The sequence below is a fragment of the Polistes fuscatus genome, unplaced genomic scaffold (genome assembly GCF_010416935.1).
Source record: "Polistes fuscatus isolate 324 unplaced genomic scaffold, CU_Pfus_HIC Scaffold9, whole genome shotgun sequence".
NCBI lineage: Eukaryota > Metazoa > Arthropoda > Insecta > Hymenoptera > Vespidae > Polistes > Polistes fuscatus.
In genome coordinates this window covers 8,506,676-8,578,764 of record NW_025113173.1, presented here as the reverse complement: position 1 = coordinate 8,578,764, position 72,089 = coordinate 8,506,676, and the positions used below count along the sequence as shown (strand labels likewise).

Sequence of the window (72,089 nt, the reverse complement as noted above, 5' to 3'; positions counted from 1 at the left end):
ACATTTCTTGATTTTAAACCATACATTTGGAATCAAACCTTACATTTTACTTTAAATCTTGCCTTATACTTTATAAATCTTGCTTTTTTTCTTAAAACCTTGCTTACTATCTGTTCATTTGTTGTTTATATATATAGATTATTCCCTCTATCAGCCTTTTGTTCTTTCCTCGGTTTCGGTTCCCTCCAATATTCGATGGGATTCGTTACGACCACAAATCAAGTGATAATTTTAATCGCCGCTATTTTACTACATAGCACACTCTTACCAAACAAAGGAGTTATATTTAGTTTCTACTTTCTCTTTTCTTGTACATATTACAGTAAATAAATTTAACAATCTCAACAGTTTTAGTAAATAAGTACTACAGATAAAATAGTATAAGTAGCGACGATATTTATCAGTTACTCGGTAGACTATTGGACAAGGATTGCTAACCTATAACTCGCACGTCTAACATTTATCCACAAAGATCTCTGAATTGAATTATGCAGTTATTTTTATATTCTTTAATTTTCAGAATAAAGAATAAGATTTTCTCCATAGCTCCTCACTTAGTTACTGACCCACGAATATAACGCTGCAAGCAATAATAAGCAAAATTTGACCCACGCATCCGAAAATGTTCGCCATCTTTGCTATAGGCATTTAAATTTCTATTACATTTTACTTGGTGAATTATATCTTTGAATGAATCTGTATAGTTATTCTATTTATTCCTTTTCTCTTTTTTGAAATTTTTAAGAAATGGTTTTTCTATTAAAATAATAATAATATAATTAAAAAAATCCTTATCCAATAATAAAAGCTAAAAATCTGTAATAATTTTTAGGGATAGCCACTATTATAAAGATAGAGCATACAATTTTTCTAATTTTTTTAAATATTTCTGGAATATCTCTCTTCTCTGTTTCTGCTAAGCAAATAGTTCCAGAAGTTATCATAATTTCATCTTTGGTTTTTACTTAAAATTTTCCTGAATCTGAAAATTTATATTATTTCAAATATTTTTCTAAAATATTATTTATAGTATTGCTATTTATACTTTTAAATATCATAATAATAAAATGAATTTTTTCGTTTCTAGGTACTTCTAGCAATTTATTGTGAATAATAATGTTCTCGAAAATAAAAAATTAACAGCCTTATTCAGTATAAAATTCGAGTAAGTATTTAGAACCAACTTTAAATAGACAGCTGAAGAAATTATAACATTGCCGTTATTTTAAAATTTCGTAAAAACTTGTATTTATTTAATTTCAAATCTACCAGTTCTTCAGTTTGTTGAGTTTCACGCGATTTACCACCTTCCACGTGCCTGTCAAAAAAACACAATAATAATTTATACCATCTATTTGAGAAAAGTCTATTTTGCACTTACCAATCAGAACTATGTTCCCATCAAACAAGAGGAGAAATAGATAGGGTTTCTCTAGAAACAGGATAAGGAACTCTCTGATAGAGATTTCCTTGCGTAATTGTATATCCAAGATTATAAAGCTTTCCTAATGTTGATAAAATAAGAGTTACATTGTCCTTATGACCTCGTTTTGTTAATGATAAATTAATGCAACTATTGTCCAACGATTTTCTAAGAATCGCCTAATAAATTAAAAGTATTAGGTTATTTAATTTACAAAAATTGTATTAAAATATATTTTTTAACAATTAAACCTGTAGAAGTCCATGGGGTGAAATTTTAATCGTTAAAGCATTTTTTGGTAACATTGTTAATATTTCTTCGAATATGACAAGAGAAAGGAGATAATTCGTATGATATTCCGGTAAAGATAAGTGAGCTTTCATTAAATGCCACTCATTTTTCCGAATAGACGTGCATATCCAACGTTTACTGCGATATTTTGTTAAGAAATGACTTTTTTTAAATATTCTAATTACTTTGGACCAGCTGGAGAAATGTACCGACTATAAAAAGCAATATTACTAGTCAGCACGGTTTCAGCAAATATTCCTTTACTCTAAAGAAAAAATAATTAGAGTATCAAAATTTTATTATTTTAAATGTCTATCAAGAAATCTTCTAAGCATTACTTGTAATTCTTTTTCAAAAGCTTTTATGGACTCAGTAGGTCCACTTATGGTAGCACTGTCGGGTCCCTTATGACAAGCAACATCAATGTCTTCAGGACAGAAATGTTGCAACAGTTTGTAACCTAGACCTACTGTGGCCATCGTTCCGTGTATCAAATCACTTTCTACTGAAGCGAAACCACGAGAAAGAGCGCTTAAAATCAATTCCTCAGCAGTTAAGTAACCATCTGCGAAAGAACAACCAAGCTCACAAACAGAATGTCCGATTAGGTAATTCGGTTTCACGTTAACAGCATATAGAGTATCCACCAGACCAATCTATGTAACAATTATTCGAAATTATTCATTCAAAAAAAAAATAAACACTGCCTAATAGAAAATATCAGATAGATTATTACTTTTATTGCTGCTTTTCCCAGAAAGCAGTTTTTAATATTATCGTATATGGTTAGATTTTTATCGCATATAATATGTACAATATCGAAACTTAGAAGTCTTAAAACTGTGACTTCCCCGCAGTTAAACGAGAAACTCCACACAAAAAAAACAAAATACGATCCTTATCCCGGTCAATTTCTTTTAAATTGAGAAAATATACACGGTTTAGAACTATGTTGCCCTATTTTTGGTCAGTCCGTTCAGCCGGTACTCTACCAGGGATCTGGGCTAGATGATCTTAGAAGAACCAACAAGAGCCAATAACTTATAAGGTTGAGATGGATGAGGGGTACTTACCCTTGAAATAGATGAATACGACCTCTAAAAAATATCGTTTGTGCTGAATGCCGATAATACACGGACCCAATTGCCTTTGAATCGATTGTGTCGATTGGATCTTTAGACTATCACTTATCAAAAGACCCGTTTACCGACTGAAGTTGTCGGTAAGGCAGGTTTCTCTATGAACGACAATTGACATATGTTTTTACTATTACCGTATGCTGTCAAAAATGACAATTATCGATTGTCGTTCATAAGAGTACTTAATACAAATAGAATTCACAGTGAATATAATTTCTTCTTCTTCTTCATTCTTTAGTTTAGGCAAATTGCCTGTTTCGTAACGACGTTTTTTTTCTGCCTATTGCACTGTTAAATTGTCGCACCATCGTTTTCGTTAGCGCCCCGTGCTTCTGCGGCCAACCGGTGACTTATCCCGTGCAATTCTGACAATTCTTCCGTTGTCCATTCTGTTGATATGTTCGTTCCATTCTCTTTCCTTTTTAGTATCCATTCGTTCATGTTTTCCACTTTGCATGTTCTTCTATATCTTCACTTCTCTCTCGATCCAGTAGTGTTTTTCCAGCTATTCTGCAAAGAACTCTCATTTCGGTTGTCTCTGGTAACTGTTTCGTTTTCGCCGTGTCTGGTCGAGTTTCTGCGGTATGTGACATAATAGGTCTTACCATTGCCTTGTAGATTCTTGCTTTGGTCTCTATGTCCATGTTTTTGTTTCGCCATATTGTGTCATTGAAACAGCCCGCTATTCTGAATGCCTTCATTGTCTGTTCTCTTACCTCTGCTTCAACATCACCATATCCTGAGATTTCTATTCCTAGGTACTTAAATCTCATTTCCTGCTGAATAACCTTCCCTTCAATTTCAAGTTTGCATCTTAACGGTGTCTTTGATTTTGTCATGCATTTAGTTTTCTGGGCCGATATTTTCATATTGAATAATTTGGCTATACAGTTAAATCGGTGTAGTAGACGTTGTAGATCATCCTCATTTTCGGCATTATTACAGCGTCATCAGCATAGCATAAGATAGTTATTTCTTCGTTGCATATTTTATATCCTTTTAGCAGTCTTACATTTCTTATTATTTCGTCCATAATGATGTTAAAAAGCAGGGGACTTACGGAATCCCCTTGACGGATACCACGACCTGCATCAATCGGTTCAGTCAAGGCACCATTTATCTTTGCTTGGATCTTATTGTTTCTATAGATGTCCTCTATTGTCTAAATAAGATTATTCGGAATTTGCCGGTTATAGAGGAGGTGTATAAAATCCTTTAACTGCACTCGGTCGAATGCCTTTTCCAGATCAATGAAACACATATATGCTAGTCTGTTGTATTCAATTGATTTTTCTGTTATCTGTCTTATGAAAACCGCGTCTGTGCACGATCTGCCTGATCTGAATCCCTGTTGATCGTCTTCTAGATTCGTTAAGCTGTTAATTTTTTTCGTTATAATCTTTGTTGTTAGTTTTAATGAAGTGTTTAAAAGATTTATTCCCCTGTAGTTTTTAGGCAGCTTTTGTCTCCTTTTTTAAACATAACTATAGTTGTACTAGTTCGCCATTCGTCAGGTATTCTGTGTTGGTAGTATTTTTTGTATTAGGAATGTTAACTGTTGTGTGAGACGTTGGCCACCATATTTTAATAACTCGTTTGGAATGCCATCTTGCCCTTGGCTTTTCCTATTCTTTAGTCTTCGAATAGCTGTTTCTACATCACTGGACTCAATTTGTATGTCGCTTTAGTTATTATTTCTGGCGTATTTAGTTCCGTTTGAGGTTCTTCTGATTTATAGAGCTTTGTTAGATAGTTAATCCAATTTTCTTTTGTGATCTGGTTTGTTTCGATCATTTCATTGACCTCCTTTCTTTGATTTCTAATAAATCGCCAGATTTGTTTTTGAAGTCCATAGAAGTCACTCTCCATTCTTTTCGAGAAAATCTCCTAATAATGTTGCTTTGTTTGCCTTACTAATGTCGCTGTTTGATTCCGGATTCGTCTATACGTTTCGTATGATTCAAGTGTTCTTAATGTCCTATAGTTAAGGTATGCTATTTTTTTTTTTGCATATTTCCCTAATCTCTGGGCGGAACCAAGGAGTTTTGATCATTCTAGCCCGGTTTTTTACAGTTCGTGTTTCCAGGGCTTCATATGCAGCTTCTAAAATGTTAGTTTTTAGTTTCTTCCAGGCCGTGTTTGTATTATCTTCTTCTTTATTGGGTTTATTTCGATTTTATCCTTTAACCTGTTCTCATATAGTTGTTTGGTTTTTAAGTTCCATAGTGACTCGATGTTTATTTTCGATTCTTGAGTTGCTCGGGCAAGATTTCTTTGGGGTTTAACTTCATTTTTATCTTTGCTAATAGCAGGCTATGATCGCTTCCTACATTCGCGGAATTTAACGTCCTGCTATCTAATATTTGGTTTGGTTTGACGTATCTGTTGGTAACAATATAATCAATTGTAGACCTAAAGCCTCTGGTGTTGCTGTGTGTAAATTTATAGTGTTCCTTATGATTGTAAAATGTATTATTAATCCTTAGCTCGTTAAATGTGCATAACTGTGTCATTAGTTCTCCATTGTCATTTAACACGTTTTCGTTGAACCTTTGTTTTATTCCAGGTATTATTCGTTTCCGATGCGGGCGTTAAAATCTCCAAGGATTATCATTTGTTGGTTACTTGGTAATGATCCGACTAAATTTTGTAGTTGGTCGTAGAAGGCTTCTCTTTCTTCTTTTGTTTTATTATCTTCGGGTGCATAAATTGACACTATATTTAATTTTTGATTTTCCGCTTCCATTTTTAAAACCAAGATTCGTAAAGATACGTAGTTACATTCTTGTATGTTATTTTGATACTTCTCAGACACTGCGATGGCTACCCCTTCCTTTGCCCTGATTTGTTTTTCGACTCCACTATAGATCACTAAGTAGTCGTCGTACTGTATTTGTCCTTCGCCTTTCTTTTTGGTTTCTTGTAAGGCGCATATATCGATGTTATTATCTTTCAGTTCTTTCAGGGTTCTTGATCTTTATTATTAAATGATTTGATGTTCCAGGTAGCCAGACGCATTGTGTGTTCTTTTTTCCAATTCGTTGTCCTTTTCGTCGTCCTTTTCCTTGCATGTGTCGTCATCTGTAGATCAGTCCTATTCCGATTCAGAGTGTCGGTTCTATGAGCACTAATCTTTTTTTACGTTGGGTAGGGAGCTAACCTGATCCAACAACCTTCCTCCTTTTCCCGGGCTTAGGACCGGCAACATGATCGCTGATTTGCGATCATGCAGGCGGAGTTGAATATAATTTAAAGTGAATTATTATACGATTATTTGTTATACAAAGGTAAATTATTTTAGTAATCGCATCGTAACTATGCGCATATGCAAATAAAAGTATGTAAGTGACAAAATTATAAAAATTTTCGTATATATGACAGAAGGACAAATCACAATTATTGGATAGTACATTTTGGTATATCAAATCGTCACTAGGACGTGACACCTCCCCCCTTAAAGAAGAAGCAATCAAGAAAACTATTTTCTGGTGATTCGTAAAGAATCAAAATTACTCGGGAGATCGTCTTCCAAATTAAAACTTACATGCTTACCCGAATTTTGAGGTTGCGAATCGCTTTTGATTTGAACTTCTGGTTGTTCCGATACGATTTCCTTTAATTCTATTTCTTTTATATTTGTTGGTGTACCTTGACGCTCATTTCTGCTATTCAGATGCAATAATAGGTTAGTTAATGATCCTCAAATAGCGCCAAGAAAGTGCATGCTCCACCCATACACTCTATGCAAAGCATATCCACGCAGCACTGAGTCTATTACGAGTTTTATAAATTTGAAAATCACAATTATTCCTAAAATAGTTGCACTAACTGAACCGAACTTTAAGAGACCCGTCCACATACGTAAGGCGACGTTTTCCGTCAGTTTTTCCAGTTCACTTTCACTCACTAAATTGACAATGTCCAAACCGTTCCCTTGAATTTTGTGGCTAGCCGCTCCTCTAGCAAAGTTGTTTATTATTGAGGGCTGCTCGATAGGGAACATCAAATAGACACGCAAGTTATCAAAGTCCTTTTGCGAGTAGATCCCGCTCGTGGCGAGAGAACTTGCGTCGGTGTTCCTCCATTCCATTTTCATCTCCGGTGTTAATAAATGTGGTTCTCTGGTAAAAGTGGGTTTTGGCAAAAGTTGGTACCACGTTCCTTCTACAAAATACTCTTGAGGTAGAAGGGGATTTCAGGGCTCCTGCGTGCCTCCGCTTACTAGAATCCTAAACCTTGGTTTTAAAAACATGCTGGAATTTAGTTGCAGCACAGGTAACTCTCGGTAGCATCCTTCTGTGTGCCTAATTTTTACGGGTACTGGGGTACACTTGACGATATGGGCTACCTCAACTCCGACGACTGCCAAAAATCCGGGTTTCTTCATGATGGTGCTGGCAAAGACATCGGGAATAACGTATGCCAAGGCAAGTGCGTTTTCGATGACCTGTTTTTCCAAATTGCATCTCTGCTGGAGTACACTTGTGTAAAGTTTCTCTATTTGATTACGATAATGTTTTTCCACGTACACAAATTTAGAATTTAAATCGGCAAATATATCGATGTTATTGGGTGTTATTGTTGCCTTTGTCGTGAACGTTTTTCCCCTCGGGGTTTCCAAAATGAACATCTTAGGATGTTCAGTCGTAATTAATGTCTACCCACACAGATGATGGTCGTCTTTCCTAATTAACGCAAATACCGTTTCTCCCTCCGTAACGGTGTACATAGTAGCTAAGTGTTTATTTTCCGTTACTGATGTGATTTTTGTCGCCAGACCTTCGTACAATGCTGTATATTGGTCGAAATTGCACGATGAAGACGGAAAAACCATCCAAAAGGCGGACCCGTTTTCGTCGGTGAGGAAGGAACTTTCAGAAAAGGTGCAACTAAAGTGACCTTTTAGAGAAATCAGGTTTTCCCTTATTTTAATTGCTCCAGTGTAAGTTTTGAGGTTTGTACGCATAGTACCTTGTACAATAACACTATCCCAAGTACCATCGGCATCAGAATATTGGGTTCCGAGGCATCTGCCATCGGTTCCTATCGAACCAGCTAGAGTAATGCTATGGTAACCCGTGGCAATAATCCTAAGGCCACTAACTTGCGAGAAAGAGTTAAGAGCGAATTTTCCGGTATTTATTATTGATCTGCACACATCTAAAGACACGTCGAGTAGGTATATTCGACGCTTACTATGGACAGCTGAGATGTGTGAGCTCATACCGCAGTAATAGGTTGTTCGATCTATTTCGATTCGACACTGGAAAACTATTGTCTCTCTATAGTCTTTTAATTGTAACAGTTGGACGTATGTGGTTGTCTTGGTATCCAAGTAGTGCGGTTGTTGTGCAGATGAGTGCGGCCACGAAGATGGTGATTTTGGTGAACATTTTTCTTAATAAATCTTAATAAGTATTTTTTATTAATATTTGGAAAGAGAATACTTATTTCTTACAGATTTTAACTTTGTCTGTGTGGACTATTCTGCTTCCATTCTTACAACTAATTCTAATATTATTTTTCGGAAGCACTTCTAAAATTTGGTAGGGGCCAGAGTATTGATTACCAAGTTTGGTGGTTGGTTGTTTTAAAAGATAAATATTTTGACCAACTGTAAGATTCTGGCCTCGAGCATTTCGATCGTAATATGTTTTTGATTTTACTTTTGCTCCTACAAAATTTTGTCATGCAACAGTCTGAGATGCCCTTATTTTCCTTACAAAATCTAAATAATATTGTAGATATGTATTCTCTAACTTCTCGTTAATTAACTCGTTTTCGAAGGGAACGTTCGCTTGCTTGCCGAAAACTAGTTCATGAGGGGTGAATCTTGTTCCCTCATGAACGCTGGTATTATATGAAAACATAGCTTGCGTTAGCCATTTATCCCACTCGCGTTTTTTTTTAATAAAATGTTTCAAATATTCCGTCAGGACAATATGTGATCTCTCTAGAGATCCGTTTGATTGTGGTTGAAATGCGGTGGTCGTAATGTGTTTCCAATTGTACTGTTTTGCAATGGCTTTTAATAAAGAACTTGTGAAGTTCGTTCCCTGGTCGGTTAGGATACATTTTGGTGCACTGAATATGTTACATAGATAATTGACCATCCCTTCAGCGATATCTATAGATGTCGCTGATTTAAGTGGTATAGCAATGAGGTATTTAGTTAGTAAATCCTGGGTGGTTAGAACGTATTTATTACCTAATGTAGTTTCTGGAAATGGACCGACTATATCCATGGCTACTTTTTTGAACGCAGCCCCTAGCGTATCGGTGATAATCATTGGTTCTTTTGACTTTATTCTAGTTAGTTTTTTAATTTGACAATTTTCGCAATTTTTTACAAATTCCTGAACATCTTGTTTCATGTTTTTCAAAAATACTTTTCGCAAAGTCTGGCATAAATTTTGGTGACTCCTTTATGTCCACCGACAGGTGATGAGTTGCATTCGACAAGTATTCCTTCTCGCTTTTCTGGAGGAGGAATTGTTACCTATTCGGTACAAATTATAATTTTACAAGACTCGTTATCGAATGTATTACATAATTTTCGTTGAACTTGATGCCATGGTATGTTGTCAAAATATAAAGTTTTTGCTATGCTGACTGATGTGAGACCTAATTCGTGTGTGACGGAGAGTAGAGACCTTAATGCTTCTACTAAAATTTCGTATTTAACACTATTTGTACAATTTTCTTTTATCGGAATAGTGATTAAATAAAACTTGCTAATTTTAGTAACTTTAGCACGTGCTAAAGTTAGGTCTGCAAGCTTGGGTAGAAGATTCGATTCACTAAGAAGTTTTGCACCCGAGTCACACAGCGTGCCTTCCAGATCAGTGAAAATTACTAAATTGTCTCTTCGTAAGGTTAATGGGTCTCTAGTTATACTTACATTCGACGTAAGCATTCGCGTGTGAGTGTCAACGCGTGCTCGCTCTGGGGAATAAAGAATACTATAATCATCTGTAATCCCCGCGTCAGAACTTACGTCGTCTGTCTCCCTTGTATTTTTTAAAGTACACGGTGATTCAGTTAGGTCGTTTATCTCGTCAGGTGTTTCATTGAGGACGTCTGTATTGTCCATGACGATGTCAAAGTCACTGTTTTCGTCATTGGACGGATTGTCCTTGGTTTCAAATCGTATTTGGCGGTCGCTAGAATTATTCGCACCTACGGGTAGCACCTTGCAAACTTCCGAGGGATTTCTCGATAAAGCGTCCGCATTTGCATTAGAAGAACCAGGTCGATAAACAATTTTTTAATTATTATCTGCCAATTTGGTACTCCACTTTACGAGTCGTGAAGTGGGGTCTTTGACCGATTTAGGCCATACCAAGGGTCGATGGTCGGTTACCAATGTGAATTCTCTACCATACAAATAAGGGCGGAATAGTTTACTGCGTAAACAATGGCTAGCAATTCCCGCTCTATGGTAGAGTAATTAATTTCTGCTTTGTTTAATGTTCGAGAGCAGTACGAAATTGGTAAATCTATGACGATTAGACCCTGGCTTAACACGTTCACGCCGGGGCGAAAATCTGCGTTCCGCCGCCTGAGGCGGGAGCGTCTTACCGCGTTACGCTTCGTGGAGCGGGGCAGTATCGTTGCTAGTTTGAACACGCTTATTGCGAAATCATTACAGTTTGAGGCTTCTAATACGCTAAATGCGAAATTGGAACAATTCTGACATTGTGTAAATGTAAATGCATGGTATATCCACAAAAAATAGGGAACTAAAAAAATTCCAATTTTGAAATTTCGAGAACAAATTATCGATCATCTTTTGAACAAAGATCATCACAGAGAAATCGAAGAAGCTGAAATAGAAAAGAGAAATCCGTCAAGAAAACGTACACATTTTCTACAATCATACAAAGGGGCTGCCAGGAACACAAGTAAACGATGTAAAGAATGTTACAAACAATTATCAAAAAAACAAAATAGATTATATGCCGCGAAAAAAGTAAAAAAGTAACGACATATTGTACGCGTTTTAAGGGCCAGCTCACCTTATGCTTAGAATGTTTTAAAAAGTTGCATAAATATAAATAAATGTTATCAATTTAAAATATTAAATGGTAATGTTTATAATATTTAATTTTTATATGTAATGTTGAAAAAAAATAAAATCAACTTATTTTTTTAATGGCAAATTTTCTGAAAACAAGTGATCCACAAGTGGATCACGCCGCCCCACGGAATAGTTAAGTGCGACCCACACGTGGGTCACCGCGCCCCACAAAACAGACACGAGCGACCCACCGGTGGGTCACCCCGGCGTGAACGTGTTTAGACTGCACCGATTGCGTATCCGGAAGCATCGGTGGTAAAATTAAAAGGTAATTCGAAATTTGGAAAAGGCAAAATTGGTTCTTTGCAAAGGGTGTCGCGCAATAAAAAAAAACTATTTTCTTGAGTTCGTCCCCATTCAAATAGAACGTCCTTTTTTAATAAGTCCGAAAGTGGTTTTGATAATTTGGAAAAGGCTGGTATGAATCTCCTATAATAGCCAGCAGGACCCAAGAATTGTCTGATTGACTTAACGTTTCTTAGTAGAGGAAATTCTTTTACTGCCATCACTTTCTTTGGATCCAGCTTTACGCTGTCTCCACTTATTATATGACCTAGATAAGTTACTTTCCGTCTTAAAAATTCGCACTCATCAGGCTGTAGTTTTAAATTGGCTTTACGTAGCCTTTGCGATAGCTTACCGAATTTCACCTCGTGCTCAGAAAGCGATCTAGAATAAATGACCACGTCGTCTAAATAGAAAAACATTTCCTCACCCTGCACCCCCGTAAAGAAATGGTTCATTAACCTTTGAAAGGTTGCAGGTGCGTTTTTAAGGCCAAATGGCATCCTATTAAATTCAAAGTGACCGTGTGGTGTTGAAAAGGCTGTCTTATCGCGGTCATCTGGATGCATTTTAATTTGATGAAAACCCGATTTTAAATCAAAGATTGAAAAATATTTAGCTGCCCCGAGCTGATCTAGAATTTCGGTTATGTTTGGAATTGGGTAGGCGTCCCCAATGGTCTTCTCATTTAAATTACGATAATCTATTACCATTCGCTATTTGGCATTACCTTTTGAATCCGATTTTTTTTGTACGATCCATACTGGAGAGTTATATGGCGAAAGAGAAGGCCTAATTATACCGTCTTTAAGTAATTCCGAAGTTTGTCTTTTTACTTCTTCTTTGTGGACTGGAGGAAATCTGTACTGTTTGGTATGAACAGGAGCATTGTCGCTCGTAATGATTTTGTGCATCAATAGGTCAGTACATCCAAGTGGTTCGCCCGGTAAATAGAAAATGTCTGCATTCTCTTTTATTAATTTGCAAACAGACCGTGCCTCTTCTAAATTCAAGTGATCGAGGCGGAGAAGAGCCTTGACGGATTCGGCTCGAGAGGAGGTAAGGGAAGGTTTGGCCTCAAAAGTATTTAATTTGGGAATCTCTTCTCTATTCTTTTCGGTCAAAATTGTGTTGATAAAGGATAAGACTTCGGATGTATAAGGATCGTTAGTTTTATTACTAGTATTAGATCCTGAATTTAGAAGGGTATCTTCTTTAAAATCCGAAAGTTCCAAACGCAGGATTTAAAACCTATATGGTTCCGATGTAGTGTTTGAAATCTTGAAAAATCCTTTACCGTTATTATTTTTAATTAAGGCCTCGCCAGCATAAATACCAGCTAGAAGCTGTAAGCGGGGCATGTAACCTTCTGAAATTTTAGAATTTTTAACGTAGCAGTAGGAAATTTTTGACGAACGAGACGGAATGCAAACACTTTTGTTTTTCGAAAAGAGTACAGACATATTCTTAAAATTTAAGCATCTGAGGTTATTATCAATAAGAGCGAATCTGGATCCTAAAAAATCCATCCCTAAAATACCGTCGAAATGAATAGGGAAGTTCTCGTCGACTACGTAAAAAAAAACGTCTTCCTCGAATATGCGAATAACTGAAGTATCCAGTGTGCTCTGTTTCTCAAGAGTTATTCCCGTCAATTGTGATAAGTCCGTCTTGTCAATTTCTGTTAAAGGTTCAATACAATTTCTCTTAAGCAAATTTATTTCTGCGCCAGTGTCAATCATAAGTGTCACTTGTCCAGTCAGTCGAGGTGAGACCCCTGTGAAACAAGGAGACTCCCACCTTGGATTATATTTTACTTGCTTGATCGAGACGGTCCTGGTCTCTGTGCTGGACTCTTTGGACGCTCCTTGGGAGTGGGGGAGCGACGCGCGTCTTCCGCCGCGCCCCTTTTCAAGTTTCCCGAATTGAGATTCTCGATTTTATATTTAAGTTTTTTACACTCGAGAATTTGGTGTCCAAAATGTTTACAATACTGGCATTTCTTTAATAGAGTCTTTCTCTTGGAAGGAGGTCTAAATTTAGTAGGGGATCCAGGCTTTCTAGGAGATCTTTGCTCAGATTTGGAAGGGAAAGGGGAACGTTTCTTTTGCAAACAATTGCTTTCCAAATGCCCATCCCTTTTACAATAGTTACAGTTAATAGAATTGTAAATTGGTCTGACGTTCGTGACGACACTCTTAGTTATCGAAGTACCTAACTTACCATCTTCCTCCTTAATCTGTGTGTCTATTTTGAGGAGGCAGATTAAGACTTCGTTAAAGTTGTTTTATCTCTCAAATCTCAATGCTTTTTTATAGTCCCGAGGCAGACCCTTAATAAATGCGTCTAATCCTTCTCTTTCGATTTTTATTTCCATCCCGCGTTCCAAACGCCCCGACTCTTTCGCCGTTTCATCTAGAACTAACTGAGTGAGTTCCTTCACCCGAACAAAATAATCGAGCGCGCGTTCGCCCGGTCTCATATATTCCGTAAAGAGCTGTCCTCTAAAGTAATTTGGTCTGCGGGAAGGAAGAAATGCGTCCTTTAGTCTTTCTATAAGGTGTTCTACTCTATCGATTTTAAAGCTTTCTGTTACTAGATACGCATGATCACTAAGTTGTTAAAGAAGTAGTCTAGTGAAGGACTCTTCTACTTCGGGTGAGTAACCTGCTGGCAATGAATAAAGCGCGCTCCGACACGCCCTAGAAAACTGCGTTACGAGGATATTGTGTCCGTCGAACTTCGGGACATGTTCTATATATTCCCGTAATTTTAAAGAGGAATTTGACAAATAGGAAGGGGGAGCAAAAGGAGCTGTTCTTTTCATAGTTCTAATTTCACGCCTTAAATCCTCGAACTCTCTTCTCAATTCGCCTTCACTATCAAAATCAGTTGTTAGCGTTCTCTGTCTTGGAGCTGGCGCTGGAGAAATTGGTCATGGAGAAACTGGATGTGGAGAACCAGGGGTAAAGGGTAAAGGGACGAAGGAGTCCACCGGAGGATCGGAACGTTCGTAACCAGGAAAACCTGGCATATTATCGCCTAAGAATCTTCTGATCTCTTCCTCTTAAAATGCGAGTCTCCGTTCCCTAAGTTCTAGTTCTAGTTCCCTGTTGCTGAGTTCTTCCTGTTTTCTAAGTGTTTCTTCTTGTGTTTTACTGAGTAAATCTTGAATATTCATTATTTCTTCCATCTTTTTACGCATAGCGGAATCCATCTCGTCAAGAACAACTGGGGTATCCGGTCTACTTCTTCTTTGTTCTTGAGACATTTTGAATTTTGCAAATAAAAGTTACGGATTCTTAAAAATGCGAATAAACTGACAAGCTAAATCTTCTATTAGGCAATCAATTCTATTAGCGATCTCTCCTATCAGCGATCTATCTATTAGCGATCCCACCGCTGCCACCAGCTTTTAGCATGTGATGTCCCCGCAGTTAAACGAGAAACTCCACACAAAAAAAAACAAAGATACGTTCCTTATCCCGGTCAATTTCTTTTAAATTTAGAAAATCTACACGGTTTAGAACTATGTTTCCCTATTTTTGGTCAGTCCGTTCAGCCGGTATTCTACCAGGAATCTGGGCTAGATGATCTTAGAAGAACCAACAAGAGCCAATAACTTGTAAGGTTGAGATGGATGAGGGGTACTTACCCTTGAAATAGATGAATACGACCGCTGGAAAATATGATTTGTGCTGAATTCCGATAATTCACGGAACCAATTGCCTTTGAATCGATTGCGTCGATTGGATGGTCGCAAGATTTCGGTGTATTAAGGTTTTGTTATTAAATAAATATCACATGAGTAACAGGTAAAAACTAAAGTATATTCTTCAAAGATTAGAAATAAACAAGAGTTGCACAAGTTGTTACACAATTTCAATCACTCGTAGTAACTGTCACACAAAATATTACAAATGTAACACGAATTATAAACGTGGCGTGTTAAAGTGTATACTTACTGTAAGCAAATTGTAATAAACGGTTTTAAGTGCGCGACGTGTACGAACTCTTATAATAAAATTGGTATAATAAAGCGAAAATGTGAATTTGATAAATTATAAACTTGTCTTGTTAATAATTTATAATAATGAGAAAGTCTGTCTTCCAAGTTAATTAAATTGTAACGTATAAAGAAGAGTATCTTGAAAAAGACTGCTCTATTGTTAAGCTTTGTTAACGTATAAAGAAGACTATCTTGAAAAAGACTTGTCTTAAACAAGAAGTTGTTGTATTGGAAGAGAGGCTCTCAAGCACAAGTGTATAAGTATATAATATTTAAAAAGAGGTAATTAAGATTTATATATTAAGAGTTTTGAGGTTGCCGGTAGACTTTTATGTGTTACGAGTATAGAGGTTGCTGGTAGACTTTTATGTGTTACGAGTATAGAGGTGGCCGGTAGACTGCCTTAGAGGAGTCTCTAAGCTCCCCACGTCGAGTCCCGTACGGCCAAGTGGGAGGTACCCCCACTCGCGCTAGGTGCTTCCTCCACTACCGACTTTTACCATCCTGTGGGAAAGGAATGTGCTGATCTTTTAGTTTTGCACGTGCGAATAAATATTAGTTACCATCAAGCGCTAAACTGCTATCGTCAGCTGGGAATGGAATTTGCCTCGGAAAAATATCGGTTGCTATCAACCGCTAATTCCCCGTAGCGACTAAGGTATTAAGTTAATATCCGGCAGAAATTCCTGGAACTGCACGTGCGCCTTATACTTGAGCTAAGAGATTTCCTTTCATTGCACGAGTGCCTTTATTACGAGTGTGGGAATTTTATGTCCAAGTTAACATTATTATTTTATATAAATGTTATTAATTATTTGTTTTAATAATTATTAATAATTGTCAAAGTTTATTCTCAATAAAAGAAAAAATAAAATATAATAATAATGTTATTTACAACAATCATTCAATAAATGATAAATGCTAATAGCAATTGTTATATTAACAAAATGTTAAATAACAAGTGTCGATAATGTAGGAGCACAAAGTCGATATTACCGACTTTCACTTATCAAAAGACCCGTTTACTGACTGCAGTTGTCGGTAAGGCAGGTTTCTCCATGAACGACAATTGACATATGTTTTTACTATTACCGTATGCTGTCAAAAATGATAATTATCGATGGTCGTTCATAAGAGTACTTAATACAAATAGAATTCACAGTGAATATAATGTAAAGTGAATTATTATACGATTATTTGATATACAAAGGTAAATTATTTTAGTAATCGTATCGTAACTATGAGCATATGCAAATAAAAGTATGTAAGTGAAAAAATTTTAAAAATTTTCGTATATATGACAGAAGGACAAATCACAATTATTGGATAGTACATTTTGGTATATCAAATCGTCAAAAAGACGTGACAAAACTAAATCACATTTTTTTATTGCTTCGGCAAAGATTGGTATCTTCATTAGTGATTCACCTAAAAGAAAATTTTACATTTAATATATACGATATATAGGATTCGTGAAAAAATTGGGCCGTTGGACTGACTGGATCGGGACTCGAACCCGGATCTTCCGCTTTCCGGGCGACTGCTCTTTAACCAATTGAGCTATCCAGGGCCCACCGTCCAATCTCCTAACGAATGCCTATTTAAGTGTTTGGCTTGGAGGTGCTCGCATCCCACTCTCTACCCCCCTGCAACTTTACATTCGACCCTGAATGTTCGTCATTAGATCTTTTCGAACGAACCGACAAACCACTGTTTCCAACCTCGATCTTTAATACAGGCTTTAACAAATGCTGTATACCTTACACGAGGATGCTATTCCCAATACAACCCCGATCTTTAATACAGGCTTCAACTAATGCCTCTCTTTCATAGATGTTCAACTTTAATTATTTTTCCTTAATTATTGCACGGTCGTAGAAGTGTGACACAAAGCAAACCTCCATCCCGGACGAGCCCCCAATTTATAGGATGTTTAAATTATAAAAAATAGTGAGGAGTGCGATCAGAAGTAACAATTTATTAATATAACACTAACACTTGATTATACCGTAGCTGGACTTACACTGAACTCGGTCCGAAACGAAACTCTTCTCTTTTATACTCTCTTATCGCCCTAGAAACCCCCCGTCCCTCTCGAATATTCATCTATTTATCTACGAGAAACATCGAGACGTTTCCATGCGACGAAACATGAAACGCATTTCTCACGTGGTATCGCCTAAACAAACGAATGCCGGATAATCTCGAAGAAAAAGTTTCTTTTCTTTATTTCCTATCCTTCAGATATAACATTTTTTAATTATTTAAATACAAAATTTGTAGTACCTATTCCAGTCCATTGTGATCTCATCCCCGAAAAAACGAGCCAAATCTCCCGAGATTGAGCTGACAAATTAGTTTGAACAATCTCTATCGATTTCTCTGAATCAGCTGTTTCAAAATCTGGAATTACTGTATACCCAGAATACAGAAAATTAGGAAATGGTTTCTCAGTAATATCAGTGATTAATTAAGCCAGTTTATCATCTCCTCCGCTCGAATTTAACTAAACACAAATATAATATAATTAACGATCATTTTGCCTAATCAGTTCGGTCGTAATATAAATATCTTACAATATTAAAGATCGACGATATCATTTCTTTTGTTCAACAAGAAACTACAAAAAGTCGTGGCATATTATATGGTGGAAGTTTTGTCCTTTGTTTCTCTTTTGAATGACGTTTTAGAATAATGTGAGAGAAGGAACCGTTTAAAACGACTGTGTTAACAGCAGCGTAACAATCCGTCAAAGGTGTTGGTGCTGTAATGACTTTTACGCGTCCATCCTGAAGACATTAGGCCTCTTCTGGAGGCTTAGAATAATGGAAATTCGGAGGTATAATTCCGGACTCCATAGCAATAAGTAAGTAGAAATAAAAAATAAACAAATGTATTGAATGTAGAATATTAGACTCAAGCAATTTGAAGTTAATGTCGTTAGTTTGGGTAATTCAACGTACAAATGAGTGAGATAGAAAAGGAAAGATATATCAATTATCACAATTTTACGCGGTATAGAACACTTGTCTCGGCATAAAAACTATCACGAAGTTGAGAGAAGAGCCGGGGCAAGAAGTGACCTTATTTAAACAAATTATACAGTAAGTAGTATCCTGCGGACAAGTTAAAGAAAGAACGTAAGCACTAATTTCGTCGCGAAGGGACTTTATTCTTCCTTACGCTAGGGATCTCTCTTACCTTTGTTTCCGCTGCAACTATTCAAGATACCGCAGTCTACCTGAACACGTTATAAGTCCTACAAATGCGCGTTATACTCGTCGCCAACAACCTCAACGTGGGTGTAGCCTGAGACGCTGCAATTCTATCCTACGTTGGTAGACCGGCGAGCACTGCAAAGAATCACCACTATTCTAGAAAAATGCACGGTTGTAGCTTTGCAGCTACAATCCTTAAACGGTTGTAAAATACACAGTTGTAGCTTTGCCACTACAACCCCTAAACGGTTGTAAAATGCACAGTTGTAGTTTTTCAGCTACAACCCCTGAATCTTACCCGTTTGTAGCTCGAACACGCACTACTCGGACAACTGCAACTCTCACTTGCATAATGCTAATATTACGTTCCTTTCCTCTTCCAGAATTGTACACTTCCTCCTCGCTATCCAGATCTGGACTACCGCGTGCGCCCTCGAGGCCAAGGCCCCACGCACGCATAACCCCTCCCACATAACTCATGACTTTTACGCGTCCATCCTGAAGACATTAGGCCTCTTCTAGAGCCTCAAAATAATGGAGATTCAGAGGTATAATTCTCGACTCCATAGCAATAAGTACCTAGAAATAAAAAATACATAAAAATCTGGTGCGTGTACTTATGTACTCACGTAAGAAATTATACTTCTCTAGCATACCAAAATGAATATAGCATCAACAACCTCGAAAATAACTTAAAAAAAAATAAGTTTAATCTTATTTATTTATACATGCAGAAGAAGAAGGGTTTATTTAAATAAGAAATAAAATAAGAAATAAGAAATAAAAAAATTCATCAAATAATAAAATTTGAGGTAAATTTTCTTCGCCAGGTGCAATATGTAAATATTGTTCTTCATTCCACATTAATGTCTGTTGGTGTGCCGTAAGACTCGCTTCTAAAGGAATGTGTTCGTTAGCATCATTTTGTCTAACTTTTTCGTTAATTTGATTATCATTAAAATAAGAATCTTCAATTTTAATATCGTACATTCTATACAATAGACAAGGTATTAAAAATTGTATCCAAGCTTTAATTGTATGCTTGTTAACAATGACATGTAAGTAGCTAGATCGGTCAATTTTCTTACGTTTATTATGTACATTTATACAATAATCGTTATCGATATTTCTTTGCAGATATTTGACCGTTGTATTAACTGAAACAGGCACGGTAATTAATTGAACATAAATGGCTTATTAACCATTCACATGTCTCAGACGTCTGATCTGCATAAAAAGAAATACGAGGCGAAATTAATCTTTCAGAAACTAAATCTAAAGGTAGTAGATGCTAAGGTACATCTGGATATTTGAAGCTGTTATATTTTGATATTAAAGGAATATTCTTCTTATTTAAAGCTTGTATGCATGTATTACAAAGCTTAGTATTTTCCATAAGTACATAAGGTATAAATTGTATTAGAATATCCTTATGTTCATTAGATGGATCTTTTAAATACTTTTTAAACCACAATCTTTAACATACTGAACATGGATGCCAAAATAAATTGTCCAAGTATTTTATTTTAAATTCCTTTTGAGCTCGTTTAAATTTATGATAATTGCTATATGGTAAAGAAGGATCTAAATCCATATCAATTTGCTCGCCAGTTGAATGAATAATTACTAACTGGTCTGAAGAGTTAGAATAAATTTATTCGTCTGATTAAGGTAATTACTGATCCCTGATTGTGTCTTGGTTTAACGAATTGCGTTCTATATTCGTTTCAATGTCTTGATTAGAAAATAAATGTATAATCGAAGCATCTGCTAAATATTGATTATTTCGTGCTAGAGATCGTAAACTTTGCGCCATGTTTGGTAATGTAATGTTTTTAAATGTTATACAATGATAAAACAGCATAGAAGAATATTCTATATGCACATCAGCTTTCACAGTAATATTGTTGTGATAATCATATTTTGCTGTAGACAATTCATGAAGAAGTAAATGTAAAAAATAAAGACCAGATTCCCAAACGTACCAAGAGAAGTATAAGTTCAAAAATAATAATTAGCAGTACCATTAGTTATTGCTGGTAATTTTAAATTGTATAAATTTGTACCCGTAATCACAGGCTAAGCAGATGGTTCGCAAAGTAAATAAGAAGTTGACGGAGTACATACAATTTCGTTTGCAAGCAATTAATATCCTTTTTTAATCATTTTTCCTTTCAGCTAATGATCCCCACAACGTTTTGCATTAGCGTGCACTATGTTTTCCTTATTTTCCTCATTTTTTTCATTTTTTTTCTTATACCTTTTCCTACGAAGACGATAATCTTTACATTTCTCTTCATTAGCTTTAGGCATCTTGAAAATTTAAACAGAAATTTAAATGTATACTTATCCTTGTCAATTAGAAAGCTGCAAGAAATTATAGTTTAATAATAACTTAAAAATTAAAATAAATAAAATAATTAGAATAAATTTTCTACAGTAATTAATAACAAATAATTGAATTTAAACAATAGATAAATGTGAACGCACAATCTTAAATTTTGTATTGTTGCTAAGGAAAATAGTTGGAGATCTACGTTCGATCGGAACTATTGTTTTATTAATTTGAATCGCAACGTGTCTAGCAACTTTCTGTCCGATTTACTGGCTAATCTTAAGTGAATCTGAAAACTCAAGCAACACAACATTTAATTCTCCATCTTCATTGTATTCAATATGAAATAACTACAATTTTCCTGAATGCCAATATATACTCTATATTTGTAAATAAAATAAAATAAAACTTCAATAAAAACTTTAATAAAATAAAGATATTAAATACAATTTGAATAAAATACTATTATTAAAAAAATTAAAAAAATAAGACAACAAATAAGAAAAAAGAAAAACACTTGGTTAAATCAATACAAAGTATAATACTATATTGTCTCATCAGGCAAAAAGCCTTGTAGCATAAAAGCTCTAAGTGATAAATTAAAAATAATAATAAATTGCGGTTTTAACAAAAAATTAAACACGTATCTCACCTCTTGCTCGCTTCGCTTGTATACGGATTAAACAAAAAGGTTCACCTCGTTTATGGAAGTATAAGGAATATTTATACTTTTCTTATTTTGCTTCTAGCTTAAGGGGTTATACGCAGTTAGGATTTACAAAAATCGATTTTTTTTTTAGCATTTTCGGAATGTACATATATTTAGGTATATTCTCTGAAAATTTCAAATCGATCCGACAAATATTCTTCACTTCATGTAAGCTGCAAACAAAAATTTTTAACTATGTGTAAACGTCTCTTTGAAACTTTAAACGCGTTTTTCTCAAACGGTATTTTCAAAGTCGGTGATCTCGATTTTGCAAAACGGCCTAATCGATCGGTTTCAAATTTTTACACAATCTTCATAGATATATTCCTCAGGTATTAAGTATAAGGAATAATTTTAAAAAAAATTTATTACTATTTTTTGTAACAATTTAGAGCGAAAATTTTAGTCAAAAACTACAACTTTTTTTCAAATAGACGCCATTTTGTCAAAAATCAAATTTTTAAAATTCCTCTCGTTACTACCGGCATTAATCTATCCTTTAAAAGAATCTATTATATTTTTATTTTCGAATAATCCAAACCGCCAAATGGAGATCACCGCCAAACGTCTTTTTTTAGAGGACGTTCAGGACATCATCTACAGGAGCAGTGCAGATTAATATTTTTACAGAATCGACGCGCTATTGTATTCTCAAAAATTCACTCTATTTGAATTACCAACAATTTTTTTTGAGAAATAAAAACTGTTTCTAGAAAAAATTCATGAAAATACGTCTTTTTCGAGCCTCGCAACTGCGTATAACCCCTTAAATCGCTTTGTTTGTCGCTTTCTTTGTAAATTCTTTGCTACCTATCTCAGACGTGTCGTCTGTCCAGTGGAAGAATATGACGAGTGCTTTGTTTAATCGATAAGAAAATTTCGTTATTTTCAATATTTTCGAAATGATTGAACCGCGTATTTCGAATATACGGTAAGAATCTATAAACTTTATAAATGGTACATAAATCGTTATTACGTAGAGTGCCTCACGAATTGTGAAGGAAATCCTCGTCAAGTTACGCTTGTTATTTAGTATTGAAAAAGAAGTATAACTTCAAAACAATCACTATAAATTCATATAGCACAATACGTTTTCATTCTTTTATGCTACACTCTCCATATATTTATAATTAATTACCGATTACCTATCACAATGATAACATATTATTATTATTATTATTATCATTATTAATTTTCCTTGTTACTTTTTAATTTTCCTCTTTTTTTTATTATTATTTTGATTATTGTTATTATTATTACATTATTAGTATTATTAATATTAATTAAATTTTTACATAGAATATAAGTTGATAAAGAAACCTGTTGCTCTTCCCTGCTTGATGATCGATAATATTTTCTAATGTAAGAAGAATTTTTTTCTTTAATTATTATATTTTTATTCTTATTTATTTATTGAAGTTATTTAATTTTATATAAATATGTAAGCTTGGGGATAAATCAAAACTGTAAGGCGACTCGCTAGAGGGAGCTGCTTGACACTCAGACCAAGCTCAAGTCGCCTGGCCGTGGCACTTGAGAGTCGTAACTACGTGAGACGAGAAGTAAACTCGTAGATATATTTTTGTTATAATCGATGTGTATTGATTTAAGTTATATTCGTTTTAATCATAATAAAAGAAAGCTGTACATATTGTTGATTCAGTTTTAACTTAGCATAAACCGTTTTACTAATTATTCAACCGTAGTTACCATCATTACCAAGACAAAGAAATTGTCTTATGATTCAACAATACAAAAAATGGCTGTTGTTCGAGCAAGATTCTGCTTTGTCTCTGAGGCATTAGACATTAAGACCACTATTTTGAGAGTTCGTACGATTCAATTGGAAGGAGAGGACATTACCTATGAATTCCCGGAAAATTTTTCAACGAAAGAAAACATCGAGACCTTTTCGAAACCGGAATCGTGAAAAACATAGGCATGAGTTTAAAAACACGGGGAAAGTTCCAGAAGGTGTGGATTTCTCTTATAGATGATTTAAAAGTCGTTACTTGGATGAAAGGGTAACGAATGTTACGACGGTATTTATTTGGATGAGTGTCGGGCATATGTTGATCCTAGTTCCGTTTCTCCCCATAACCTTGAAACCTTCCTGTATGAAAATATCACGTCGCGAATAAAGAACATGGTTCTTGATAAATATTCTGGAAAAAATCAAAACGCGGATACATTTATAGATCTATTTGTGAGATAGTGCACTCGCATAAATTGTAGAGAAGAGAATTACGCTGAGACGTTGCGTTTTTTTTGGAGGGACCGGCCCTTGACTGGTTCCAAAGTTTCTGAAGACTAATAAGATTACACGACCATGGGAGCATTGGAAGAATTCCTTTCTAGATACTTTTGCCGTGATAGGGTGGCCAGAAATAAAGTATGCATACGATTTTCGATATTTAAACGGATCACTATTAGAATACGCGCTAAAAGAAAGAAACCTACTTTTAGGCACAGACCCGAAATATTAGAAAATACTCAAATAAACCTAATCGTTTTGGGCTTACCAGAAAAAATACTACGCACATATCCAGGAAGGAATTGAATACAATTGATAACCTTATGTCACGCATAAATCACTTAGAAGGTCTTATAGAGATAGAAAAAAAAGAAAAACAAAAATTCTAGAGGAAATTAAATCAGATAGGAAACCTTGCTCTTACTGCATAAAAAAGGTTTTCCAAACAATATCATCCAGAAGAGGTGTGTTGGCTAAAACGATAAGATAAAGAAAAAACGAGAAATGACGAAATAAAATAATAAATAACACTAGTATGGAAGAGAGCGTAGCGTTTTCGGACGAGTCAAAAAACGGAGTGCGATCCCACTTATTAGATTAAAAATATGCATCGAGAATAATCCAGTCACTGCGGTATATGACTTGGGAGCAAATGTATCAATTATAAATTACGATTCAGTTGTAAATTTAAAATTAGGCAAAAAAATAAGTGGGGTAAATAAACTTAACACATTCGCAGGCACTACGAATACGTTAGGCTCAATAAAGCTAGAAACTAAAGTCATGAGTATTTCTAAGACAACATGTTTTTATATTGTAAAAAGTGACTCTTTTTAGGATGACATTTTGCTAGGTCTAGATTCAATTAAAGATTTTAAACTTTGTCAGGACGAAAATTTGAAAATTTTTCAAAAAAATACAAAGAAAGATCGGTTAAATGGGAATATGAAAACAGAGTCAATATCAACAAACATAATTATAAGCAAGGAAAGCTCGTTGGAAGAGATAATAAATAAACACAAAGAGTTGTTCACGGAAGATAAGTTTGAAGTAGGAAAAATAAACGGTTATGAGGCATCACTAAATCTTTCAGTAAATAAATATATTGCGCGCACGCCGTACAAATGCTATAGCAGATAACGAAGAAATAAAATTACAAATAAAATCGTTATTGAGAGTAGGTTTAATTGAACGCTCTACTAGTCCTTTCGCAGCTCCGGTAACTCTTGTTTTAAAGAAGGAAGAAGGAAGAAAGTCACGATTGTGCGTAGAATATAGTGAATTAAATAAAATTATCATACCAGAATGCCATCCATTCCCAACGATTAATGATATGTTAATGCAACTACGAGACTGCAAATTGTTTTCAAAACTGGATATAAACTCGGCCTTCTGGTCAATCTCGATTAGGGAAAAAGATAGATATAAAACCGCGTTTATTACCCAAAACGGGCATTGGCAATGGAAATGCTTGCCTTTTGGCTTAAACTCGGCTTCAGCGATTTTTCAGAGAATTCTGAGCGACGTTTTAGCGAATAATAATTTTGAATCTTTCGCGATGAATTATATTGATGATATTCTGATTTTCTCAGAAAATTATTCAAATCATGTACGTCATATTAACGAAGTTCTTATTGCTATGGGAAAAGCGGGTTTAAAGTTAAACAAGAAAAAATGCGCTTTCGCAAAAAAATCAATTACCTATTTAGGACACGAAATCAAAGAAAATAAGATAAAACCCGAAAATGACAATTTAATAGCAATCAAAGACTTTCCTACACCGCGAAATCAGAAAAATGTTAGACAACTTTTGGGGAAGATAAATTTTTACTTAAAATATATACCACAAGCTCAATAGAGTTAGAACTACTGCATAAATTACTCAGAAAAAATGTAAAATTTGAATGGACACAAGAATGTGAAGACAGTCTCAGGAAGATAAAAAACTATCTCAGCTCGGAAACAATATTAAAAATTTTCGACCCGAAACTTCCTATTTACATTTTTACAGATGCATCTAAAAAAGGAGTAGCAGCAATTTTAAAACAACCTAAAAAAGACAACTCTATAAAACCAGTCTTCTACTTTTTAAAAAAATAAACAAAATCACAATATAAACGCGCTATTTTCTTGGAAATTCTGGCAATAAAAGAGTGTATCTTATATTGGCAATACATGCTTATAGGAAACAAATTCACGATTTTTACAGACCACAAACCATTGGAAAATTTTAATGTAAAAAAGAGTAAAGATCCTGAACTTTTAGAGTTATTACACTACATCTCAAATTTTGATTTCGAAATAAAGTACAACCCGGGAAAAAATAATGCAGAAGCAGATAGCTTTTCTAGAAACCCAGTGTTAGATGAAAGCATGAGCAGTGAAACAGCTATAGAAATAGCAAACTTCTTGTCAATGGAGGAATTGTTGAAAGATCAAAAACAATTAAATATAAAAAGAGGATAAATTAGTAAGAAAAAATAACATTTGTTATAAAATTACACAATAAAAGTCATATTGGGATCAAAAAGTTAAATCTGACATTAACTCAAAAATACTATTTTAAAAACATCCCTAAACATATAAAACTTATTTGTCGAACATGTGACACATGCATAAATAACAAATCGAGATTTAGTAATTTTACTCAACCCCTCTCACAATTGGGTCCAGCATCTGAACCTTATCAAATAATTTCCGTGGATACAATAGGAGGGTTCAGTGGAAACAGGTCACCAAAAAAAACTTACATTTAGTCGTAGACTATTTCACAAAGTACGCCTTTGTAGTGACCTCAAAAACGCAAACGGCAAAAGATTTTATTAACATGATAAAGAAAGTTCAGAAATAGGGGAAATAAAGTTACTCCTAACGGATCAGTACGCTTGAATAAATTCAAGAGAGTTTAGGAATTTTCTAAAAGCTGAAAACATAACTAACATTTTCACTGCGGTAGACTGCCTTTTCTCAAACGGGCAAAACGAACGGACAAATCAAACTTTGGTAAATTCAATAAGGTGTAAAATTTTTGAAATTAAAGACAGGCCGTAGTCAGTCATAGCGGAACAGTGTGTAGTAAACTACAACAATACAATACACACCACAACAAAGTTTACACCAAATTATTTAATAAACGGAATTGACAGATCTTTTTTTCCCTCAGAACTTAACGAAAATAATTTAGAAAATCTAGAAGAAAACAGAAAAATAGCATTTTTAAATACGGAGAAAATTCATAATCAAAATAAAGTTTATTAGGATAAAAATAAACGTGAGATTACATACAGAGTAGGGGTCCTAGTTTATATTCAGAACGAAAATCGCTTAAATCGGAAAAAACTGGATCCAGTTAGGGTAGGTCCTTTTAGAATAAAGAAGAAAATCTCCGATCTGATATATGTTGTCGACTCGGGATTTAAAACACCAAAGTCAAACATCTACCATGCGGGTAAGATGATTCCCTACTTCCAGTCTCCTGACATAGATCTGGGGAGGAGGGGGGATGTAAGTTTGGGGATAAATCCAAACTGTAAGGCGACTAGCTAGAGGGAGCTGCTTGACACTCAGACCAAGCTCAAGTCGACTGGCCGTGGAACTTGAGTGTCGTAACTACGTGAGACGAGAAGTAAACTCGTAGAGATATTTTTGTTATAATCGATGTGTATTGATTTAAGTTATATTCGTTTTAATCATAATAAAAGAAAGCTGTACATATTGTTGATTCAGTTTCAACTTAGCATCAACCGTTGTACTAATTATTCAACCGTAGTTACCATCATTACAAAGCCAATAAAATTGTCTTTTAAATATATATATATATATATCAGGTATATTCTATATAGTTCTTATAAGGATGATGTTTTGGAAATATAACTGCCTTTAGTTTCTGCAAATAAGAGATTCTCTCGATTATTTTATTAATATTATTCACACTAAACTACATTATCTGCATTGCGTTACATTGTAAGAATACAAATTAGACTTAAAACTACACTATGTACATTAGTTGCTTTACCTGCAAATAAGAGAAACAACACACACATTTACAGCTATTATTAACTCTTATTTTATTGTCTTATCACAAGCTTCGCAATTTGAATTCTAACCGTCCCTGCTTAGCAAACTACTAACTGTTTCTATATTTTCTGTCTCGTTATTAACGTTCCCGTATCTTTCTAAGCCTAATACGCCTTCGCGTCTTAACTGTATGACAGCAGCTGATTTAAATTATTAGTAAAGGTGACGAAATATTAATAGTAATATTTCGTTACATATAGATATAGCGTGACCAAGTAAAAAGGAAGAGGATTGAAAATATAGAAAGGTAAGCTACTAATTATTCTTTTCTATTAAGTTAACAAAATAACTTCAAAAAAGAAAGGAAAAATTTTTTCATTTCATCGATATATTATATATATAAGAAAGTATAAAAAGATAAATAACTTCAACAAGAATAAAAAAATATAAAAATATAGATATCAATCCACATTAAATGTAAGGAAGATATATCGAATTACTTTATGCGTCAAAGCCATGGCGCGATTACAGCATTAGTTCTCGCTCTATCATTTAAGTAAAGCAGCGCTGAGAACGATTAGTTTTTGGATGGGGATGACCTGCTTGAGAAAAAAAGGGGAAGAAGAATAGAAGACAACTTTATGCCGTAAGCTTGAAATTGCTTTGCTGCGCGTTGTAAATACCGACAAACTTAATGGTGTCGTTTTCCCAGACGCTCGGAACCAAATTACTCCCAATTACATTTTCCCCAACGCGCTAAAAGAAGTATAACTTCAATAAGAAACAAATGTAGAATAAGAAAACAAATTTTTTTTGTTTTATATTTAATTTCGTCTTTTCAGAAAATTTATCTTGATTATCGAATTTATTGCATTATTGTAATATGTGGTACAATTGTTCGACTTAACAAATCCTATTAAAAGAGGATTGGAAAGACTTTGATCTTGACCATAAACAAGATCTATTGCCTTTAATTCTTCGAGATCCATCGATTTGAATGCTGTACCATCAACCTCGATGTAATTTACGTCGCTTGGATTTAGACCACAGTGTTTTAATGTCTGTTTCATAATTTAAGCCTGAGATTCGGCTTTGGAAATAGACAAGTGTTTCTTGGAATTGTTTCAGTGTACATAACACAAAGATTAACGACCTCGGCATAAATTTGCTTTGCATTTTTTGCTCTTTGAAGGAAAATTGTTCCTATCAAGTCGCTTTTCGAGAATCTTGAAGTTTTCTTAGCAAAAGATTTATTTACCCTGTCTGCTGACAGCAAACTTAAATAATGGAATGCACAAAAAGAAAATTATTTATAAATTTTTTAAAAATTCGACTTGAGAGATGTTCTGAGATACTTACTTATTACAGAAATGAAATAATATTAGAAAAATTGCCTTTTTGTTTGTACATGCAAGAACAGGAATAAATTATACTGAGTTTTATCTTATTTTACCTAAATCATGAAGTTTGTCAGATACTTGGGGAAGTAAGCTTATTATACCACCACTAACGATCGCATAATAGCAATTTTTAGACTTTATAGTTTCGTACGATTTTTTAATGTCAAGTGAACCGAATGTGTTGGTTAAATCGATGGTGCAGCTTGAGCCAGTTGAACCCATACAATACAAGATCCGGTTTGATAGCAAATTATGCTTCTTCATAGCAATTATTGGTTTCCTCTTCTTCTCCTCCATGTGACTCTCATTCCTTCCATTCTTTTGTAATATGTATCTTAAATAAGTATCTTATTTCCTCCACTTTCTCTACTTTTTTGTCTCCTAACTTCCACATTCTATCTTTACTTTTCTTCTTTCAAATACCAGAATTTTTGTTTTCGCTTCACTCAATATTATCTTCTTACTTTCCAGGTACTTTCTAAACCTCCTTAGCATACCTTCCAGCTCCTTTTCTCTATCTGCTACCAAGACAATATCATCAGCATACGATACACTACACACCTTCTCGTTTTCAACTCTACATCCTCCTACTTGCCCTTTTCTCATCTCCTCCTCTAAGCCCGCTATATATATACTAAAATTAGTTAAGCTTAACGGACATCTCTGCCTTACTCTCTTTTCCGTCAAAAATTCCTCCGCTTCTTCCTCTCCTACTTTGATTACATTTATCGTTTCCCTATATATATCTATAATCTCCCTCCTTAAATTGACCCCCACCAAAATCCCCCTCAACCTCTCTATAAACACTTCTCTTTAAATTCTGTCAAATGCCAGATTTGTCTGTCACGAAACATACAAATACTTTTCCTTTCGGCCTACTTAGTTTTTCATCTACGATATGTTTAATTGTATAAATTGCTTTTATTACTCCCCTCTTCTCTCTAAATACAAACTGGCTCTCTGCTAATTTACCCTCTACTTTCTTCTTCAACATTTCATTTATCATACAAGCGTATATTTTATAAGCTGTGCACGTTAATGTGACTCTTCTATTATTTTTTATATTATCTTTATCCCCTTTTTTGTAATTCATGCACATTGTGTCTCTTCTCCATTGCTCAGGTATCTCCCCCTCTTTCCATATTTTCCTCAATAACTCCCACAGAACTGTCTCTACCTTTTTTGGCATATATATTCACACTTCATTCTCTAACTTATCCTCACCTGGTGCCTTTTATTACAATATTATTCATTTTCTTCTCTCTCTCACCTTTTTCCTTATCCCATTCCAGTCTGCATATTGTCTGCTCTAGTGTCTTCTACTCCTCCATTTATTGTTGCACTTTTTTATCCTCAATTTCCTCTCCTCTTTCTATTCCTGTTCCCTTTTTTTCTAATATGCTAATCAAACTTTCTAATTACCTTTCCATTCGACCTAACTTCTGATTCATCTCTCTAATATCCTGGTTCTACTTCCCAAAACATAACCTTGACTACTCAATCACTTTTGCGCCTGCATTGCTCCTTGTTTTCATATTTCCGCTCGCTTTACTGTTCATTTTATTATTTCTCAGTGACCAGTTAGAAATCTACCTTACCGATTTTTCCACTAACTCTTTATCCTTTATCCTAACCACTCTTTATAACGCTTCCTCTCACCTTTACACTATTACTACTGCTTTACACTCTCTTACTCTTTACAGACCCCTTAAACTTCTTACTTTACTTTACCCATCCTTATCTATTCCAGTTGCTATTCCTCTTTACCATTTTACTTTTCCACTAATCACTCTTTTTTTGGGGATTTTTCTTCTACGCGTCCTCTCTCTCTGTCGCGTATCGCGTATCGCGTAAAAAAAAAATTTAATCCCAAGAAAGATTTTTTTATTTAATATTTTAGTTTACATTATCTTTAGAGCATTATAAGGATCATAAATTTCAAGAAATAGAAATACTTGAGAAAATATTTCCTGTTTGGAGTATAGAAAGCATAAGAAACTCTAACGAAAATATAATTAGTTTTTTTAAGAAATCTAATTGATTGTTTTTTATAGAAGAAAAAACTATCCGTATGTCATCTACAATGTAAACGATTCGATATACCTAATACTTTTTAATTCAATAACATGTTTTACTTGATTGATTAAAAAATTTTTTCTAGACATTAAAAATCCGTTGAACAGACGTTTTTTTATTCTAACCCCATACATGTTTACAATTTGTCAGTATACATTTCTTAAATTATTATATAAGTGACAAAGGTAGTACAGGGACTGTTTCTCTAATGAGAAAGCGTCGCTATTGTCGTTTATTTCAATTAGTTATATTTTTTACTAGGTCTCCTTAGTGGATTCATTTGAACCTTTTAGGGATATATTGTTTGTACTTATCGTTGGCTAGCCGGTTTATGTGCGTATCAATTCTTTTTTCTTATCTGCAGGTTTACTTGTTTATTTCTTCTTTTATTGTGGAAATATTTAAGTCCTTCTTTATCTCTTCATTACGGACGTACAATGAAGCACCCATGATTTTGAACATACGTAAATAGAAAAATACTTCGATATAATATAGTTGTTTCAGAAAAAAAATACTTTTAGAAATTTATTTATGCAAGATCAAAGAATTTAATATTACAAAAAATTCTTCTTTAGATCGTTTGTAAATACGGACGTGTTTATCTACCGCTCCTAAGAATATATTTCAATAATAAATACGTTGAGGTACAGTGTAACGTAATTTAGTTTGACATAGCAGATACAAGGGTAAAGCGACCAGTGTCCTAACGAAGTAACACTGCTTCATGCGGGCAACCGCGTGTTTTATCCTAGGACAAAAAGAGATTACCATGAAAACCATCAACATCCAACAAAACAAACAATCCTCTAACTTTGCTCATACAGAAATTAGAATAATCAATATAGATAATAGAAACTCGTGTATGGAAAGTGAGATGAATACAGATTCGGAAGATTCGCAAAACTTGATTTCCGCTAAATGAACCAAATTACAGGGTTCAAAATCACGCCAGATAGGTGAACCAAAAACTATAATATATCTCCTCCCCACAACTACAAACAAAATGGCTTCAAGAAATACCCGTACGCAACTCTTACAATCTACTAGACAATCCAACAGAACCACATAATACTATAGAAGAATTGGAAGGAAAAAAAGCTGTAAAACTATTACCAATATACATTGATATAGCAGAGATCATCGACGCTCTGCTCGAGTTACTGGTTCAAAAATCTGAATAATATAACTAAGTAATAAAACAACTTAATGACAACCAAGGGAAAGTAAAAAATACTATATCAGATACGTTCAGAAAGATAGAAAATGCTCTAATAACTAAAAACGCGGGATACCACACGTATCAAGAAAAAACGAAAAGAGCTATAATATAAAATCGCAATTCGAGAACTTCATTCTAAGTCTAATACAGGTAAAATAAAAAATGAATTAAAAAACTTTTTTTTCTTTTATTATAATTATATGAATTTACAATCAATTCTCAGCGAGTGTTTGGGAATAAGCGCTCCCAGCGGATGGCGCTATCCGACAATTGTCGCGCTAGAAAAACACGCTTCGATCCCCAGCGCCTTTTGACGGCTCGCCGTAACGCCGGCTTTTCCGGCAGCCTTTACCCGCAGCCATTTTAGTAGAATTTCTCTAACGGTTACGACGTGATCACCAGAAAGGAATCTCAGTTTGTCCATTATCGATCTCGTTTCGTTTTTCTGACTACTCAAGTGATTAATAGAATCATTTAAAGCCTACTCAGGGATAATTATAATCCTGAACGTCTATTAAACTGCCTCACGTACGGTAACACGTGACGACAACCTGGTCGTAACGAAATTATTCAAAATTTCAACCTGCATATTGTAAAGTGATCGGCGTTCATCTCACTTTTGTTTTATTTCCTCAACAGCGAGAATTATAAGTAGTTAAGATGACGTGATTCCTTTATCTATTGGTCTTCTATGCCATCCACTGGTTGTCGAATTAGCAGTATGTCTTGTATTGGACGTGTGAATCCCCTGGTTGCTTTCCAAAGTGAATAGTTACTGTTAGCTACAGGATTTAAATTTGGTAGAAAAAGGTCTTTAGTCCTTCATTATTAAAGTTCTTGAGATTTTTCCTTATAATTTTCGTTGCTTTATTTAATTTTTGTTTGTTATTTTGCCAATTTATTCACAGCTTTCGTATTCCTTGGATTTTTCTTATAATGTATTCAGGGTACTCGTGGATATTCTTGCTTTTAGGACTAGGTGTAGAAGCTCGAGCTGCATTTATTATATTGTTTGTTAGGTAATTTAATGCAATGTCTACATCGTCGGTCGCTACCAATTGTGTTGCGGCTATAGTAGCAGTACTAAATGTCTCCCGAAAATGATCCCAGTTTGTAAATTTATTGCATATGGAGCTTGGAGGGCTATTCTCAACAATTGTTGTGCTTATTGTTGCTATGATTGGAGAATGGTCAGAAGAAAGGTCAGGTGAAGAGCATACATGTATATATCTAGGAGATATATTTCTAAGTATGCAAAAATCGAGCAAATCTGGAAATTGTTTACTTCTGTGGGCCAATACGTAGGTTCTCCAAAACTAATAAACGTTGCCTTATTTGTCTCAATACTTTTTAAGAGAGTTCTCCTTCTTGGGTTTACAATTTTACTGCATTAATAATTATTTTTAGCATTAAAATCGCCTCCTGTTATGTGTCTAGTGCCTAGACTTTCCGAGTAATGATTGAATTCTGCTTTATGAATATCGTTTTTAGGGGTGCAGTAGACTTCATAGATAGCTTGTGGGCTATTCCAGTCCTAAGTCATTACATTTTTTGCTTGAAGATAGTCTTCTTTATAGGGTGATAGTTCATAATGTTTTAGACTAAATTTAATTATATTCGCTGTACCTCCATGTGCTCTTCCACTTGGATGATTCGTGTAGTAAACATTAAAGCGAAAAATTTTGAAATAAGTTTTGTCAGTAAATTGTGTCTCAGATACCAACATTATTTGAATATCCTGATGTTTCAAGAAAGCTTTCAACTAAACTTTTCGTTGCATTAGACCGTTGGCATTCAAAACCGCGATACGTAGAGTCTTCATTATTTGCCGATACTTGACAATTTACTTACGATAACTCTTAATAATGTGATGAGGTTATTTATTTGCTCAGATCGTTTATCAATAAGTTTTTCCAATTTCCTCAAACTTTCAGAAGATCCTTTACAATTGCTTGTATTTTTGTTGTTCGATGTCTCCAGGTTTAAATTATTTTATTATTATTATTTTATTATTATATCAGGTGATTATTTCCCCTCGTTGCCTGAGCATAAGACACTAGTGGATTTGTGTAATGTTTGTTTTTCCCAACCTTGTCTGCTTGTAGGTTGGTCTTAATATTATGATTTTCCCTTAGCATTGCTTTAAGGAACGTTTTCTTCAGCTGCTTTTGAATGCCAGGACATCCCTTGTAGGTCGCAGTATGTATGCCGCTACATAGAATACAGGTTGGTAAAGTCTCTATGGATATTTTGCAATCAGCTGTTGCGTGTTGACCTGCACATTTGACAAACTGGTATGTGCAATTACAATACCTCTGAGTTTGACCGTACCTTTGGTACCTTTTGCATTGAACTATTTCTCTCTTTCTTAGGGGTGGTTAAATTTTGACTATTGTATTGTTTAGTTTGTTTGTGCTATATACTGTGTTGTTTTTTGGTTTCTGTTTCATGTCAATATAGAACATTGGTAGCGGGATATGTGTTACCCTGTGTCTTATATTGATTTTGTTTACATCTTAATGTTCAAGCTTTTGAAATTCATCCTTTAGAGCATTCAAATAAACGGAATGATGAATGTTCCGCAAGATATCCTGAAACAACCCTTCCTGTTTTAATCGATATGTGTTAAAATTAGCGTTCGATGACTTCAAAACTCACAATCCTCACAATCCTTCTATAAAACTTCGGATCAGCTGGCAGGACACGAACCTGATTATTGCTAATCTTAAGAATGTAGCCTTTTTCATGCACAACTTTTTTTAAACAATTCATCAGCAATTAAATATCAATAACGTCATCTATATATATCGGAAGAGGAGGAGGAGGCGCTTTTCGTGACTTTCCTTTTACTGTAGCAGGTGCATCTACTTACGTGAACTAACTCAGGATAAAGTACCTATTTGCTGCTAGTAAATCTCCTTCCATTTCATGATTTTTATTGTTGTTATCATCCTCTGCTCGAGGTATTATCCTGCTATAAGGAGTATTCGGACGCTTGGATCCAGTAGGTATTTGACACGGCGGTGGCCTCAATGTTTGCATATCCTGGTCAAGGATATGCGAAAGGCTTATATCCATTGACGTTACTGAGTCAAAAGATTTCAAGTTTAACGGCTTTCTTGCGACCTTATTTTAACTATTTAAGGTATATAGTCAGTAGGACAGCTTCTACCTTTATTTTTGATCGAGCTGGCTGCTCAGGATAATAACATGAACATAAACGAGATTAATACTAATATTTAAAGTCGAATTACATAGAAATAAAAGAGAAATACCACTTTACACACGATGCTAAGATTATAAAACATACACAAAAATACCACAACCGATTTCTTGCCTGTTTTAAATGTGCACTAAAACACTTAACAACACTTTCTCCTCAAGAGGGCTAAATCGAAAAAGTCATATGTATGAACTGCAACGGTAATTACCCAGAAAATTATAAAGTATGTTAGACGAGAAAACTACTACAATAAAAATTGATTCTAATGCTAAAAAAAAAAAGTATTGGAAAAACCTTTTCTAGACTATGCCTAAAGAAAATTCACTACAATAAATAAAACGTAAATGCCATTAGGGATAAAATACCAATATTTGATCTGACTGAATCAAGAAGAAACTACGCTGAAGTAACCAAACGAGCACGTACAAATACAAATGACTTAAACAGTGAGGAGACATCGGACATTAAAGAACTATTAGGATAATCAATTAATAATACCGAAAACTTAACAACAATAATAAATGAGCAAAATTTTCTCTTAAAACAACAAACGCAAAAAATTACCACAATGCAACAACTATTAACTAATACGCAACTTAATAACAAATAATGGATACACAAATATAAATAGTGGATTGAAAAAGAAACGGATTACAACAACGAATTCAAGATACCAAAGCAATCATATACACGTGCGACGTAGACATTCTACTCGTTTTCGAAACTCATTTCAAAGATACAAATTATTTAAATATTTCATACTACACCATGTACGACACAAAACATTCTTCAGGTAAAGCGCATGGTGGAACTGCCTTAATTATTAAGAACGAGACCAAACATCATCTATACAGTAAAACAACCCACAATTACCTTTAATCCACAACAATTAACTTAAGAACTCAGGGTAATTCACTTAAACTCTCGGCTATTTATGCAAAGTCAAAATTCAAAATTACAATAGATAAATGAAACAACTTTTTCAAAGCATTAGGAAATAAATTTGTAACAGCTGGCAACTTTTACGCCAAGCATCATAATTGAGGATCAGAAATAACTTTTCCACGAGGTAAACCATTAGACTCATAGATAATCAACGCAAACATAGACATCCTCATGACAGGCGAACCAACCTACTGGCCCTCAGCTTATAACAAAACTCCAGACTTACTAGACTTCGGCGTCCTAAAAGGCCTAAATGTAAATCACTTTAAAAGCAAATCATTTCTCAAGCTCAGCTCTGATAATTCTTCCATAATAATCACATACCAGAACAAACCTATCCTATATAAAAAATCACAAACTCTGTGCAATGTAAGTACAAATTGGATGATCTTAAAAGAAACTTTAGAATTCAAATTGAACTATAATATTCCGCTTAAGACCTCTTTACAAATAGAAAAAGATTTTAATAATTTTTCAGATGGTATACAAGAAGCAGCATGGGCATCTACATCTCAAAATATTTTACCCCGAAAAATTCCGTCATATCCTCGCATTATTTTCATAAAATAAAGGTAAAAAGGCAAGTTAAAGCTAGGAGGCAGAAAAATAAAGCTAGGAGTATTAAAAGACTACTAAACAAAGTAGCTAAAGATGTTAAGCATAGCATACACGATAGGATCACAACAATGCAGAACTCTATAGATAACTGACATCACTTTAACCTTACGAATATACTAATTACTCTTTCTGGAAAACAGCAAAAAGATTCAAAAGACAAGTAAAATCAATACCAGTCATATTAAATCTTGATTACTCATGGGTGAAAAGCATAGAAATACAAGCTGAAACCTTCGCAAAAAACCTAGAAAACATATTAACAGCACACTAATTCAATACCTAAACATACGCATACACTAACGTAAACGACTTCGAAAGCAAAAAATAATCTCATGAAAACATTAATAGCACAAAAGCCGAAGAAAATAGAATTTTATTATCACAAATCAAAATAAGAAAGGCACCAGGTAACGATTTAATAATTGGCAGAATACTAAAATAACTGACACCTAAAGCAATAAGGTTGTTTACAATAATATTTAACGCATTATTACGAGTCTATTACTTCCCAAGTACTTGGAAACTCGCGGAAATTATAATGCTCTATAAATCTAATAAAAATTCGCATGATGTAAATTTTGAGAAATGAGAGGTCCAGTGTGATAAAATATATTAACCCTTTGCAATCGAGGCCTTTTTCGCTTGCGTGAACCAACAATTCGAGACGATTTCGGCCAAATTAAGTTACCTAAGTTAATTAATTACTCATCACCATATCAGATTCATTCCATTATTATTTTAACATTACTTAATATTTTATTTTTATGGATTACATATGTACTTATTGATACACAGAACATGTACTTAGGTTATCTACTTAGCCATCATATCTTCTTACTTCCGTTAAGAGTCTTCTCTACAGATATCGCTTCTACCGTTGCGCACGCATGCCTACATACACACTCTACTTATACGACTTAATACCTAGTATAAGTAGCATGAAAATTACTATTATCCTCACAGTAAATTCTTATAGACCGATATCGCCTTTATCATTACTATCTAAATTGCTGGAAAAAATATTATAAAATAAAAAGAATAATTTCGGACAAAAACCTGATTCCTGACCATCAATTTAAATTCTGAAACAAACACTCTACCGTTGAACAAGTATACAGACTTACTAATACGATAATCACAGCTTTAAAAAATAAAGAGTACTATTCCGCAGTCTTCATAGATGTAGAAAAAGCTTTCGATAAAGTGTAGCATCACGAATTATAACAAATAATCAAAAAACACTTTCCACACCCGTATTACAAACTCCTAAAATCTTACCTTTCTGAAAGAACAATTTACGTAAAAATAAAAGATACTCATTCGAACATCAAGCTAATAAAAGTTGGGGTTCTGCAAGGAAGTATCCTCAGACCAATTCTTTACACATTCTATAAGGCAGTCATACCAATAAACGCTAACTGTACAGTCTTAAAATTTGCAGACGAAAAGGCATATTCTACCGTAAACAAAGATCAACAACAAGCAGTTAAATTGTTACAAAACGAAACTAATTCCCTCGAAGAATAGCTACGTAATAGGAAGATCGAGGTAAGCTCTACCAAGAGTAAATATATTACGTTTACATTGAGGAAAAACAAAATACCGAAACTACAATTATATAATACAGAAATTCCACAGTAAAAACGGTCAAGAATTTAGGACTATACTTAGATTCCGAACTAACATGGAGAAAGCATATAAATGACAAAATCGAACAAATTTGTTTAAAAAAGAGACAAATGGCTTGGCAAACTGGCAACAAATCGAAACTTAGTATAGAAAACAAACTGATAATTTACAAAACAATAATAAAACCAATCTGAACATATAGATTACCGCTATAGGGTATAGCAGCGAAAAGCCACATTGCCAATCTAGAGGCTCAACAACACATAACTAAACGCAAAATCGTGAATACTCCATTGTACGATCGTATCGAAGAGATAAAGAAGGACTTAAATATTCCCACAATAGAAGAAGAGATAACCAAGTCAACCTGCAGATACAAAAGAAGGATTGATACGCACATAGACCCGGTAACCAAAGATAACTAAAACCAATATATCCGTAGAAAGCTCCAGAGAATTCACCCAGAAAACCTAGTAAAAACTAAACCTAAATGAAATAAACGACAATAGCGACACTATCTCATTGGAGAAACCGTCCACGTGCTACCTTTTTTCACTTATATAACAATTTACCAAATGTCAATGGACAAATTGTAAAGGTTATGGAGTTAATATAAAAACAAACAAAAAAATATTACAGAAAATTAACAATCTATAACTTTTGAAAAATTAATTACCAGTTATATTTTTTTTTTAACGTTTTTATTAATATTTTTTCTTTGCATTATATGAATAATTAATCTTACGAATAAGCAATATATGAAAAAATACTTCCAGTTGTTAGTATTGTACGCAGAAGAAACTTTGAAAGAAATTAAGTTAGATAGGAAGAACAATGACGCAGTATTAATATCTAGTACACCTATGAGATTTTCAAATAGTAAGGATTACAACCTGTTTATAGAAAAGTAATAAGATTTATATATAATTATATCTATGGTGCGTGTGCAAAGGGATTTGAAATTTACAGCATAAAGTTAGTTGCCCTAAAGCTGTGTTTTTTTAATATTAACTTGTACCATACATAAGAAAAAATCAGTTACTTGTTTGACTTGTCACCAGAGAGCGAATACTATTTGCCGTTTCTCACAAGTAAAATGCTATATTTGATCTCTATATATGATTCGATCAGAAATAAAATTTTAGATCGTACTTTATGGGATCATCTTTGTAGTATATATTTAAAACTGCTTTTTATAAAGCTGAGTCGATGTAACTACGATGACAGCTGTAGCTCTCTTTTTTGAGCGGAGAAGGACGAATTCGGAATTTTGGTTTTTTCACATCAAGATTTTGGTCACTGATGATCGTTTACTTCTATTACTAAATAAAGAGAGCTAAAGAAAGTAGAGCTATCTGAATAGATATTAAAGAAAAATTTAAAATTAACTTTATATTTAATTATATCATTTTCTTCACAACGATTTTCAAAGCAAAAATTTTTTTAGAAACGTTGTGATTGAAAACTTTATGAAACGATAAAGCGGCACAGAAAAAAGAGCAAACATTCAAACCTATAAAAACTATAAAAACACTATAAAATATTACAGGAAATTGGCAATATATCTTCAACTGATTACTTGTGCTGTAAATTAAAAAATATTATACTAATAAGTAATTCGAAAAATATTTTCTTTTCCGATCTCAGGATTAAGTTAGCGATTTATTTAATGAAATTTTCTAATGAAGAGGATTGCATCTTATCAAGCAATAAAGTACAGAAATACCGTTGTTACATGTTACAACGGTGAAATTATTTTTGCATATTTTATGTCATTATTCTTTTCCTACTGTTATAAAAACAATAGTATTATTTAAAAATTTATCAGTATCGATATTTACTTAAATTATAATTTTTTACTATTGGTTGTGTTAAAGCTACGGTGATCTACACGACAGTCAATCTGTTAAAGAAATTATTGGCAATTTTTACCAATAATCATTAATTAAATTAGTAATCATAGCTTATATGAAAAAATCTAGTGTAATTTTGAACAGATTATATGCCTCTACTTTTCCTTTATGGAAATAATAAATTTTATTTACACATTTTTTAATTCTGAATTTCAAAGTTTTAATAGTCTCTAAATATGAATCGCGACATTCAAATATTATTTAGTTTCGGTCGTAAAGAATAATAAATGATAGGAATGTTAAGTAGTCATCGTCTTGATATATAAAGAAAACGTGAAAACGTGAAAACACTCAAAAGTTTTGCAGTTTGCTAGATACTATATATCTGACTCTTTTTTTATACAAGCTCTTTTCTCCTACGCTGTATATCATATATATGTTATAGGGAAAGTTAAACCTGCAAAAATTGTGAGTTTTTCTTTGGCGTTGTCCGCAATGCCAGGCATTTTTAATCAACGTAGGAAACAAAAAAATTGTTATCATATCTGGCTACTTCACAATTAATTTGACTATTACACAATTTAATTTATTTATTTATAACAATTTTTCTTATTGTTTCTAATTTAGACTCTAATATCTGTACTTTTAATTTTATTATAATTGTGCAAAATCAATTTAAAAGAATTGAAACTAAATGTAATAAAAATTTAGGACACTTTGTAGCTTCTGATCTTATAATACATATGTATTTATTCTGCTATGTGGCAGAATCGTCATAAGACCTAATGTAAAAAAACAATTATTTAAAATTGGAATAACATTTAAACGACTATAGAAACGATTTTAAGTTATTACAATAGCTTATGCAGTTAGGTAGAGATATACTTCTCAGTAAATATTTACTTCGTCACGTTTTACTATACCTTTTTAACAATTATAAATGCTTATACGAATGCTATACATATTTAATTGAACAAATATTAAATAAAATTAAAAAGTTTAATCTTAGGTTTTCTGGCTATAGTTTTTTAAGATCTTTGAACAAATGTAAAAGTTTTTAAAGACTATACATTGCACCATTAACAAAATTCGGATAGCAAATCTTTTGCAAGAACGCTGTATTAGGATTTAGAAAAAAATTTTTATATTTATTTACATTTCAGTAGCGAGACGAGTTAAAATGCAGTTTCCTTAACGTAATATCGTCAAAGTAAATCCTCGACGTGAAAAATTTTTTTTCTCGATTTTCTTTGTTTCCGTTTTTATTTTTGGTATTCTAAAGTATGTTTAATCTACTTTATACTTTTTTAAATTTTTATTAGAGTATGTGATATTTATTTTATACGAAACATTATAAACATAGTTGCACCTGGATTATAAAGCGTGAAAAGTGCTTGAAATTATACTTCTTTTAGCGTGTTTGAGAAAAGATGATGAAAATGAATTTTTACGATGCTTGAACACCAATCACTAAATCTACATCTTGAAGTTTGTCGGAATTTACGATGCGTGGGCACATCGATTTCAAAATTACGGCATAAGGTAAATCGATAATTCTCCCTTAAATTATGTTTGGACTGATAGGTATCTATATTCTGATATTTTAATATACACATCACATCGTCATTTATTATTCATGAATATTGGTAATAAAAGTATTTTTTGAGGTTAACTAAGGTATGTATAGTAATATATTTGTTTTAATTCCTTTCATTTCTTCTCTATAGTGATTATCAATTAAAGTTGAAAATGAATAAACTAAATAACATGCTGTGCGTTTTTGTATAGCTTAACCATAGGATGAATATTTTCTGATTTAAATGTAAGAATACCGATGAATTACAATCGTACTCTTTATCTTAATATTATAAAAGACAATAGTAAGTAGATTAGCAATATTATGTTCAGAAACATACTTTACTGAGTTAAATATGTTTATTATATTATTTTTCATTCAATTTATAGTACTCTGCTTCTGTATTTATATTTGTTATATTTCATACATAAACTACTTTCTTAAATAGTTTTATCTAAGAGTATGCGGCTGTAAGAAAAAGTCTTTGTTCCAGCATCGGATCTATGCATATAAATTTCATTTTCCAATGGGTTAACAATATAAAGATTTCTTTTAACTAATTTTTATTCGTAGAGATTCCATGTGAATTATTATGCGAATAGAATTTAACTACTGTAACAAGGAATAGCAAGACATGGATTCATTAAAAGGTAAAAAAATAATGTTTCTTCTGATAGAAACAAATATTGTGATTCTCTTGAAAAATATTTATTCAAAGCATTAGAGAACTTATTCTATCTCCATAGATGATCAATCATTTTACTAGTAGACAGAGCGCATTATTTTTACCAACGATAAAAAGAAGCCGATAGTATTTAAATCAATAAAGATTTTTGAAGACACAGTCTTCTTTTTATTTATACAAGAAAGAAACCATGTGCATTAATTTTCTATCATTAGAATTGAAAAAAGAATGCATCTTTGTGTTACATATAAATTATTTTTAAAACAATTTCTTTTTAAACTATAATCTCTTGCAGATTCTGTGTTAGCCTAAAAGCTGATATTCTTGGGGAAGTAAAACAAGGTGTTATAATTAACCGAGTTAGTGGGTCCTCAGTTAGCGGATAGATGAATTGGCTATTTTCTTGGATAGGGATAGAGGTTAGTTGCGAACAAAGTGAATAAGCAGTTGCGGACAGCTGATTGGAATGGCACTCCTGGTCAGGGGTTGAGCGTAGGTCTGATAAGCTCAAACTGTAAAACGACTTTATCTGGTAACAACCAAGCATCGCCATGATTTCTGCTAGGGTAAAATTTTCCGGAGGTAAACTAGTCCCCTATTCAGATCTTCGGGTGGGGACTACCCTATTAAATTCATGTCGAGTTAAGTACAAGAACAAAAGAAATCTCAAAGTAAGTACGTAGAACGTACGAAGTATGTGCAGATCCAGGGCGTTGCAATCGATGGTCGGCGAGAACGATAAGTACGGAGCAGATGTTGTATCGCTGCAAGAAACTAGATAGTCCTGGGATGACTTGCTTAACACTTTACTGACCGGTAGCGGTTTGAACATACTATGCCCTTTTCACCGCCCACTCAGACGCAGATCATCCGAGACACCGGCTCGGTTTCGGCCTAGACTGACGCGCGGGAATATATGCGCTTTTCTTAAGCTCTGGTAAAATTGTACGCTTTGTGTTATTGTAGGGTAACCAAATTTATTAAAATCTTTTACTTTAATAATAATAGTGTTAAACAATATTATTTTATCTATTACAATCGTTTTCAGTTTATTATTTACATAAAATATACCATAATCCATATAAAATATTTGTCGAATAAAGAAGTTGTTTAATATTTTTTTAAACGATGATATCGCTCGAAACAGTCGCCTTTTTATAGTGGAACGTTGCAATATTTACAAGCGAAACCTGTTCTGCTTAGTTTTTTTTTACTTGCTCAAACTCTGCATTGTCGTAGGGGTTTTTTGCATCGACCGCTGGTCACTATATTTACCAGTTTATGCTTTCCGAAATTTGCCAGTCTTCCGGGATAATCAAATCGGGATGTGGTTCTTGTGGGTTCGGAATTAGGTAGACCCTTATCTTGCTCTTCAGTTTCGCAGTCCTTTATCAATGAAAGTGCCGCTTTGTGCAGAAAATTTTTATATGTAATCTTCTGTCCTTTTAGAGTTGAATATACTTTAAAGGAATTAAAAAGTGCACAGTTTATGAAGAACATTACGACACGTTTCGTCCATTTTTTTGTTTTCCTAAAAATGGAGTAATAGGAAAGATATTGATCTGCGCGATCTACGCCCTTCATATATTTATTATAATCTATTATTGAAATAGGCTTCTGTATGGGGTAATCTGATGTCATGCTTCTGTTTCTAGATTCCGCCATTTGTGCAGAATGTATTGTCGAGATCATGTGTACGTTCCTTTTGCAATTATTCCATAGTTGTAATAAAATATTGCCATTTCTAAGAAATTAATGTTGGCCTCTTGAAAGTTTAGCAGTTTGAAGTATTTGAGGAAGACATCTATTCTTTCGAATCGTCCCGCACACTCGCAATTTATTTTTTTTTTAAATTTTAGCCATGTTGACACTATTATAGTAATTATCTTGATATATGTGGTGCCACATGTTCTTATACGGTCTAATGACTGATAATACAGTCTCTTCTAATTTTTTTCAATCAGCGGCATACACACAAGAGTTGGATACGTATCCTGTACGAACTTCAGACAGCACTCTGATAAGTATTCCGTATTTTGTGATTTTTGCGGGATTACATGTTTCGATTGACATTCTATCTCTCCACGGAATTAAACATTCATCTAGAGACAATCGTTTATCTTGTTTATATACGTTGTTAAATTTTTCCTTGAAATAATCGATGACAGGCTGGACCTTCACCAGCCTATGCAAATTGGGAGAAATATCGTTATTGTTACAAAAAAGCCAGCTTTGCATTATTTGTAAAAATCTGTTTCTGCTTATAACCTTCGAGAATAGCGGCGTTTCTATAGATGGGAGCCAATAATCGTAGACCAATAATCGTGGAGAACGTCCTTCTTTACTTGTCCCATGAGAACGAACAGGCCCAAAAATTTCTTCATTTCAGTCACCGTTACGTCTTTCCATTTTTTCGCTTTTAATGTAATTCTATATTTTTCCACAGTTTGATAATGATACTTGTTAGACTCCCTCACGAAGTGCTCAATAAGGTAACTTCCAATGAATAAATTCACAATATCTATTACGCTTTCAGAGGAACTTGGAATAATTTTTACGCCAGAGCTGTCTTTGAAAGGTTCCAAATTATATGTTTGTCGTTCGTTGACCATGTACCATTGTTGTATTCAACGTTATCATTTATTCCCACGTCTTCTGAATCACTGTATATTAGCGGTACAGGACGTCGATTTCAAATCGCTATACTACTGCTATCACTTTCGTCATCAGTACTACTTGCTGAACGGCAGTCAAGACAATCTAACAGGTCGTCGAGATAAAACTCACCGACACTATCCTTTTCATCATTTTAATGGCTAAAGCTTAGAGAAAAGCACCAATTATCTGAATAAAGAAAGCGAATGCTTGCTACTTGTCAGTCTAGTCTAACCAAATCTAACAGAAAGATCAAAAGTCGATTAATCGACGAAAGGTCGGTAAGCGCTGTGGAGCAAAAGTCGAATAATCGATGGCCGGTCGGTATGGGCTGAGAACAAAACGTCGATTAATCGACGGCCGGTCGGTAAAGTTTTAACACAGGGGTTTAAATGCTTCACCATGGGGGTCGAGGGCCCATAGTTTTGGCTTCGGATTTATGATTAGTAAAAAAATCTTATCCACGGTTAGAAACATTGAATTTATTAACGATAAAGAAGGACCGCTCGTTGTGCAGGGTCGGTGGTACAAGATTGCAATAATCAATTTGCAAGCACCGACGAAAGACAAGGAAGATGAAATTAAAAACGGGTTCTACGAGGAACTCGAACACCCGTGGATCAATAGCTGAAAGAGTACATGAAAGTAGTCTTAGGAGATATTAAAAAGTTGAAGTAATACTTATTATTCTTTAACATCTCTCCTCTTTTGTTTCCTACATATGATTGCTAAATCACATTTTATATCCTAATCCCTATCAAATACATCGGTTGTTACAATAATTTCACTGAAATTAAAATATTAACATTATTTATTATAACTTCTCTGTGCTTTGTAATTTTCGTAAATCGATAATATTTCGCTCGAGATATGTGAAGATTTTCTGTTTAATCTGAATATGTACTATTTTTCAATTCTCATTTTATCAAGTAATATGTCCATGCATACATATCGAAAATTGTTTCATTTTGCTTATAATCAACAAATTATAATTAAACTTAGAAGATAGTTGATACAACAATTCAAACTTCTACATACTTCTAGATAATTTTAATAACATAATATATTTTCCTGCAAGAATACGAGGTCAGAATGACTACTTGTAAAAAATTTTTAAGTTATAGGGAAATATACTCACGCTATGATAAAAGTAATTTATTTTAACTAAAAAAAAAATATTAAGAAGATCACTTTTTTGTTGTTTGGCAAATATTATCAGTGAGAAAATACAGTACAAAAAAGTGAACATATTAAGGAATAGATGATCAAAAAGATCAAGGCATAAAACATCCATTTCATCGTATAATAAGCGATTTTCAGCCTGGAAAAAAAATGTATCAAAAATGATTAAATAAATAGGAAAACAAAATATTTTATAAAAACAAGTTTATTAAATATTTACTTTCTGTAATAAATTTTTGATTCTTCTAACGTCTCAATCGGGTCTTTCGCTAAATATACTCGTATTCCCCTAATGTAAATTTCAAGATAATACTGCCAATCAATATCAGCAGAATTGAAGAAGAAGTTATGTTTATCGACGAGTGATAGTTTGTCCCATAATTATAAAACGTTATCGTTTTTAATTCCCATTTTCAAAGTGCTAAAAAATTCAATACATGTTTAAACTTTTCTATTTTTCTGAAGATGTTAAGCAATCTGAAAAATATACAATTATTTGATAATGTGCTTCTTTACCGATGATTAATAAATCGCTTGTAAATTTTAATATCGTCATATATTACATTGGTTTTCTTCCGCTGAGATAAGCTAACGAGTTCACTATAATAGCTGGTATCCAGTTCAAAAAAATTGTCAAAAGAAAATAGACACAATAGTTCTTTTTCAAATGTAACGAGTAGTAAAATAATATTTGTTTCGAAGGAAATTTCATACCAGCTGTTCCTATATTATTTTCTAAAGTAGCCCAATTTATTGGTCTTTGAGCAGAGGAAACAACATTATAAATCGGAATCTCTTTGTCCGCTGGTAAATCATAATTTTTTCCATTTAAAGGACTAATACTCTTTAGTATGGACCTACAATAAAAAATTTTTTTCATTCGCTTTAAATGTTATTTTAAGAAATATACTAACAATTCATTTTAGTGATTATTTAAAAAAGAAAAAAAGTGATCTTTTCTGTGCAACGTCCCATGCTGCCGCAATAATGTTATTGACAACATAGTCAGCAGGAATTATGTCGCAAATAAGCCTATCATTGCAATTTAACGTGCGTAAAACACCTTTCGTACTTCCAAAAGCAATTTCTGTTAGTCCATACAAATTATTGATCAAACCGGAAAATGGTTCCTTTTCCGTTGAAGTAATAATTAATGGCCTAACGATGCAAGATGGGATTTTATTGGAATATTGTCGTACAGTATCTTCACAGATTGCCTTCGAATATGAGTAAGTATTTGGCTAAGTACCAAGTAGCCTGTAAGATAATCGAATATGTTAAACTACTTATGTTATCTCTAAGAAAAATGCAATATTCTTATTTTTTTATTACTTTGGGGTAATTAAATCTAATACGTCTTCGCTTAAAATCTCTGTCAATTTGATTATGTCTTCCGTCTTTATAGGCGGCATGTAGAATTTTCTTCATTTTCTTATGTATGCAATATAAATATGCCGTTGATATATAGACAGAGGCCAAAAGAAAAATGTTTATAAAACTAGAACAACATATTTTTATTAAATCCAATGTCTAAGTAAATAAATTTCTTCAGAAATTATATTTTAAAGTACGTGATTATATATAAATCGTTAATTAGAAAAAAGTACCTCTAAACTTTTCATCTCCTGGGCAAGCAAGAGCAGATCCCTTGTTTCTCTAATATTCGTATTAACTATAAAACGAATATTATCCATAAAACGCACGGATGCTGCGCTGTGGAAAATCAAATTGGTATCTTGAATACGTTTACGATCTTCCTCCGACAAACCTAAATTCAATTGATTCATGTCTCCTTCTATGAGAATAATCTTTTTTTCGACATCTTTCTGCTGTTTCTTCAATCTTTTGAAAATCTAAAAATTTAAATATACACCATAATATCGGTGATTTGTTTCATAAGTATAGCAATAATATGTAGAATGTTTGTAACTTTACTCAAGACATCATTAAAATACTATTTGAATCAAGTATTCGGATCTTGCTGTTTCTTTGCTCTTATTAGCAAATAAACCGTTTTTATGTCTGGACAAAATCTAACAAAAATAGCAATAGATTTATGCAAAAAGTTATTACAAGGGGACCTTACACTAGGATACCCACGGATTTTAACGAACTTTGGTTTATTAATAGTATTCTTTTAGGGTATTATCGTAGCAAAGGATTTTTTCAAAACGCCCAGCTAATTTTGAGAAAAAAGTTTTTAAAAGTTTTGTTTTTTGTTGTATATATTTGTGTGGGGTTTTGTATTATTAAGAAGTGTAGATATGAATGTGTGAATGGTATGAGTGTGAAAGTGATTGAAAGAAATGAAAGAATGCTTCCGGTCGAGACAAAGGAAGAGCGTTAGATAGGAATGTTAGTTTATAGGTTTAAGGTTACATCGTCCGGACTTGTCGCCTTTATATCGCTACATCGAAGTCTCCCGAACGTTCTCGAAAATGTGAAATAGCGGAAAAGCCTTGCGCGTGGCTTGGAATGATCGGGAAGTTTCCAGGGAGATGACGATAAACAACGGGAGACGATGGAGGGGATGTAGGATATAAGTGGGCGACGGGAAGGACGGGGCGTTCTGTTCTGGGTTGCGTTTTTCTGAGAGTTGAATAGAATTGAGGAGTGATAGTGTAACGGGAGGTACGAAAGACAACGGGGAACGGCGAAGGATTACGATAGGCGACGACGAGTCGGATTCGGGTGTTCCTTGCGGTTGATTTCGGGACGTGGGGAGTTACACTTATTATTAGATTATTAGATTATTAGATTATAGATACTTACTATTCTATCTCTTAAAAACATTATACCTTGTTAAGTATTTATTAACAAATACTACCTTATTATTATCATTAAATATATATGTCACCATTATACATAATTCTTACATTTTTGGGGGCTCAGCCGGGATAGAGTCGAAGTAACGAGCTTGTGAGTATCTATAAGTCTAAGGCAGTGAAAGTGAGTAAGTTCATCATGGAGTCAGAAAGGTCATCTCAAGAAGATCTGGCAAATACGACAATTGTGGGCGGCTGAACCAGATATTAGTGAAATGAGGTATCTGGACTTGAGGGCCAAATTGAAGGAGATGGGCTTACGGTCGACAGGTAAAAAGAAGGAACTTGCGGAACGCCTGCGAGCAGCTAGGGAAAAGAAGCTGCGGCAAAACGATGATGACGATGATGATGATGATTCCGAAGAGGAAGAAGCGGAAAGCAGTGAGGATGAAATTTCTACGAAGGCAATGCAGATTTCAAAGATGTGGAAGAGTCGCTCCAAACATTTAGTGGCGACGATACGCTTAGTGTTAAGCGTTGGATGAGAGATTTCGAAGATATGGCAGAAGTATGCCAATGGGACAGTACTCGAAAAATTATATATTGTAGACGGTTATTGCGAGGATCGGCGAGATCGTTCGTGCGACACGAGAAATGTGGTAAGTCGTAAAAACAGCTTAAGAAGGCATTGTTAAACGAATTTGCGGAAGTGACAAGTGCATATAAGGTCCACGAGTTACTTAGGAAACGAACGAAGAAAGCTGGAGAATCCTATCAGGAATACATCTACACTATGTGCGAAATTGCTGCTCAAGGAGGACTGGACAAGACAAGTACAATACAGTACATTGTGAATGGTATAGAAGATGAGCCGTTTAATAAAATGATCTTATACGGGGCAACGACGATTAGCGAGCTGAAACAGAAGTTTACGTTCTATGAGGCAATGAAAGAAGAGCTGCAGAAAAAATCGAAGACGCCGAAGATGCATAAGAGCAAGGAAACGGAGGAACTACCACGTGGATCATCTACGAGGACCGGCGGTGGAAGCTGTTACAATTGTGGAGAGTCGGGTCATCGGAGACGAGAGTGTCCATTTAGGACCAAGAGCGTGAAATGCTATCAGTGCGATGAATTCGGCCATGTATCAAAAGATTGTCAGAAGAACATCAAGCCTCAGGAGACGCCGAAGCAAGTGTGTAGTGTGAGTACAGAAGCCGGCGAAAAGTGTGTTAAAGAAGAGCAATTAGGAGACAGTAATGTTACAGCGTTGATAGATACGGGTAGCGATCTTAGTCTAATTACAGCGAACCAATATTTTACGATCGGCGCACCCAAATTGGGTAAGGAAATTTTGCGATTTCAAGGCGTGTGTTCTGACTTAATTAGTACGTATGGCGAAATAGAAGCAACGGTCACTATTGATGGAATGGTGTATCCGATTAGGTTGCATGTAGTTTCTGATACTTCTTATTGGGTTATGATTTGCTTATCGGTAATGATTTTTTGAGAAAGGTAAACGTAATAATTGACGCGGATAAAGTCTCCATCCGCGATACGAAGAAAAGTCCGGTAACGAACGATGATGTACACGAAATTTTGAAAATGGATGTAATTAACGAGCGTAATGAAATGGATCTATCTCATGTTGCAAACGAAAGGCATAAGGGAAAAATAGAAACTTTAATAACGAATTATCGACCAGAGGAAGTCCGCGAAACGGGTTTAAAAAAGAATATTGTTTTAAAAGACGAAGAACCGGTGTACGCGTGTCCGAGAGGGTATCGCCAAAAGAAAAGGACGAGGTAGATACTAATCGCAGAGGCGTGCTAAGTTTTTTCGGACCAACGGGGTATTTTCGAAAGTTTGTGCCACGGTATTCGGTTATTGCGAGACCGTTGTCTAATCTACCGAGGAAAGAAATAGAATTTAAGTTCGGGCGTGAAGAGGAAGAATCCTTCAAGAAAATTAAAGAGATATTGTGTAATAAACCGGTACTGCGACTGTACAGGGTGAACGCCGAAACAGAGCTTTATACGAATGCGTCTGGTAGGGGATACGTGGCGACCTTGATGCGGCGTGACAATACCGACGATATGTTTCACCCGATATATTGTGCGAGTGGAAAGACCACTCCGGCCGAAGAAAAATATTCTAGTTATAAGTTGGAGGTATTTGCGATTACTAAGTCATTGCGAAAATTTAGAGTTTATCTATTAGGAATAGATTTTAAGATAGTTATAGATTGTCGTGCGTTCACACCAACCATGCGAAAGGGGGATTATTGTTTCGAGGGAATACGTAATATCGCGGAGAAAGTGCTGCGAAATTTTGATAAATGGAAAGCTTGGTTGGATAAGATTGACCGTGGGGCTATCCCCACCACTAGGAAGATTCTTGGTTGTTACTTTGTTGTCGAACCATGGATTCGGAAAGATGTAAAAATTTTTGATGGTGGTGGTATGATTGGTGGCATATCTGAGGACAGATATATTCTGTCAGAACGGCCGAGTGTGGGGTTTTGTATTATTAAGAAGTGTAGATACGAATGTGTGAATGGTATGAGTGTGAAAGTGATTGAAAGAAATGAAAGAATGCATCCGGTCGAGACAAAGCAAGAGCGTTAGATAGGAATGTTAGTTTATAGGTTTAAGGTTACATCGTCCGGACTTGTCGCCTTTGTATCGCTACATCGAAGTCTCCCGAACGTTCTCGAAAATGTGAAATAGCGGAAAAGCCTTTGCGCGTGGCTTGGAATGATCGGGAAGTTTCCAGGGAGATGACGAGAAACAACGGGAGACGATGGAGGGGATGTAGGATATAAGTGGGCGACGGGAAGGACGGGGCGTTCTGTTCTGGGTTGCGTTTTTCTGAGAGTTGAATAGAATTGAGGAGTGATAAGTGTAACGGGAGGTACGAAAGACAACGGGGAACGGCAAAGGATTACGATAGGCGACGACGAGTCGGATTCGGGTGTCCTTGCGGTGATTTCGGGACGTGGGGAGTTACACTTATTATTAGATTATTAGATTATTAGATTATAGATACTTACTATTCTATCTCTTAAAAACATTATACCTTGTTAAGTATTTATTAACAAATACTACCTTATTATTATCATTAAATATATATCACCATTATACATAAATTCTTACATTTGTATTATTTTTATATCAACAGTCTATCAAGTGGTGCGCTAGCGTCAGTAGTAGCGTTTTTGCTTGTCGTGCCGCTAGTTAGTGTTCGATCCTTCGTGGGGGAAGTTTTTTAATAATCTTTTGTATTTGCATTCAAATTCTTTTACATATTTCTAAATTTTTAAATATAAATGAAAGAGGAAATTATTTATTACAAAAAAATTAGAAACAATAAATTTTTCACATTTCGCTCAATTAATAAAAGATGACTTAGTATATTATAGTTGATAAAGCAATCTTTTCTACTCCTCCCTGCTTGTTGATCGATAATTTTCCTAATATAAGAAGAATAATTTTTTTATTATTTTTTTTTTTCTTATTTATTATTAGAGTTATTTATTTTATTTAAATATATATAAATATACTTTAAAGGGGGAGGATTTTAAGTATGAGAAGAAAAGCTACTAATTATATAATGTATTTATTAAACAGAAAAAAGAAAAGAATCATATTTTTAATCGATCGATATTTTACATATATATATATATCATCATCATCATCATCATCATCAGCCTATACTGTCCACTGCTGGACAAAAGCCTCTCTATATTTTGCCACTCCTTCCGATCTTGTGCTATTAGAATCCAGTTTCCCGCGAGTCTTCTTATGTCGTCACTCCATCGGGCTGGTAGACATCCTCTGTTTCTGTATGCTCCCACTCTTGGTCTCCACTGTAATATTTTTTTCGTCCATCGACCATCGGTTACTCTGGCCACATGACCCGCCCAGTTCCACTTCATACGCAGAATGGTCTCAACAGCATCTCTTAGTCTTGTGTTGTATCTGATGGTTCTGATTGGGATTCTATCTCGGAGGGTAATTCCAAGCATTGATCTCTCCATCTTACCTTGCATGACTTGTATTTTCTGGATGTTGTTATTGGTCATGTTAATGTTTCTGAGCCGTATGTTAAAACTGGGAGAACGCACTGGTTAAATACCTTCCTTTTTAAACACCTTGGAAGATTAGATCGGAAAACTATTCTTAATTTTCCATAAGCTGCCCAGGTTGAACCTATTCTACGCTTTATTTCGTGTGTTTGATTGTCTCTTCCAATACTTATCTCGTGTCCCAGGTATTTGTATAGACCTACTTGTTCTAAGTTATTGTTGTTAATTTTGATGGAATCACTAAAAATCAGATTAGTCATATATTGAGTTTTTTGAAATCTTTATTTCTAGCCTTACTCTTCCTGCCGCCTCATAAAGGTTTTGCATCATAGTCTGTGCTTCTGACATGTTGTCTATTATTAAGACGATGTCATCAGTGAAGCATAGGTGGTTTAATTTCTCTCCGTCAATGTTAATTCCTATATTGTCCCAATTTATTTTGTTTAACATGCTCTGTAACAAAGTGACAAATAGTTTAGGGGAGAGCGCATCGCCCTGCCTCAGTCCTCTCTCGATTTTAAATTTATTGTGTATTGTTCGTTGAATAGTTTTACATTTGCTGCTGCTGTATTGTATATATCTAATAGCTGTAGAGTATCGATGGTCTATACGGCATTCGGCAAGTGCTTATAATAGTATCTGTTTGTCTATTGTGTCGAATGCCTTTTTAAAATCTACGAAATCAGCATCAGCGGCTTATTGTATTCCATGCACCGTTCGATAAGAGTTTTTATTGAGAGAAGGTTGTCGTTTGTTCCATATTTTGTTCTAAATCCTGCCTGGTCATCTGAAAGGAAAAACTCGAGTTCGTTGTTAAACGTGTGGGTAAAATCTTCGTGTATAACTTGTAGATGTGACTTAATAGGCTGATCGGTCTATTATTTTCAAGATCTGTATTATCTCCTTTTTTATGTAAGATAATAATTCGAGCGTTTTCCCATTGAGATGGTGTTATTCTTTCGATTTGATATTCGTTAAATAGGATCTTTAGGGCTTTAGTAATGTTTTGTCCACCATTTTTTATGCTTTCTATTACTAAACCGTCTTCGCCTGGATCTTTATTATTTTCATTCTCATTAGAGCTGCCATAATTTCTTCTTCATCTATCTCAGGAATGTCTTCCGATCCTTAGTTTAGCAATCTAGGGATATTGGTGTTTAACTCATTGTTTGGTGGTATAGTTGTTGGTAAAAAGTTTTGATAGTTGTTATTATGTCTCTTCTGTTCGTTATTATGTCCCCATTGTTGTTTTTGATTTTATGTATGTCCTTATTCCACATCATTGTTTTTTTTCTTAGAACTTTCAAGCTTCTATTTTCTTCTATTAGGTTCTCAATGTTTTCTGTTTTTTTTCTATTTTATGTTTCCTCATTTCCCTGGAAATTTCTTTGTTGATTTTTCTGTACTCTGCAGTAGTTGGGCCTTTACTGTACGCAATCTACACAGCAGATATACCAACCTCTGACGAGATCACTACAGCTACATTTGCCGACGATACAGCTCTGTTAGCATCTGACAGCAATAATCAAAATGCGACTGATATCTTACAACGTCATCGACATATTCTAGAAAGATGGTGCCAAAAGTAGCACATCAATATAAACGAAAGTAAATCGGCGCATGTAACACATTTACACTTCGTAATCGCACATGTCCTCTAGTGGCCATTAATGGGGCAGAAATTCCAATGAAAGATACGACTAAATACTTGGGAATGATACTGGATAAGAGATTGACATGGGAAACAACATATCCAATCAAGAACATACTAGTTGAAGGGAAAAGTAAGAGATATGTATTGGCTAATTGGAAGAAATCTAAGTTAAGTCTCGAGAGCAAGATTGCTATCTATAAAGCAATCCAAAAACCAGTATGGACCTATGGAATCAAATTCTGGGGTACTGCTGGTAACTCAAATATAGAAATCTTACAGAGATCCAATCAAAAATCCTGCGTTGCATCTGCAATGCCCCCTGGTACAAAAGCATTGAAAGAATCAATAAGATCTAAGGATTCCTACAGTAAAAGAAGAAATTGCATACTTCGTCGAACGCTACAACATTCGTTTATCTAAACACCCGAATCCACTAGCAAATAATTTGCTGGAAATCTCGAATCTAACTCGTAGGTTGAAAAGATTCTACCCTTCGGATCTTGCAATAAGATTCACTTAACATCTAACGACGTTATTAGTAAAGTTACATATATTTACGCTAATCATTGAAATGTTTTCTATACTTACAGTTCATGTCAATGTATCACTTTATCTTATTTTACTCAAAATTCTCGCTGAGAATTGATTGTAAATTCATATAATTATAATAATAAAAAAAAAATTTTAAAGGAATTTTTATACTATCTTTATTTGAAAATTTATTCTAGATTTAAACAATAATTAAATTAGATGGTAAGAAGAAGGTTGCATTAGTATTATCCAGGATACGATTGAGATTTTCAAAGAAAGAAGAATAACTATTGAGTAATGGAAATCTCATAAAGAAAACAAGATAAAGTTACTTCAAAAAATTACTCTTTGTAACTCAAGAGATATTTATTTGAAATTTTCTTGGTTTAACCGCACTGTTCAATTATGCTTAAATATTTATTTATGTCATTAACTGAGATAAATAAATGCTTTTACGTATGAAGCATTGTCATTGTACTTTTAAATAAAAGAAATCTTTCCTAGGGCTTATGATTTATTTTGATTTCTAATTTTTTTTATATAGGAAAAATATTTCCGTATGATCTATAGGGTTAACGATTCAAGATACCTATTTCATTATATTCTAAAGAAAATTTGTTACTAGCTTGACTTGAAAATTTTTTCTCGATTTTACCAATAATTAAATTAGATGGTAAGGAGAAGGTTGCATTAGTATTATCCAGGAAACCTATAAGATTTTCACAGAGTAAGAATAACTATTGGTTAATGGAAATTTCATAAAAGAAACAAGATAAAACTATTTTAACACAAGTACTCTTTGTAGTTCGAGAGATTTTCATTTAAAATTTTCTTGGTTAACCCGCACTGTTAAATTATGCTTAAATATTTATTTATGTCATTGAATTAGAAAATTAAATGTTTTTTCGTAATAAGCATTTTAATTGTTCTTTCATTTAAAAGAAATCTTTTCCACAGCATCCGATGACCTTTGACTTCTAATTGTTTTTTATATAAGAAATATATTTCCGTTTAACTACAGGATAAACGATTTTAGATTCTTATTTCTTTATATTTTAAAGGAATGTTAATACTTGCCTGATTTAAAAATTTTTTCTAGAATAAAAAAAATAATAATAATTTTGATTATTATCATTATTAATTTTTCTTGTTACTTTTTAATATTTCTTGTTTATTTTTAATTAATGTTATTATTATTATTTTGGTAATAAGCATACAAAAAGAATGGCGCAAACCTACATTTGTCGCACTAGGAACACGTGTCGTTCCCGAGCGCCTTTTTTGACGCCTCGCGTAACGCCGGTTTTTCCCGCAGTCGTTACCCGGCAGTTATTATAGTTAAAATTCTCAAACGGTTACTACGTTATCTTCAAGGACTCTCAGATACTTACTTGCGATCTCGTTCCGTTTCTCTGACCACTCAAGTGATTATTATAATTACTTAACGTTTACTCTCGGAATTAATATAATCCTAAATTTTTTTAAATCGCCTCTTGTACGGCAACACTTTTCGACCACCTATTTTTAACGGAATTATTTAAAATTCAAACCAGCAATTGTAAAGTGCTCGGCGTTCATCTAATTTTTATTTATTTCCTAAACATATTATATTATTATTTTAATATATTATTATTATTTTTTTTTTTTATTTTTTATTATTATTATTATTATTATTAATAATTTTCTTTTAACATAGAATAAATTGATAAATAAACGTGTTCCCCCTCCAGCCTCTTGTTGATCGATAATATTCGCTAATGTATGCTGATTATTTTTTTTTATTATTAGATTTTTATCTTTTTATGTATTATTTAATTTTATAAATATATTTAGCGTGACCTGGGGAAATGGAGGAAGATTGGAAGTTTGAGAAGTTAAGCTACTAATTATTATTTAATTATTTAACAAAAAAAGAAAAAAAAATATTTTAGTTTAATGATATATATATATATATATATATATAGATATATATATATATATATATATATATATATAAGAAAAAAGAAAAAATATCAAAATATAGATACCTGTCCGCACTAAATATAAAGGAGATATATCGAATTACTTTACGCGTCAACGGCCATGGCGTGGTTACAGCACTAGTTCTCGTTACTTCTCCTCGAACCGTCGAGGCGAGTGGATCGCGCGGGAGCACGTACGTGAGTGAACTTCTCCTCGAACCATCTAGGCGAGTGGATCGTGCCGGAGTTCGTACGTGAGTTAAATCCGACGTGAATTTTCACGGTAAGTGCAAAAAACAGGATAGACTAGTGTTATAATAAGAAAGAAATTATTAGAAAAAGCAAAGAAAATATTAATCTAAGCATGGATAATTACTTTCGATTAACATGCTAGCCTCCTACAGAGGAGGCGGCAGTAACGGATGTATATATAAATAGTAGTAAAATTGACAGTGATAAAACTGAAATGGAAACACTGGGAAATACAGTGGCCAAAAAACGCGCTCGCTTGAATCCGAAACCTAAAATACCCAAGAAGAGGAATAGACAGGGGGAAAAAATATATGAAGACATCGATAAAGAAAAACCTCAGAGTGTAAACGAAGAAAGTACTGACCTTTGACGTTCAATAATACAGAAAAAAATTGACGATATTTCTGAGACCATCGAAGACCTGAAAAAAGTGAACGATGAATTAAAGAACGAGAACGAAAAATTGAAGAAAACTGGAAAGAAAAGAACAAGCTCCACGCCGGCTTCAAATATAATTTCTGAATCGAGCAGCGTAAAATCATTTAATGATAATATAAAGCTTAGTAACAGATTCGCTCCGGTAACTCCCAAGGACGATGTAGAAGCGAAACAACAACAAACCGAAGTAAGAAAACAAAACACCGATACACCAAAACAACCGCGGCTTACCTCACAATAACGAACTACGGAAAAAAAATGTAAACTATCTCCGATAAACATCGTTGGAAAAAACGCGAAAACGATAACGACAGCTCTGAAGAAAGAGCTTAGAATCGAGGAATTCTATGTGAGAGACAATGGAGAAAACAAACTGATGGTGAACGTATCCAGTTACGAAGACTACGATAAAGTCAAGGCGGCCTTAGACCAATCGAATACAAGGTATTTCACATACACCCCAAAAACTGAAAAAGAGTCAAACGTTTATCCTTAAAGAAATGAACAATAGCTTCGAACCAGAAAAATTTCTTAATGAGCTAAAAGAAATGAATATTAAAGACCTTGAATTCACCAAAGTATCGAGATTCGCAACAGCTTATGCATTGAAAATAAACAAGAAACTTACAATGTTCATTGTGCAGATATCGGCAGGTTGCGTATCCTCAAAATTGCGTAGCATTAAATATGTCAACCAACAAGTCATAAGATGGGAAAAATTGCGAAAAACCGAAATCATCCAATGCAAAAAATGCCAAAGACTCGGGCATGTGGCATCCAATTGTAACATGGGGTACCGATGCGTCAAATGTGACGAGAACCACGAGCAAGGTCAATGTAAAATCAACAAAAAAGACAAAGAGATAAATAGAGAAATCCTCTTCTGTGTAGTGTGCAACAATCATGGACACCCTGCATCGTACAAAGGCTACCCGAAGGGACTAGCATTGCTAAACAAAATCAAAGAAAAGAGACAAGTAGAACAAGAAAGAAGGCAACATAAAATCATACAAATAAATAACTATGAGAGACCTAACTTCTGATACTCTGAAGTCGTAAAAAGCAACCCGACAAACAACAGAGTGGGTCGCAGAGAAGCATTCGCCACTAACGTTATCCAAAACCACTAACCGATAACAGAAACACAAAAGATTTCAGAAATAGCCGAAGACGGTAAAAGACTCTCATAGAGGTCTTCCAAAAGTAATTTAAAAAGCTTAAAGAGAGAGTCATCGAAAATTCAGAACGTATGGACGTTCTTTTTGATATCATCGAACAAAATGACAATGGACACGCATATTAATAAAAAAATAAAAAACCGACAGCAAAGACTCAACATAGTCAGCATAAATGTAAACTCTCTCATACAAAACTACAGAAGAGCAACTTTTTTTAAATTTATGAAAACACATAAACCCGACATCATTCTCATAAGTGAAACCAAGCTTAATAGCATCCATTAAATATCAGTCCAAAACTACGACATCATAAGAACAGATAGACCAAACTCCATTCAAGGTGGGGGTAGCACTATAGCAATAAAGAGAAACATCAAGTATACCAATATAAATCTGCAAGCACTTACGAACTCGAAAATAATAGAAAAAACTGTGATAAAACTCAATCTTACCGATGGCGTTTCGATATACATAATTGCAGCTTACGCAGCAGGTAACCACAAAAAAGAATTCCATCTCGAATTCGCGAAAATATTCCGATACCTGAAACTGAAAGCATCGAATAACTACTACGTAATAGCAGGTGACTTGAAAGCGAAACACCAACACTGGAAAAATAACACATGCAATCCAAGAGGAACATTTCTCTTCAATTGGCTGCAAGAGAACGACATAGAGTATAAAGCTTGTCTAAGGGGCACTGATATCCCCTCATTTCCAAGAGGAAACTCATACATAGATATCTGTATAGCGGACTGTAGATTAGAGTTCCACAACACCGACAAAGACGGAAACTTGAGATGTTTACCCTATGATAGCGACCACAATGCGGTATCGATGACGATCTCCAAAGAAAAAGATACTCTTTTTACTCTAAAAGAGCAGGACATTTCACATTCTTTAAACTACAGACAAACCAACTGGGACAAATTTCGGAGATTCTAAATAACTATTGCAGAATATAGATACCCAGAGATAGAAACCTATCGAACAACGAAATAAACAGTTATCTGGCAGTGATGAACGAGGCTATAAAAAAAGCAATAAACTCAATGGTACCGAAAATAAAACACCGAGACTCAATGGAAGTATACTCGAATGAACGCATAAGAAAAATACAGAAGACAAAAAGCTTTCTCATAACGAGAATAAATCGGGCGTACAGGAGGTTCGAATATTATGATAATCCAGAACTTACAATGCTGAAAGACACATTATCGGAGGTTAAACAACAACTCAAACAAGAATACTCAATATCTATAAATAAATATTGGCAAAAGAAAATCCGTGATATTCCAAAAAACGATCCAGATAATATGTTTTAAATAATAAACCGGATATTTAGACAACGTGGGAAAACGGTGATCGCGAATCTACAGATACCAGAAAATAATACAGACTTGCTGGAGAGAGCGAGCATCGATATAGAAACATTAAGCAAGAACCAATCGAACAACTACATCATAGCTGAACCGAAAGATAAGCTCAATGTAATAGGGGTACATTTTGAAAATATTCATACCCAAAATAGCGAGATGGGTAAAGAACGTCTATGTAGACTGATTGAAAGGACAGTAAATAATCTCAAAAATGAAATTGTCGAAGAAGAACGCAATAAGACTACAGTGACAGAGTTCTCGGTGAACAACAATTCCGATAAACCCTCGAACGAAACTTGTAATTACTTCACCAACAAGGGAGAACTAATAAAAATATTCAGAAAGCTAAATAATAAAAAATCAGCAGGTATAGACAACATACCAAACATCGCTCTGAAAAACCTACCGGTAAATATGATTAACCTATACGGAGTGCTCTTTAATAACGCACTGAACGACAAATATTTTCCGGACAGCTGGAAAAAAGCAAAGGTAGTAGCAATACCAAAACCTAGAAAAGACGCTACGGAACCATCGAGCTAAAGGCCTATCAACTTATTACCGAACATAAGAAAAGTTTTCGAAATCCTTAATTAATAGAGCACTAACTAATTTCTGTAACGAGAACGATATCATACCGGAAAGACAATTTGGTTTCAAACACAGACACTCTAATCTACACGCAGTCAATAAACTCACCTCAGACATCTGCTGGGCACTCAATAATAACGAATGCGTGGGAGCTTGCTTAATAGATCTTGAGAAAGCCTTTGATACAGTATGGACAGACGGACTTATATACAAAATGATCAAGAAAAAATTTCCAGACCATTTGATCAAATTAACGTACAACATGATACAAGAAAAAAGTTTCGTGACGACCGATTGTAACGAGATAACAAATACTGAATTCGAAGTGAAGAATGGTCTTCAACAAGGAACAGTTAACTCACCAATACTCTTCAACATCTACAACAGCGACATACTGAGACTTTTTGATTTTAACTCGAACAATATTAAATCTGCAATAGCATTCGCCGACGATTTGATCATCTATAACAAAGGGAAAAAAGCAACGATTATCCAAGAGCAATTAGAGAAAGCCTTTCACGAAGTATTATTCTACTGCGATTCCTGGAAGCTGAAAATAAACACAAGTAAATGCGAAACGATACTATTCAGACAACGACTCGACAAAGCGAACCGAGATGTGAAGAAAAATTAGAAGAGCTTTGGAATCAAAAAAGCGAAAGACTCGGATGATAAAATACCACACAAAATCATTGTAAAATACCTAGGAGTGTACATAGATACACATTTAACCTATAGATGTCATATGTATGAGAAACTTGAGAAAGCAAAGAAAGGATTCCAGAAATTGGGGAGGCTAATGCATAATGCTCACTTAAACCCAAAAATTATAGTTAACTGCTACCTGACGATAATCCGCCCAATATTGACATATAGAAGCCCGATTTGGTTCAACCAAAATGCGGCATCGATGGAAAAAATGAGGTCATTCGAACAAAATGTCTACGTGCCTGCCTGGGAAAATATAGAACAGCTGACTCGAACTACCAAAAATACATAAGCAACTCAAAATTATACGATTTAGCAAAAACAAGTAGAATAGACACGCATATTCTCAAACTGAATAGAGATCATTTCGCCAACACGAGGAAGGTACCTGGCAATAGTCTAATCCCAGCAATAACATATCCAAACGACTTTTACTTCAAGAAAACGCTAATGACGGGATATATACCACCCGAAGCATTCATCTACCTAGATAAAATGGGATACATCCAGGACAATAATAACGTCCCCATAATATACCACATAAGTAGAAAAGCGAGGAAAACGACAATTGGATATGACCAATTCTTAGACAGCAAGAATCAATCTAACTGCTGGATATACAAAATGACGCTATCTAAGAAAGATCGTAAGGACCAGCATGGGCCGAATGTAAAGAAATACTGGTGGTTAAGCGATTGAAGGGAAAAGACAGAATAAATGAACTTCAATACAAACTAGGGACAAAAGTGCCATAAGAAGAATCGACTAGTCTAGTTCAAAGACCAACAATAAAATTGTAAATAGTGTATATAAATATAGAAATAAGTAAGTTAGGTTAAGTAAAAATAAATAGTACAAGCGAACAGTTTTGAAGCCTTTCTGTTCGATGAATGAAAGAAACGAAACAAACGCGTAAACGTAAACCTTGTGAACGCTAATATATATATATAAGGATCACGGATAGCCGTATAGCACTAAGTGTACCATTACTGTTCATGACATTGCGAGCCGCGTAACCGGCCTTTATGTCTCAACAACAACAAAATTATTATTTTATCTTTTGATTATTATGAACCAATCAAACAATATTGTACTCCGTGGCTTAAAAAGAAACAAATAAACGTTTTAAATAAAAAAAAAGCACTAGTTCTCGTTTGATCATTTAAGTTAAGCAGCGCTGAGTACGATTAGTACTTGGATGGGTGACCCGCTTGAGAAAAAAAGCGAAAGAAGAAGAGAAGACGACTTTATGCCGTAAATTTGAAATCGCTTTGCAGCGAATTGTAAATACCGACAAACTTCGTGGTGTCGATATTTACCATGTAAATATTTGTAAAATGTATGTGTAAAAATTTGTAAAATATCTGTGAAAAAATTTTCACTCTCATCACATTTTCCCAAACGCGTTAAAAGAAGTATAACTTCAAAAATTCTACGTATTCTATATAAAAACGAATTATTAAAGATCTCTTTATTGTTGTTTTTCACAGATTATTAGAAAGAAAATACAGAAGATAAAAGGAAATATAATAACGAAAAGAAGATTCAAAGAATTAAGGCATAAAACAACCATTTTATCGTATAATGACCTATTGTTAATTTGGAAACAATAAACAATGAGAAGAATGAATAAATAATAAATTGGTAATAATTATATTTGTTATAAAAAAGAAATTGTCAAAAAGTTACCTTCTATAAAATGGTCTTGATTCGTCAACCGTCTCCATCGGATCTTTAAGTAAATATACTCGAACTCCCTTAATATAAGTATTAGAAAAACATTCCCAATCAATATCAGAAACATTAAAAAAGAATTTATGTTTATCGACTACAGATAGCTTGTCCCATAATTTCAAAACGTTATCGTTTGTGAATTCCCATTCGGTAAATGTAAAGTAATTCATTACATATTTAAACTTTTCTATATTTCTGTAGATTTTAAGTAATCTAAAAAAATATACAATAAAGTTAATGATGTTCTTTTTTATCGACAAATAATAAATCGTTTGTTAATCTAAAATATTGTCAGATATTACCTTTGCTTGCTTCCACTAAGATAAGCTATTGAGTCTACTATAATTGCTGGTATCAAGTGCAAAAAAATTGTCAAAAAATATGAAAAGAATAATTATGGTTAGACCATAGGAAGTAATACCATAAAACTTTTTTCGTTCGAACATTAAACCAATAATTTTTTATATATTTTCCTTAATACCCCACGCAATTGATTTTTGAACTCAGGAAACAACATTATAAATTGGAATCTCTTCGTTACCAGGCAAATATTTGACTTTTCAGTTAGAGAGATTAATAATCTGTGGTATGTACCTACGATAAAAGTTCTTTCTTATTCACTCTAATTATTATTTTAAAAGTGTAACGAAAAGTAAATTTTAGAGACTTTTCAGAAAAGAAGAAAAACTTACTGTTTTTGAGCAACGTCCCATGCGACAGCAATAATGTTGTTGACAACATAGTCAGCGGGAATTATGTCGCAAATAAAGTTTTCATTACAATATAGCGTGTGTAAAACACCAGTCGCACTTCTTACAGCAATACCTGTTATTCTATACAGATTGTTTATCCAACCGGCGATTGGTTCCTTTTCCGTTACGACAAAAATAAATAGCCAAACGATTCAAGCAGGAATTCCATTAAAATACTGCTGTACAGTGTCTTCACAGATTGCATTCGAATATGCATAGGTGTTGGGCCAATTTCCAAGTAGCCTATGAAATAAACGAATTTGCTAATCGACTTAGCTCTAAAAAAAAAGCAATAGTATTCTCGTTTTATTACTTTGGTGTTATTAAATCTAATTGATCTTCTTTCAGAATCTCTGTCAATTTAATTATGTCTTCTGTCTTTATAGGTGGCTTATAGAATTTTTCTTCAATTTTACTATATACGCAGTAGGAATATGCCGTTGATACATAAACAAAGGCCTAAAGAAAAAATTTATTACAAAATAAGAACAGTTTATTTTTTATATAAATCCAATCTTTAAATAATTAATCAGGAAAACAGTAAACTCAAGCTTGCCATCTCCTGTGCGAGCAAGAGGAGATCCCTTGTTCCTCTAATATTCGTATTAACCCTTTCCCTTACGATCGAATTTCCAACTGTGCGGGCCTAAAGCGACACCAGTCGGTCGCGCGCAGCGACATAAACACAAGCTTGGCTCAGCGCTCGAAACTGTACTAATCTCAAACTTCCTATGATTTTTATATACACGTGCGCGGTACAATTAACTTTGCAAGATGTTTGATAAATAATTACGGTTAGTTGGTTATTAAACAAAAAAAGACTTATTGTTGCAAATTGAATAATCCATTATTAATAACATTTTTATTTTAAGGGATTATACGCAGTTAGAATTTAAAAAAAATCGATTTTTGTTTTTTTCATTTTCGGAATGTACATATATTTAAGTATATTCTCTGAAAATTTCAAATCGATCCGACAAATATTCTTCACTTTATGTAAGCTTCAAATAAAAATTTTTACCTTTATTACACAGTAACAGAGTATAAGGGTGAAGAGGGAAAAGAATCAAGGTAGAGAGTAAGAATATCAGAGTAAGAAAGTGTAAAACTAGAGTTACGAAAATATTCTTAATTTCATATTTGGAACGGCCGCCCAAACAATATTCTGAAATGTTTTGTTTTTTTCGCCCGGTAGACTTACGACGCCTCTGAGGCGTCTTATTCGTTTTTGGTCCCAAAACCTTGCGACGCCTCTGAGGCGTCTTATTCGTTTTTGGTCAAATAACCTTGCGACGCCTCTGAGGCGTCTTATTCGTTTTTGGTCCGATAACCTTATGACGCCTCTGAGGCGTCTTTGTAAGTTAAAGGGTTAACTATTACACGAATATTATCCATAAAACGCACGGATGCTGCACTGTGGAAAATTAAATCGGTATCTTTAATACGTTCGCGGTCTTTCTCTGACAATCCTAAATTCAATTGACTCGTGTCTCTTTCTATAAGAATAATTATTTTTTCTACATTTTTTTGTTCTTTCTTCAATCTATCAAAAATCTGAAAATTTAAATATACCTGGTAATATTTGTGATATTTTTATTGACATAAAAATTAGTACAAATTACGTAACTTTACTTATAACATCATTAAAATATTCTTTGAATCTAGTCTGCGGATCCTGCAGTTTTTCTGCTCTTAACAGCAAGTAAATCGTTGTTATTTCTGGACATCTACAAAAAGCATTTCATTTATAGAAACAATTTTTGTAGAAAATATATTCTTATTAAATAAAATACTATTAGATAAGTTTACATATAGAAGGAAAGAGAAAAAAAGAGCAAAGAGAGAAAAGAAAGAATAATTATCGTTAAAACAAAAATAAATGAGTAAAAAAATGCAAAAGGACCTATTAAACGTATGAATAATTTAGCTTCAGAGGATAAAGATTATTTTCAAAAACGTATAAATATAAAAGATATGCGTATCTTGTGTCAACTAAAAATAAGTTCGATTTGGATTTTTTGAAGTTATACTTCCTTTGCGCGTTAGGAAAATGTAACGGGGAGTGATTTAGTTCTGAGCGTCTGGGAAAACGACACCATGGAGTTTGTCGGTATTTACGACGCGCGGCAAAACGATTTTAAGTTTACGGCATGAGTTGTCTCTCTTCTTCTTCCCCTTTTTTTCTCAAGTGGGTCACCCATCCAAATACTAATCGTACTCAGCGCTGCTTTACTTAAATGATCGAGCGAGAACTAATGCTGTAACCGCGCAGTCGCCGTTGACGCATAAAGTAATTCGATATATCTCCCTTACATTTAATGTGGACTGATATCTATATTTTTATATTTTTGAAGTTATTATTTTTATTCTTTCATATATATATATATCAATCGATTGAAAATATTTTTCTTTTCTTTTTTGAAGTTATTTAGTTAACTTAATAGAAAAGAATAATTAGTAGCTTATCTACTCATATTTTTAATCCACCTCCTTTTACCTGGTCACGCTATAAATATATATGTAAAGAATATATATATATATATATGTAAAGAAATATTCTTTAATTGATTTACCGCGTTAGTCGAAATCGTCGGTACGTACCTGACATACAAGTCAGCTGAAGTAAAAGAGAGGGGGAATAGATAAGAGTTGCGAGATCAGTCGCGAGCGTTTACTTGAGCAGTAGGAACGATACGGTTTATAACGAACACTAAATGTCGTTTCTTCTCGTTACAGGTAAGAAATGTATATTAGTAACATAAGTTTTAAAATAAAAGTTTAAATCTTCTCGTAACAGAAACACAATTTTTTTTTAAATACATTCGACCTACACAATAAATAGTCTTATATATATATTATATAAAATTAAATACCTTCAATAAATAAATGAGAAAAAAAATATAATAGTAAAAGAAAAATAATCTTCTTCCATTAGAAAATATTATCGATCATCAAGCAGGGAAAAGGAACAGGTTTCTTTATCAACTATATTCTATGTAAAAAAAAATTATTAATAATAATACTAATAATGTAATAATATTAATATTAATTAAAAAATAAACTAAGAAAATTAAAAAGTATTATGTGTACAAATAAGTTTCAGCCGTTTTTTATTAAAAATTAAGTATTTATTCTAGAAAATAGTAATTTTAAGGTTATTCAAAATACTTTCCATCACTTGTAATGACTTTTTCCCATCTCTCAGGCAACATTCGGATCCCACGTCGGAAGAACTCCTTGTCTTTTGAGGCTATCCACGAATAAACCCAATTTTTAGTATCTTCATATGATTTGAACCGCTGCTCCGACAGAGCATTTGCCATGAACCGAAATAGGTGATAATCGGAAGGTGCAATGTCTGGTGAATACGGGGTGGGGTAACACTTCCCAATCAAGTGTTTCCTAATACTTTTTCACGGGAGCCGCTACATGTGGACGAGCATTGTCATGCAGGAGAATAATTTTTTCGTGTCTAGAATAGTATTGAGGGCGTTTTTCCATCAGAGTTCGGCTTAATCTCATTATTGTGTTCGATAGACGGCTCCGGTGATTGTTTCGCTCGGATTAAGCAACTCCTAATACACTACACCCAGCTGATCCCACCAAATACACAGCATGAGTTTTTTTCCGTGAATATTCGGTTTTGCTGTTGATGTTGACGCATGGCTTGGTAATCATCATGATTCTCTTCTTTTTGGATTATCAGTTTGTATCCATTTCTCGTCACCAGTGATGATACGATGTAAAAAACCCTTTTTTTTATGTCTAGCAAGCAGTATTTCACTTAAGCATAATCGGCGTTCAATATCTCTCGTCTTTAATTCGTACGGAACCCAATTTCCTTGTTTATTAATCATTCCTATGATTTTAAACGATGTGAGACTGTTTGCTGAGTGACTTCTAATGTTACAGCAAGTTCTTTTTGTGTTTGAGATGAATCTTCCTCCAATATTTCCTCCAATTCTGCATCCTCGTAAATTTTTGGCCTTCCACTGCGATCTTTGTCTTCTACGTCGAAATCACCGTTTTTAAGCTTTTGAAACCACTCACGACACGTTCTCTCACTTAAAGCAGTCTCATCATATGCTTTTACGAGCAATCGATGCGCCTCAGCAGCAGATTCTTTATATTAAAGAAGTAAACTAATATTCCCGCAAAAGACGCTTACTTAGCTCAAATTTGGATATTTTCAACTTAAAAAAACTATATTTTACCAATGGAAATCAATAATATTAATAGGTATGTGTTCTTAAACGTCCAAACTAATTTTAAGCAGGATATCATCTGCGAAAGTTAACGGAAACTCTGCGCCGCGCTATCTACATTAAAAGTATATTGAAGATTTATCTATTTTTTATACATGGTAAATAATAAAAATTTATTAAGTAATCAATTTTTCTTTATTTTATCGCGAAATGGTAAAAAATTTATTTTTTTAATTTTTTGTAATAAATAATTTTCTTTTTCATGTATGTATTTAAGATAAGGAAATATAACAAAAAAATTTGAAAACAGATCCAAAAAAATTATTAAAAAAAAAACTTTTCCATGGAGGATTAAACACTAACTAGCGGAACGAGAAGCAAAAACGCTACTACTGACGCTAGTGCACCACTTGATAGACTGTTGATATAAAAATAATACAAATATATATACAACAAAAATCAAAACTTTTAAAAACTTTTTCCTCAAAATTAGCTGGGCGTTTTGAAAAAATCCTTTACCACGATAATACCCTAAAAGAATACTACTAATATACCAAAGCTCGTTAAAATCCGTGGGAATCCTAATGTAAGGTCCCCTTGTTAGGGGAAAATAAAATGTGAATAAAATAAAAGATCTGTATATAATTTTAAATATAGAAGGGGAGCGAAGAATCGACAAAGGGAGAAAAGAAAGAATATTTACTAAGGACCAAAAAAAAGGACGAGGAAAATGCAGAAGGATTTATTAAATGTACGAATAAATTAGATAAAGATGATGAGACGTTTACATAAAAAAGATATGCGTACTTTGTGTGATCTAAAAATTGATTTGATTTTAAACTTTCTTTTATCTAGCTGAAATCTCATGATGATAATTGCTAAAAATCTTTTAAAATTCCAAGTGATAGCTACTATTGTGATGATAAGGTCTGCAAAATTTCCCATTTTTTCAAAAATTACTTTAACCAGGAAAAAGATTGATTTTTTAATGGATAAAATTCCATACTATTTAAAAAGAAACTTAAAATCTTTAAACTCGAAGAATATTTTTGATCTTATACTTCTTTTAGCGAGATTAGGAAAAAATAATGAGAGTGAATTTTTACAATGCGTGCGCACCGACCTAATGTTTTAAATTATAAATTTTGTCGTAAGTAGTAAGTAGAATAACAATATTCTGTTTAGTTAAAATACTTTACCATACATAAGTAAAATCACTAGTTTATTTTTTATTGCCAACCATATAAACCTCTTGGAACATTATAATTTAAAAAAAATTACTTAAAATAATTATAAGTTTAGTATCTAAATAGTATTTAAATTTATGTAAAACTTATGATTGAATGCTTATGATGTATGTGTAAGTTTAATCCAGAACGTAAACAAATGTTAAACATTATTACCTCAAAAGCTTTTCCATTAGAAGCCTTCCTAAAAATCCTAAGCCTCCTGTTATGAAAATTTTTTTTCCAGAATAAAATGTAGTTATTTCACTTCGTTTATTATAAAAATTCGGTTCTTTCACCACAGAAAACAGTTCCTCTTGATACGTTTTACCGCTCAGTGACTCCATTTTTTGGATTCTTTTATAATTAATATAAATATTACATTCAAAAAACGAGAAAAGTTTGGACAAATAAATTTGATAAATAAATTCTTAGCAAATTTTAAAAATAAATAAATATTAATAAGTGATGGAAGTAGATTCATTTGATAATGATTAATATTATAATTTTTACTTTTTCAGATTCCAGAACTATTTAGTGTGAATTAATTTACAAATAATCTATTTTATTAAAAAGCATATAAAAATGAAATAATCTTTTTCTTCTGCTCTCTTATCTTATTTACATTAAAGTTTTGCTTTGTTTGACTTTAAGACAGAAAAGATATAAAAGGTTGAAAAGTAAAAATCTTACCTATTTACCTAAAAATCATTTAACGCAAAGAATATAACAGTTTTCTGATTTTATGATATTAAAAAAATACTTCTAATAATTTGCAATCTTTTGAAGAACTGAGTATGTTTGTGAGTGATTTAAAACAATTGTAGGAAACTAAGTATTATAAACGTACTCCCGATAAAAACTCTCTAGATATTATTCGATGTAACTTGATTCGACTGCGGTTATATATCAACGGGCTAATATTTGTTAAATAATCACTGGATCTACATATGTATTATTTCGTATTTATAGGATGTGCGGAATTAATATTTTTAAGATGCATACAATTCAATAGGAAATTACGATGTTATCGTGAGAATGTCTTTTGTTAAAACTATGATTTATTCAGTTAATCTAAATTCAAGAGAATATAGAAATTATTTACCGTAAAGAGAAAATCAATACAAACGGCGAACAGTAGTACGATATTAATAAAATGCTGTAATATTATGACAATATAGTTCAATTTTTTTTAAATTAGTAAATGAAAGTATTTTAAGAAGTTGATTAAGAATTTAATATTATTTTTTTGAAACACAAGATAAGTAACATAAAACCAGGATTGTTAGAGTCTTCAAAATAACAACATTATTGTTTATTAAATTATTTAACAGCATTATTATTTGAGTAAATTACAACAAAATGGCTTAGTTAGTAGCTCTCGTCGTTAGCCGTTTGTGAATTAAGATTATCATTTAGTCATAATAATAATTTCTTATTTATATTAATAACTTTCATACAGATAACTTTTCATAGCCACTAATTAGTCAATCTGAGATAAAAAAAAACTAGTCCTTCTGTATAGTGAAAATAAAAAAAGAAGCTATTTATATGGGTCAATTCGACTATACTTTTGCTCGACAAGAAACGAAAAAGAATTTGTCAATTCTTTCGCTGAGTATTAGAAAGTCACTAAAGTATTCGATAAATGTAGCAATAAGCTTTGTCAATTACGTAAGGTATTTTTGGTTTTTTCGTCATCCAATAAAACTAAGTTAAACGAAGGTGACTTACGACACCTCAATAAAAACAAATTTTGAATAGAAAGAAAAAATCTGGTATTTATAGGGTATTATTTTAATTGCTT

At 33.6% G+C, this 72,089-nt stretch overlaps 2 protein-coding genes and 1 non-coding gene across 3 annotated transcripts in view; 1 reads left to right on the top strand and 2 right to left on the bottom strand.

Moving 5' to 3' along the window:
* Positions 1 to 633, bottom strand: part of LOC122525766 (fatty acyl-CoA reductase 1-like) — a 4,563-nt gene extending 3,930 nt beyond the window's left edge. Inside the window, exon 1 of the mRNA XM_043648692.1 lies at positions 567 to 633. Within this exon, the coding sequence (XP_043504627.1) occupies positions 567 to 633 (67 nt within the window). The remainder of the gene's footprint in view (positions 1 to 566) is intronic.
* Positions 634 to 40,012: 39,379 nt separating this feature from the next.
* Positions 40,013 to 40,234, top strand: LOC122525830. Its single transcript, XR_006305892.1, has one exon. It is a non-coding gene; the product is annotated as a small nucleolar RNA U3 (small nucleolar RNA).
* Positions 40,235 to 64,050: 23,816 nt separating this feature from the next.
* On the bottom strand, positions 64,051 to 66,578 carry LOC122525765 (fatty acyl-CoA reductase wat-like). The gene is made up of 6 exons (XM_043648691.1): positions 66,549 to 66,578; positions 66,232 to 66,405; positions 65,165 to 65,310; positions 65,037 to 65,094; positions 64,792 to 64,967; positions 64,051 to 64,312 (listed from the first exon to the last, which is right to left on the bottom strand). Exons 1-6 carry the CDS (start codon positions 66,576 to 66,578, stop codon positions 64,051 to 64,053), a joined length of 846 nt encoding a protein of 281 aa, XP_043504626.1.
* Between the last annotated feature and the right edge of the window lie 5,511 nt (positions 66,579 to 72,089).

Coding starts and splice junctions, on each gene's coding strand:
- LOC122525765 (XM_043648691.1), bottom strand. CDS start 66,578: ATGTCCAGAAATAACAACGATTTACTTGCT. Junction 64,968..65,036: donor ATGCAATCTGTGAAGACACT/GTACAGCAGTAT, acceptor GTAACGGAAAAG/GAACCAATCGCCGGTTGGAT. Junction 64,313..64,791: donor TGGGACGTTGCTCAAAAACA/GTAAGTTTTTCT, acceptor ATATTTTTTTAG/ATTACTTAAAATCTACAGAA.